Here is a 72,089-nt window from a genome sequence, read left to right on the forward strand (position 1 = left end):
ATGGGGTGGGGATGATACCCACAAGCTTTAGTATTATAGTCTAAAGTTGGTGTGTTAAGGCTTACAATGATCACTTTTGATGATCTACCCTATTAGGAGATATAAAGATTGCTAGGTCCACCTTGCCAAAGGATTTACAAACATACAATAAAGTATGCACTCGGTAAAGAGATTTACAACAAACTATTAAGTCTACCTTGTGAAAGGATTTAACTAATCCAGCTGTTAGGATGAAACAATGGTTGATCTATGACCTAAAACTTGGTTTGCTAAATGAGATTCCTTTGAGTGTAATGATCACCTTTGTTATTTTGTGGTGACCGATCAGGAAAGTACTATACATACTTCATAAATTCTTTGAGACTCGGAGGATCGCCCTGAAAAAAAAAATTTTGGGTCCTATTTTATCAAGATTTTGGGCCGACATGCAATTATTAATTATAACCCTAAAATGGTAAAAATACTTGTATAAAAGGCTTAGGGTTAGGGATTGTTTCACAATTGTGATGCAAAAATTGGTTCTTGTGGTGGTATTGAGATATAAGGGATTATAGATTGTAATCAGGTTGTAATTACTGGATCATAATAATATCAGACTTGTTGCTTGTGGACATAGCCTAATGGATTGGGTGAACCATGTTAAATCTTGGTGTCTTATGTTCTTTTCTATGTGATCTATTATTTTTCTTATATTGGCTATATTTGCATGTAATTTTTATTTTTGTCTGTGGTTTGATCCTAACAAGTGGTATTAGAGTGAGTTTGTTTTTTTAGTTATCCTTTGTAAGAAAATCTCATGGTTGACTGGGAGCAATGGAAAATGAGGGTAAGCTGAGGGTTGACATGTTTAATGGGAAAAATATCCAGTTATGGAAGATGCAAATGGAACACTATCTTTATCATAAGGATTTATGGAAGCTATTAAAAGGCAAAGCCAAGAATCAAGGATCTATGTCAAATGATGAATGGAATCTTTTGGACAAAAAGTCACTTGGAAGCATTTGATTATGCTTGGCACTATCGGTGGCATTTAATATTACAAAAGCAAAGATGACAGAATGATTGATGCAAACCCTAGCAAAACTATATGAAAAGCCCTCTGCTCCAAACAAGGTATTTCTCATGAAGCATTTATTTAATATGAAAATGGTAGAAGGTGGATCTATTGCAGATCATTTTAATGAGTTTAATCCTATTACTAATCAGTTATCTTCTGTGGGTATCAATTTTGATGAAGAAATTAGGGCTCTCTTGATTTTGTGTTCTTTGCCTGAATGCTGGAATGGTTTGGTAATGGTTGTGAGTAATTATGTTCCTATATCTAGTACCCTAAAATATGATGATGTGATTGGTGTTGTTTTGAGTGAGAAAACTCATAGGAAAACCTTAGGTGGATCTACATCAAGAAGTGCTCTGAATGCACAAAGCAAGGGCAGAATGACTAAGAGAGGCAATAATTCTAGAAATCATGGGAAATCAAGAGGAAAGTCAAAGGGGAGGTAGTCTCAATCGAGAGGACCGAATGACTGTTGGTACTATGGGAAACCAGGACACAAAAAGAAAGATTGTTGGAATCGAAAGAAAAATGAAGGAAATAAACCAAATGGAGAGGAGGCAAATGTGGTAAGCCACAAATTTTTAGAGGATGCTTTGCTTCTGTCTTGAGAAAGTGTTGATGATTCATGGGTTTTACATTCTAGGGCTTAATTTCATGCTAAACCTCATAGAGGTTATTTCATTGATTATATCCAAGCAGATTTTGGACTTTTTTATTTGGGGGATAATGAACCTTGTTAGATTGTTGGAAAGGGAAAAGTTAAGATTAAGTTGCAGAATAGGAATCATTGGCTACTACATGAGGTAAGACATGTTCCAAGAGTGAGTAGGAATTTAATTTTAGTAGAGCAACTCTGTGATGAGGGCTGCATAATTACTTTTAATGATAAAAATTGAAAGGTTTCAAAAGGTTCCCTTATAGTACCAAAAAGTGTGAAGGTAGGCATCTTATATCTTTGTATAGGTCACATTGTTCCTTCTACTTTAATTGTTTTAGAGAAAAATGAATGTTCATGAATAGTTGTTGTAGTTGAGTAGGGAGAACAAATAGCTACTATAAATTTTGATACAGCATTGTGGCACAAAAAACTTGGGCAAATGAGTGACAAAGGTATGAAAGTACTTCATTCAAAAAAACTTTTACCAAGTCTGAAATGTGTTAATATGGATTTTTGTAAAAGTTTTGTGTATGGAAAACAAAAGAGAGTGAGTTTTGTGAAGACTAGGAAGGAAAACAAAAAGGAGAAATTAGAGCTTGTGCATACAAATGTATGGGGACTAGCTCAGGTATCTTCCCATGGTGGCTCTCATTATTATGTTACACTTATTGATGATGCAACTAGAAAAGTATGGGTTTATTTCTTTAGACAAAAATTTGATGTATTTCAAACTTTTAAGAAATGAAAATGCTTGGTTGAAAATGAGACTGGTAAGAGATTAAAATGTCTCAAATCTGAAAATGGTGGTGAGTATTGTAGTCATGAATTGGAAGATTATTGTAGGACTATAATGGAGTGTGCAAGGAGCATGAGGTTACATTCTGGGTTGCCCTTACACATGTGGGTGGAGGCTTTCAATAATACTATATATTTGATTAATAGAGGTCCCTCTACTCCTTTGGGTTGTGGTATTCTAGAGGAAGCATGGATTGGTAAGAAGATGAGTTATTCTTTTCTCAAAACCTTTGGTTGTGAAGCATTTGCTCACATAAATTTTGAAAGCAGAACCAAGCTAGAAGCTAAGTCAAAGAAATGTGTATTTTTTGGATATGGTATTAATGAATTTGGTTATAGGCTTTTGGATTTTGAAAATCATAAAATTTTAAGAATCAGGGATGTCATATTCAATGAAAAAGTGTTGTACAAAGATCTATTGTAGCAACATGAGAAGAAAGAAGATGATTATGTAGTGCTAGATGATACCCCAAAAGTTGATGTTTCAGCCATTCCTCATGATGTGCAACAACTACAACAACAAATACCACACACACCAGTGAATGTTAGATGATCAACAAGGAAAATTAGACCTCCAGAAGGATTTTCTCCCTCTTTGTGTTCTATTTTACTTACTGATGTGAGTGAACCTAAATGTTATGATGAAGTTGTGCAGGTGGATACTAAGATTCAATGGGAGTTTGCAATGAAAGATGAAAAGGATTCTTTGCTGAAGAATAAGACATGGGATTTATGCAAGTAAAAGGGCTTTATAGAATAAGTGGGTTTACAGGTTAAAAGAAGAGGATGGAGGTAAGAAAAGATTTAAAGCTAGGTTAGTTGTAAAAGGATTTGCATAGAAAAAGGGCATTAATTTTGATGAGATATTTTCTTCTATTGTTAAGATGACTTCTATTCATACTGTTTAAATTATTGTGCCTACTGAAGATTTGCATTTAGAGTAGCTTAATGTTAAAATAGCCTTCCTTCATGGTGATTTGGATGAAGAGATATATATGGCTTAGTCATGAGGATTTGAGGTCAAAGGTAAGTAGAACTTAGTGTGCAAATTGAAGAAAAGTTTGCATGGCTTGAAACAAGCACCTCGGTAATGGTATCTAAAATTTGACAGTTTTATGCATGAGCATGGTTACAGTAGGTGTCATTCAAATCATTGTGTCTACTTTAATAGGTTGGATGATGATAGCTACATTATTTTATGTTTATATGCTGATGATATGCTTGTAGCTAGGTCTAACATGGATCATATTAAGGGGCTAAAATGCCAGTTAGCACATGCATTTGCTATAAAGGATTTGGAGGCAGCAAAACAAATCCTTAGTATGAATATTTGTAGAGATAGGAAGAATAGAATATTGATGCTATCTCAAGTCAATTATGTGGAGAAGTTGTTGCAACATTTTTCTATGGAGAATGCTAAAGCTATCAGCACACCTTTACCTAGTCATTTGAAGTTGACTAAGGAGATGTGTCCCAAGACACAAGAAGAGGACAATAAGATGTCCAAGGTACCCTATGTTTTAGCTATAGGAAGGTTGATGTATGCTATGGTATTTACCAGGCCAAATATTTCACATGTAGTGGGAGTTGTTAGCAGGTATATGAGTCATCCAGGAATTGAGCATTGGAATGTAGTCAAATGGATTCTTAGATTTTTGAGAGGAACATCCAATAAGTGTTTACACTTTGGGGGCTCTACTACTAATTTATAGGGCTATGTTGACTCATATTTGGTAGGGGATATTGATACCAGGTGGAGTACTACAAGTTATGTCTTTACTAATGGTAGGGCAGTTGTGAGCTGGGTTTCCAGGTTACAAGAAAATTAATGATCTATCCACTACAGAGGCAGAGTATGTTGCTACTACAAAGGTAGCCAAGGAGATGATATGGCTTTAGTTCTTCTTAGAAGAATTGGTACATCCTCAGAAGGATAATTATTTGTTTATAGATAGTCAGAGTGTCATTCATCTTGCAAATAATTTAGCTCTACATTCAAAGGCCAAACACATACAGTTGTGGTACCATTTCATTTGATTAGTTTTGGAGGATGGATAGTTAAAGTTGGATAAGATACATATAGTTGACAATCCAATAGATATGTTGACAAAGGTAGTAACAAGGGAGAATCTGAACTCCTCTTTAGCTTTGATTAGTCTTCTAGAATAAACATGATTACAAGAATAGCAGAGTCTAGGGTGGTTTAATCCAATGGGAGCCTCATGGAGTCTGTCCATGGTTTAATCCTAACAACCTTGTTGTGATAGATAAATCTTTTTTGCTCCTTATATTGTTGTAGCCTTGTATTTCATACTTTTTCTCTTCTCTACTTGTTATCTTACTTTATTTCTATATGTATTTTGGATGTGATACAATACATTACATATATACCAATCCAATTTACAAATCAACAAAGTCAGGTACAATACAAGTTTACACAAAATACATGAAGTCAACCAAACTATTGAAACTTGGGTTCTAAAGACTAGCTCAATGAGCTTTTTATACTTGGCATCCACAATCAATGCTCGACATCATCATGCATTCGATAGATGTAGAAGCTTGGTCAATATTGATCACTTCCAAGTAGTCTAAACTTAGTCTGCACTGGTGACTCAGTGAACACTATGAAACTTGACTATAAACTAAATCATTTCATTCATACTACATAGCTTGGTAAATACTATCACTACGAGCTCGATATAAACTAAATCACTTGGTTAACACTGAGTGACTCAGTCAACACTGGATTCAAATCATTATAACTACAAACTCAATAAGTACTGCACAAATCAGTTTCCACCGAGCTCAATAAACCTTATGAAGCTCGATTTGCACTGCTGATCACCATCATGGTAGAAACTACTCAATGTAAATTGAATATTATCCCTTGAATTTGGTAGCAATTGTAGAACTTGGTAGAATCTGAAATGCTTGGTTAACTCTATTAACTATACAATATGCTTGATAGATACTTATAATCTAAATAAGTGTGTCACTAATAACAAAAATGATTGTAGTGTCAATACATATGTCATATATTTTTGGGTAGGCTATGGCAATTTGACAAGCATGTTGTACATGATGGGTGAGAAAATACCTACACTCTGAAAAAAGGATTGAGTGAAACATAAGTTAAATCCATTGAAGGAGAAACAAGAGAAGGTATGTAGTGTCGCTAGAATATGTTTTGTTGATGGATTAGGGTTTCTCCAAGGTATGAAGCATTATCATATATGGTTTTCTATAATTCCAAAAGATGGTAAAGAAGAAGTAGAGGAGGTACCAATAGAATTTGTAGATATGTCAGGAGAGTTTTCTAATATTCTGTCAGATAATGTATCTGATGGATTACCCCCAGTGAATAAGATATTAGATGGATTTGATTCCAGGGGCTATTTTTCCAAACAAGGCAGCACACAAAATGATACGAATAGAAAGTGAAGAGTGTTGATCAAATAAGTAAGATTGACAAATGAGTGTCAACACACTTAACCATCTTCATTATACATGCTGAGTAACAGGTAGTGTCAAGAAAACTATAGTTGCTACCGAGAAAAACACATTACAGTATATGCCAAGCTATATAGAATTCAACATGTGTTGAGTGACTCAGGATCCAATAGGAGCCAAGCATTGTGAAGCTAATATGTGTCAAGTAACACAGGAAGTTAATATGTGCCAAGAAATGCAGAAGTTAATAGGTGCCAAGAAAAGAAGAAGTTAATAGGTTCCAAGTAGAATAGGAATTTCATAGGAGCCAAGTAATCAGGAAACACAGTGGATGTCAAGCAATCCAGAATAGATGGTGTTGAGCATTAGTACTACTTCATGTGCCGAGCAATGCAGGATCAACATGAAAGTTTGTGCAATTACAAACCATGATGTGAAATGGTTATGCATGACTCATTACAGGATAAAAGGATAAGATCAAATCCTCACAACCACCTATGCAATCCTCATGCAGCCAATGGGTGAATTTCAAGGGTTTGAGTGAGAACATTTGAATCAAAGATGCATAACGAACCACTAATCTTTATAAGGGAGTCTTGATGCCATTGAAAAATAGACAAGAGAGAGGAATCATGAGAAGAAGGAAAAGTAGAACCTATTATTAAGGTCATTGCAGAACATTGGTGTCAAAGATTTAGTGGAAAGGACAACATTTACACATCTAGTTGAATAGAACAAGGAACACAATCAGCAGCTCAGATCTAGCAGAGATCAGTGATGGAAGAGTAGATCAAGTACCTAAGATTAGCATCAGAGATTGCACTAGATCAGGTGTATTATTCTAATACTCTCTCACAATTGTATTAGGAATTTGGAAATCCTATTGAGTTAGGTGGGTTTAACAGCCTTATGTAAATCCTTTAACAAGACGGCATTCTAAGTTGAATGTTCTTAATTCCTCCAACAAGGCACACTCCTAACAAGGTGTAAAAATATTTTAAAAGGGTCACATTTAACAGTGTGTTGTAGCCTTTAATAGGGCAGGCCTTTAACAGGGCAAACCATCAGAAGTGGTTGAAATTAATTGCTGCAGTAATTTTGTGGGTATCATCCCCACTCCAGTTTTACCTTCTTATTCCTGGAGGGTTTCTAGGTCACCAAAATCTCAAGTGTTATGTGGTGATGCATGGTTGTTTCTCATGATTGTTTAATGTTTATATGCATGCTTGTTAATTTCAATTATATGTTTAAGGATTTAAAATATGAAAAAAGGCCAGTACTTCTGATTCACCCCCCCTCTTAGAAGCACTCTTCCCATTAAGACATTCCAAAAATTGGTATCAGAGCTAAGTTCTCTCAAGAAGAAGCCTAAAAACTTGGAGGAAAAGATCTGAAGATGGAAGTTTTCAAACTTGGGAAGATCATTGAGAACCAAGTGATTGATGTGCATCTCGCTCTACACAAGGTAGAGGAAGCTAGAGAGGAATTAAGGAAATCCTTAAGAAGAAGGAAGTAAATAGCTATAGCTAAAAATGATATTCACTACAAGGAGAATGACACCACACAAGTATTTTCCAAAGGAGATTCCAAGGAATTTGATGCAGCAATAGCAGAACTAATGGAGAAAAATAGAGTACAAATAGAAGAGATAAGAACTCTCAAGATGGAACATGAATCACATGCCATAATGTTATGTGAAATCACTTAACAAAAGAAAAGAGTAGTTGAGGATAGAGTCATGCTTGAAGATGACCAAAGAAATATTGTAAACAAACTTGAAGAAAAGACTACTAAACTAACAAGAATCTCAAACATGCAGATGGATACACTTGCCCAATTGATGAACCTTCAACATGAACTCAATATGAAAGATATTGAGATCTCTACTTTGAGGATGCAGAATGAACAATTGTGAAATGAATTGAAGAGACAAAAAGAAACAACAGATAATCTAAATAAGTCAAGTGAAGCTATCAAGTACTTTGTACAGTTGCTAAAATCCCCAAGATCAGCCCATGATACATCGGGACTTGGATACATCAGCACTAAAGTTGGTGAATCATCAAAGAATGCTAAGCAAAGAAGTGACAAAGGTAAGGATTCTAAACCTACTTGTCATTACTATGATAAAAAGGGGCATATTGCTAATGTTTGCAGGAGTAGAAGGATCAATCAGCTAAACATACCCAAAAGCAAGGGTTACTATCACAAGTGCAACATGCAAGGTCACATGACACAGGACTGCAAATCTAAACTCACAAGGACACAAAGATTTGACGGACACTACCACAATTTTAAGAAGTATGGACATAGAGCCTTTGAATGTAGATCAAAGCCTATGTGGACACCAAATCAGCATGTAAGGAGGGACAACTATGTACACCATTACAATTGGGACTACAATACAAGGCAAAGTTGTCACTATTGTCAAGAGTATAGACATATACCCCAAAACTACATAAGAACCCACTTCAAGGGGAACTATAAAAGATGGTTGAACCAAACTACTTGCTTCAGTTGCTTAAAAATTGGACATGTCAACAAGAATTGTCTAACAAAGGCCAAGGCACCCAAGACTAAAGTAAATAAGGGCAAAGAAAAGGTTGATGAGGCACACATCAAAATAGATGTAAAGAAGACATGGTAGAAAAAGGATGGACCAAGTACATCCAATGGAAGGGTCACTTCACCCAAGAGGTCAAGTGATCATATCTCATCCAACTAATCACAAGATGAGCCTATGGGGATGATACATATAAGGAAGTATCATACATCATCCCTAAACCATGATGAAGTACTGCAAAGTATAAATTTTCATGAGATAAGATGCTAAGACAAAACTTGAATGATGATGCCAAGCTGTCTTTGGTTTCCAAGTAAAATTGCTTTGGAAGCTGAGTTAAGAAGTCAAGTGGAAGCTAGAGTAAAAATTGCAATGGTTGTCAAGCTATTAACAAAGTTAGTAGATGCCAAGTGGATGCCAGGTTGAAAACCTTTGGAAGCCAAGTGATAGGTGAAAGTAAAAAAGTGCATTAAATGCAAGGTTTTTGAGCTGCTTAAAAGTGAAAATCAATTCATTTTGAGCCATTCAAATGAAGAGAGATTACCAGGAGTGCGATTGAGCAATTTTCAAGCATTCAACCAAGAAATTTGCAGCGATTCAGCGTCTACCCAAGCGATTTAAGCATTTAACTAGGTATTTCCTTTAGGTGTCGAGTTGTATAGTTTGAGAAATCTATTTTATGCATCAAACCCTAGTTCAATTTAAAATGGCATCTAGTTCAAAGACCACCAAAGGGAAGGAAAGTCATGAGATTCAACTTGTTAGTAACGAGGTTAAGCAACCTGAATTTAGGCCAATCCCTGAAGTTGCATATAAAAATGATCCCATTGGTGCCCTATCCACCATCCCTAAAAAAAATTTTATGGTTTAGGATGTGCAAAAGTGTTATAACTACAAAATACAAGCCATAGGAGACTTGGAAATCTTTAATGCCTTTGACAAACTCTGTGATAACGATATATTGAAGGATGAATTTTCAATCATAGGCAAGAAGGGTTTAACCAAAGCACTAGTTTTTCCAATCATATTCAAAACTGAGTGGATATGCATAATACTTAGCAGAATCCATGATGGATCATTTTGGTTAGAGCAAGGACCAGTTAAAATTACTAAGAAAATGGTTCATAGGGTCATAGGTTTTCCAACCCTAGATCGGCCCAAGACACTCAGAAGTGACAAGAGGGAAAACATTGAGAAAAACATAGGTGAATAATGGAATAACAGAGGCTTGACCATAGACACCATTACTAAACCCCTTCTAGATTTTTCTATGAGGATCATATCACACAAATTTTATTAGTCCAGTAGGTTGAATAGTGTACCCTACATAGTAGTGGATGTGGCATATAAGCTTGTAAAGAAAGACCACACCTATGACCTGACAGAATTCATATTGCAGCAAATTAATGAAAATCTTGGAGCTATTAGAAAGTTCAAGGGAGCACAATACAAATTTGGGTCAGTGTTATTTTGTATGTTCTTTTATGTGATGAAGGAATTCCCTTCATTTAGCAAAGTCAACTAGAGTCAGAAAAAAATAATTGTTGATCAAATAAATGATTTCATTACACAAATGGGAGACAGTTTTGATGATCAAATGACTGTATATTTTGATGATTTCAAGAATGCAATGAAGAAAAGAATGAAGATACCAGTTTCACTAGTAGAAAAGCATGTAAATGACATATGCTTTCTTTTTGATATTGATTATACTTACATCCAAGCAGTCCTTCCAAGAGTAAGATAGCTTACACCATTGGGATATGAGCTTGATGTTGACCAAGCTTCAGCAGCCATCATAGTACTACTTGCAAATGAAATAGATAAAACTACAAAGGCATTTGGAACATATGACATTTTCAAATCAAGAGTTGTTACAAAACTCAAAATAGCCATAGTAGTCAAGTAGAAGGACAAGCTAGTGAAGAAAATAAAGAAGAGATTTGGTGTTGAAGCAACAAGTGTAGTAGGAAAAGTAGAGGAGATTAGTGAAGGAGAAGAAGAAGGTGATGATGAGAAAGAAGAAGATGAGCCAAAACAAGGGCCACATAAATCATAACAAGGCCAAGGTGAAGACAAAGATGAGAGTGCCAAGGAAGAAGAAGCCAAGGAAGCACCCATCAAAGTCAAAGTCATCAAAAGAAAGTCAAAGATGCCTCCTACTCCTCAGCCTAAACCAAAGAAAGCTTCCATGCCAACACCCAAGAAGCCAACAACTAGAGCTACAACAAGGGCCTCCACACAAAAAGCCAAAGAGGAAGCCACAAAGAAGAAAGCAACCAAGAAGGTACAAGAAGAGCCAAGGAAAAGAAGAAGATATATGGTTCAACCTGATACTAATGAAGAAGATCAATCTAAAAAGGTAAGTCATCCTCTTAAGTCTTCAGTTGATATATTATGTGAAAAGATTAGGAATGGAGACTTAAGTGAAATGAAATAGATTGATTTCAATAAGTTCACCAAAGAGGAACAAAACAAAATAGAAGAATTAGTCTATACATTAATGGCATAGTTAAAGTATACACCTGTTGAACTAGATGGACAATTGTAAAAGGAATTGTCTAAAATTGTAGAAGACAGATGGCATTTTTGTCCAAAAATGGAGAAACAAATGAGGGAATCAACCCTAGCAAGTATGCTGTTTGATTTGATAAAGGAACAAATAATCAAAGTAGTCAAAAGGCATAATAAAAGGTTCACACCAAAGTATAGGGAATTCTCCATTTGGCAAAATAAAATTGAAGAAGTTGTACAAAGGACAACAAGATCAGGGAAGAATTTGTATAAGAAAATTCAAGATGTCCTTGAAGAGGAATACAAAGAAGAAGCCACAGCTAAGCCAAAAGAGAGAAGAAAGAGGAGAGAAGAGAAGACAAAAGTAGAGAAAAAGGTTGAAGAGGAGGAAAGAAAAGGTATTGATGAGCAACAAAGTGTGCAAGACACACAACTTTCACCTCCTAGCCCTCCTCACTCTACTATCACACCTACAGAAATCATAAAGATTAAGGATGTTGTTGACACCTCAAGTCAAAACATAAATCCACTAACTGCAGAGGATCTCACTAAGATCCTTGACCAAACAACTCTTCAAGCACAATTGTGTACAAGTCCCATAATGGTTAGTGTTGATGAGCTCCAAAAGTTAGTAGATAAAATCAAGAAAGGTGATGTATCCCACAAGAACCACCTCAAATCACTCAAACTACTAGACTTCCATTTCTACCACCTCCATCACCACCAAGAATAGCCATGCAAGCTCATCAAGAGTTGAGTGCAATAGTAGGGGAAGTCAAATGTACACCAGTACAGATAACTAGTACACCCTCAGTAGCAATGGTACAAGAAGAGGATAAGAAAGAAACATAGGATAAGGAGGAGTTTGCAATACAATTTTTTGTTGAATTGCCAAAAATAGGTACTCCTACCAAATATGTTTAGTAACCAAGTACTGACATGTTGATTGTATAAGTTAGTACACCAAGCTCAAGTTCTACTAGGGTAGCTAGGACCATTCATTATGGTATTCCTGAGCTTGATGAAGAAATTCAAATACCCTATTATGATTCAAGCACTTTAACTGAGGAAAATATGAATGAAATACAAAGTGCATTGGAAAAGAGAAGGAGGCAAGAGGCATTGAGGAAAGACTTCAAATATAAGTAGGAAATGAATGAGATCAAAGATATATTCATGGATGCCTTCAGCCTACAACCTCCAGATTCAAGCAGGCCAATCCTTGAGCAACTATCTGATATAGTTGACCAGGTGAATAATGAAGACCACGATACAAATGTAAAACTCATGGAATGGTTAGAGAAGAGTTTTCTAGGACAGTTCAACCAAAAGATAGCTAATAACATTATTTTGGGATAGGTTGACCTAGCCAAGAAATGGGATGAGGTAAAGACTATATTAGGGAACATGTTTTCCCTTTACAGCAAACTGTGTGATTTTTCTAGGTTCACACAAGAAATAAATTAGAAAATTTTGAACCTTGAGAGCAAACTTAAGCTCTCTAGTATGCAACTACCCTCAAATCCTACACAAAGTGAAAAGCATTTTACTCAAATGCTTCACACTCAGAGGGAATTAGCTACATTATTAGCAAAAGAGGCCACTATTAAAGACAAACTAATGCAAATATAAGCCTCTATCACTCCCCATTTGGAAGTATTACACAAGGAGAAAATGTATGTAGAAATAGTCTTGAAGAAGGATCCAAACATTTCTATACATGAAGGACTTGTTGATCTAGCAGCAGAGCTTTCAATCCAACACAAGTCATTGGATATTGCATTAAATAACTAGGATGCAGCTCTCAAAATTCTCCTTGAGGTAAATAAAACATTTTTGGCCAAGCATGGCATTACCATTTAGAACCCTTTGACATAAGTGTCAAAAAGGGGGAGATAATATTCTAAGGGGGCGATATATTAAAGGAGAATAAATTAAGGGGGAGCACAATTCAATTGTCAAATTTTGAAATTTTATTTAGCTTGAAGTTGATTGACTATAAATAGCAATAAAGGAGTCAAGGGACATGCAAATTTTGGTAATCACATGGAGACAGGGTCATGAAACAATTTTGATAAAACAAACATGATCAAAAGGAAAGAACAGGACACAAACATAGAACAAATAGGATCAGAAGGCAAAAATAAGTCAACAAATAGAGGACATCAGGCACAATGGCACAAGACATTAGAATTCATGACATGATCAACTCAAGGGGAGTCATAAGGTATATTTTTGTACACAATATCTTTTTGAAATTTTGTAAGTGAAGAATGGACACACAAAGACTGGATCATGAATGATCAGTAAGTGTTTTTGACACTCATGCCAAAGGGAGAGATTGTTGATCAAATAAGTAAGATTGAAAAATGAGTGTCAACACACTTAACCATCTTCACTATACATATCGAGTCATAGATAGTGCCAAGCAAACTATAGTTGCTGCCGAGCAAAACACATTACAGTATATATCAAGCTATATAGAATTTAAAATGTGTGGAGTGACTCAGGATCCAACAAGAGCCAAGCATTGCAAAGTTAATATGTGCCGAGTAAAACAAGAAGTTAATAGGTGCTGAGCAATGTAGAAGTTAATAGGTGCCAAGAAAAGTAGAAGTTAATAGGTGCCAAGTAGAATAGGAATTCCATAGGAGCCGAGTAATTAGGAAACACGGTGGATGTCGAGCAATCCAAAATAGATGGTGTTGAGCATCAATATTACTTCATGTGCCAAGCAATGCAGGATTGGCATGAAAGTTTTTACAATCACAAGCTAAGATGTAAAATGGTTATGCATGACTCATGATAGGATAAAAGGATAAGATCAAATCCTCACAACCACCTATGCAATCCTCATGCAGCCAATCGAAAAATTGGAGACTGCATGCAACCAATGGGTGAATTTCAAGGGTTTGAGTGGGAACATTTGAATCAAGGATGCATAATGAACCACTAATATTTATAAGAGAGTCTTGATGCCATTGAAAAATAGACAAGAGAGAGGAATCATGAGAAGAAGGAAAAGCAGTGCCTATTATTAAGGTCATCATAGAACATTGGTGTCAAAGATTTAGTGGAAAGGACAGAATTTACATGTCTAGTTGATCAGAATAGAACAAGGAACACAATCAGTAGATCAGATCTAGTAGAGATTAGTGATAGAAGAGCAGATCAAGTACCTAAGATCAGAATTAGAGATTACATTAGATCGGGTGTATTATTCTGATACTCTCTCACAATTGTATTAGGAATTTGGAAATCCTGTTGAGTTAGGTGGGTTTAATAGCCTTATGTAAATCCTTTAACAGGGTGACATTCTAAGTTGAATATTCTTAAGTCCTCTAATAAGGCACACTCCTAACAGGGTGTAGAAATCCTTTAACAGGGTCACATTTAACAGTGTGTTGTAGCCTTTAACAGGGCAAACCATCAGAAGTGGTTGAAATCACTTGCTGCATTAATTTTGTGGGTATCATCCCCACCCCAGTTTTACCTTCTTATTCCTAAAGGGTTTCTAGGTCGCCAAAATCTCAAGTGTTATGTGGTGATGCATGTTTGTTTCTCATGATTTTTTAATGTTTATATGCATGCATGTTAATTTCAGTTATATGTTATTAAGGATTTAAAATATGAAAAAAGGCCAATACTTTTGATTCACCCCCTCTTAGAAGCACTCTTCCCATTAAGACATTCCAAAAAAGAGTTGAACAGACAAGTGCATGAATTGTTGCAAAACGGGTTGATTCAAGAGAGTCTGAGTCCTTGTGTTGTACTAGTAGCATTAGCACCAAAGAAGAATGGAGAATGGAGGATGTGCATAGATTTAGATTTCCATTGCCAAGTATGGATGATATTATGGATTGTTTGAGTGGAGCTATGTATTTCACAAAGATAGATCTGAAGAGTGGATACCATCATATTCACATTAGAGAAGGAGATGAATGGAAGACTTCTTTCAATAAAAGGGAAGGATTGTACGAGTAGTTTGTCATTCCTTTTGGGCTAACTAATGCACCAAGAACTTTCATGAGGCTTATGAATGAGGTACTGAAGGAGATTCTAGGTAATTTTTTCATTGTTTACCTAGATGATAAATTGATCTTTAATAAGACATTGGAGGAGAATTTGATGTATATTCAAAAGGTGTTTGATAGGTTGAGGGAAGAAAAGTTGTTGATAAAATTGAAGAAGTGTAGTTTTGTTTAGAAAGAGTTGGTGTACATGGGATTTATAGTCTCAGTAGAGGTCTAAAAAAGGACTTAGAGAAAGTGAAGGCTATCCTTGAATGGTGTACTCCAAAGAGTACTACAGAGGTAAGATCTTTTCATGAATTGGCTAGATTTAATAGAAAGTTCATAAGAATTTTTAGCAATATTTATGGACCCTTAACTGAAAAAATGAGAGGGGGTAGGAAAGAATTTAAGTGGACCGTAGGAGTAGATAAGAGTTTTAATCTATTGAAACATAAAGTTGCATGGCAACCTATTTTAGCACTTCCATATTTTAACAAGGTGTTTCAAGTAGACTATGATGCTAGTGGTACTACAATAGGAGTTTTTTTGAGCCAAGAAGGTAGACCTATTGTTTATTTTAGTGAGAAGTTGAATGATGCCAAAAGAAAATATTTTGTTTATGATCAAGAATTTTTTGCTATAGTTCATACATTGAAGAAGTGGAGACACTATCTTCTTCCTAAGGAGTTTGTTTTGTACATTGATCATCAAGCTTTGAAATATTTAAACAATCAAGGAAATTAAACCAAAGGCATTTGAAGTGGGTTGAGTTTTTGTAAAGCTATACATTTTTTTTGAAACATGGGACTGGGAAGTCTAATGGAGATGTGAATGCTCTTAGTAGAAGACAACTTTTGTTGACACAAATATAGATTGAGGTGGTAGGGCTCAAGGAACTCAGTAATTTGTATCCAAAGCATCCTAATTTTTGTGAAGCTTGGAAGGTTTGTATAGAACTTTTTACTCTTAATAGGATGAAATGGTTGGATTTCATAAACCAAGATAGTATGTTGCTCAAAGAAAGCTAGGTTCATTCCCATAAGTTCAATGAGAGAGCATCTCATCAAGGGGAAGCATAGTAGAGGATTGGTTGGGAACTTTGGTAGAGATAAAATCATTACTTTGGTTGTTGAGAACTATTATTGGCCATAGTTGCAGCAAGATGTGAAGAAGTTTGTATAGAGTTGCAAAGTATGTCAGATGGAAAAATGAGTAAAGTAGAATACAAGGTTATATCAACCATTACCTATACCAGAGAAGTTGTGGGAGGATGTTAGCATGGATTTTGTTCTTGGGTTACTGAGGACTTAGCAAGGGCATGATTCTATTTTTTTTGTGGTTGATAGGTTTTCAAAGATGGTACATTTCATTCCTTGCAAAAAGACTAGCGATGTTGTTTATGTGGCAACATTATTTTTTAGAGAAGTGGTGAGACTACATCGTTTGCCAAAGAGCATAGTTTCAGATTTAAATACCAAGTTGTTTGAGTATTTTTGGCATACATTATTGAAGAAATTAAAGACAAGTTTGAAGTTTAGTTCACTACATCATCCATAGAGTAATGGGCAGACAGAAGTTGTGAATCAAAGTTTGGAAAATTTTCTGAGATGTTTGGTTGGAGAAAAGACAAAAGGTTGGGATCTAAATTTACCACAAGCAAAATTTGCATAAAAGATTTCTTTCAATAGGAGTACTAGTAAATCACCATTCTAGATTGACTATGGGAGTAGTCCTAGAAATGCTTCTAAATTGAGGAAATTAGATAAAGGAGAAATAAGTAGTATTGAAGTAGAAGACTTTGCTGAACATTTGAAGAGCATCCATCAGGAAGTGAGGAAGCATATTATAAATACAAATACACAGTACAAGGCTAAGGTAGATGTGAAAAGGAGGTATAAGGAATTTTATATTGGAGATGAATTCATTGTTCATTTGAGAAAGGAGCATTTTCTAGTAGGTACATATAATAAGCTTAAAATGAAGAAGTTTGGCCTATGCAAGATGGTGAAAAGGCATGATTTTCAAAATGCCTATGAAGTAGAGTTGCTTGTTGAATTAAATATTTCACTAGTGTTTAATATTTCATATTAAACAAAGTATTATGAAGGAGGTGATGGAGATGATGTTACAGAAGTGCAGTGGAGTATTCCAGCATCTAGTTTGGCTATAAATGAGAGTAAGGAGATACTAGATACTCATGTTGGAAAAAGTACAAGGAATAGAACTTATGAAGAATACTTAGTCAAGTGGAAAGGGATGCTAATAGAATATTTATCATGGCTAGCAAGGGAGGAGGTTAATTGTCTTAATTTTTCTCTAAATACTTGAGATGTGATGAAGTCACTTCTCAAATTATCCTAGGTGTTTGATGTAGGATCATCCTGGGTGTAAGAGCAATGTTGCATTAACCAAAAATATTTCATTTTAGTTGTTTGAATAAGGGTTGTCTTAATGCAAAGTTGTTTTCTATGGAGGCTTGCTACTTAGTAAGTTAGTCATATGAGCTCAAGATGTCCTAATTTTAGAGGTGGATATTCATCTTGGATATATCAGCCTACTAGTTGAGGCTCAATGCCATATCATGTGTATTTATGGATTTATTGCAGATTTTTTATTTGTAATTATGGTATATAAAATTTAGGCTCACTATTGGAGGCCTAAATGTTCCTGGATGAGGTGTGAAAACTCGGCAGCTGGGGTGCTTGCACAAATCCAAGCATGTAGATTAGGAGCTAAGGTTTCCAAAAAGTGGTTATAATAGCCAATCAGAGAAACAATTTGAGAGTTATGATATTTTGAATTTGGGCCAACCAAAACTTCCAAAATAAATGCCAAAAGTGTATTTGGCCAACTCTATATGTAGTTTTAGGGTCTCTCAGCCCTAGGTATTAAGTTTGAATATCTAGAACATTCTCGAGCAGTATAAAAATGCCTATTTAAGAAATGATAAAACATTGTCTAGGACAACTCTGGGTGATAGTTCACAACTTTTCCTTGCAAATTACTATAATGAAGGTGCCCATGTGGGTTAACATATTGTAATTCTAAATTTTGTAATTTCACATTTGCAGTGATAATAAAAAGCCCATATTTTGTTCTCACAAATTATTCATTTTCCTTTGTTTCTATTATGTGTTTATGGTATTAAGGGGAGCACCCCTTCATCACATGAGATATGAAGGGGTGACATATTGTGTTGGAATTCTTTTAGAATAACTGAGGGGGGGTGAATCAATTATTCAAGGTCTAGATGTACAAATAAAACTTTTCACAATTTAGTGAACCCATAAAACATTCTTAACCATGCATCCATTCATTGTGTGTTAACCAAAAATTAAATGTCACTATTAAATCAATATGAAGAAATGTAAAGCATAAAACACAACATATCCATCAGCACATTTGACACAATGATTTAGCATGGAAACCCAATTTGGGAAAAATCACTAGTAGCATGCTACTCCTTTTTTACTCTTCTGAAGTGATGCCCTGTTAAAGGCCAACCTTGTTAAAGGTTACAACACACACTGTTAAATGTGACCTGGTTAAGGGATTTCAATCACTCTATTAAAAGAAAACCTTGTTAGAGGACTTTAGGCCATTCACTTAGAATGCAACCCTATTAAAGGATTTTCCAATGACTATCAAGTCAACCTTTCTCCAAAGGATTTACCCTATGTTGATACAATTTTTACAAAGTAATAGTATAGCTTTGATCTGATACAACTTACAACCTTACCTGTAGATTATAGATCTCTATTCAGTCCTTAACCCTACTTGGCTTCCAATATTTGCAACTCTGGCAGCTTTTTCACCCTTCAAGCATTCATCCTCTTTAAGCCTTCTTGCTTAGTTTTCCATTGCAAACTTCTTCTCTTGGGTCACTTCAAAAAGAAAACCCTCTTCCTTCTCCTTGTCAAATTTTCACATCCAAAACTCTCTAACCTCTTTGCTTCTTGACCATACAACCCTACATATAAGAAATTAGAAATCTTTTCCCACTCATTATCCATCACAAAAATTAGGGTTTTCGATGGATTAGGTAGGATACAATGTATCTACCCCATATCTTGTCTTCTCTGGAAACTTCTCCTAGAATCCATTTGAATTCACCTCCAAAATGGTTTACATAAAATTATGTGCCTCCATCTCATTAGTCTTATCTTCCTCCTAATTCACAAGTTCCAAGAAAACAAACTTGTCAACTTTTGATTGGAAAATCTTCGATCTTTTTCACAATGCAGTAGCTCGACATTATCAATTTACTGATGCTTGACACATATTGTGTTACTCACCATCTAATGTAAAATCACTCAACATCAACTAGATTTTAGTAGTGCTTGGCATTAACTAAAAATCCCTTGGCATCCACTAGAAATTGCTTTCACACAGCTCCAATTGACTTTTTGCTCAGCTTGCACTAACTTTTCTCAGCATCTTCTATCAACTTGGTCAAGCTTAGCATATGAACTTTGTTCAACCTTATTCTTCTAAACTTTCTAAGTGTGGCCAATCATTTTGTAACCTCAAGTGGATCATCAATACATTATGTTATCACTATCTTAACTGATTCTTGCACTTCAATACATTATCATCTTAACCTTTCCTCTAGGTACTTTTGTTACATCTTGTTGATCAAATCCTCCTCATCAATCAACTAAGTGATAGTACTTAAAACATATGAGCAATTGTCTTACCAACATGTAGCAGGTTTTCCATTAGTGACAAAACAATGATTGAAATACTTCTTCAACAATTTTTCTACTCAAATGATCTTTTCAATTATATATCAACAATCTCCCTCTTTGGCAGTGATGGCAAACCAAACTGATCAACTAGAAAGACAAATGATAAACTAGCTAGGTTAAAATAGGAAGGCAATACCAAAAAGAAACTTTGTGAATAAAACTTCTCTCTCTATCAGCAACTCCCTCTTCTGATTAGATTACAAAATAAAACTCCCTCTTTTTGTTTTGATCCCTTCTCTGAGTGCTTTCTACTTTCTCCCTTTTTCTTTCTTACCAAACTAAATTTTTGATGTACCTTCTCCATTGATCATCTCCCTTTATCAGTATAAACTTGATCAATTTATTGTACTTTCTCCCTCTTTAACAATAATGCAAAGATATATACTCAATACTTGGCATCTTGATATATGCAGACATAGGTTTTTGTAGGCTCTTCAATTTTCTCCCTCTGTCACCTTGCTTGTGACTAATTTTAAATTCTAGCTCTATGATTACTTTAGGCAGTTCATAAAGTAAGATCTACTACATCAATTTGTATAAAATGAATGTCATCTTGTTTGATGCAAGGAACTCCCTCTATCTTTTACATAGCCTTTGATAGGGGTATCACCCCCAGTTTACCTCTCAGATACTCATAAGCATCCTGAGGTAATGCTTTGGTGAAGATATTAGCAATTTTCTCCTTTATGTTGATATATTCCATCTTTACCTCTTTCTCTTGAACCAACTCCCTTACATAATGACACTTTATTGCAATGTTCTTTTTCTTTGTATGCATTACAAGATTCTTTGATATATTTATAGCACTTGTATTATCACAATAAAGTGTCACTAGTTCTATGATTTATTCCTTCATTCCTTTAAGTAACTGTTTGATCCATACAATATTTGTGCAATTAATAGTAGCAATAACATACTCTGCTTCAGTAGTATATTGGGAAGTACAACTCTACTTCTTGCTTGTCCATGTAACAAGTCTTCTACCTAAGAAGAATGCTCCTCCACTGCTACTCTTTTTGTCATCAATATTTTAGCCCAATCAGCATCAGTGTAGGCTTTAAGTTCAAACTTTTCATTTTTCTTATAGTATAAACCATACTCTTTTGTTCTTTTCAAGTATCTCATATATATTTTCGTGACCATCAAGTGATTCTCTCTAGGGTTAGCTAAAAATTTAGCAACTATCCCCATAGATAATGCAATATTAGGTTTTCTATGTACTACATATTGCAATTTGCCAATCATGGATCTGTATAATGTTTGATTGACTTCAGTTGAATCATCATTCTTTGATAGCTTGAGTGTTGTTACCATAGGTGTACTTACTAGTTTTGAATCCTCAAGTCCAAATGTCTTCAATATCTCCTTGACATATTTTTACTAAGTGATATATACACCATATTTCATTTGATAGATGTGTAATCCCACAAAAAAATTTATCTCACCAAACATTGACATTTCAAACTTTTTCTTCATCTGATTTGCAAAATCTTTACACAAAACATCTTGTCCTCCAAATATTATGTCATCAGCAAATATTTTAGATAACAGTATATCTATTTTCATGTAAAAATTGATGTTATCATCTATCCTTTCAAATCCAATCTTAACAAGATAAGTATGAAGTCTTTCATATCATGCTCTTGGTGCTTGTTTAAATTCATATAGGGCTTTATGCAGTCCACATACCATGTTCTTGTTATTTTTATCAAAAAAACCTTCTGGCTATTCTATGTAGACCTCTTCTTCTAATATGCCATTCAGAAATGCAAACTTAACATCCATCTAATAAACTTTGAAACCTTTATATGCGGCATAAGCAATCAAAATTCTTAATCCTTCCATTCTTACAACAAGGCAAATGTTTCACCATAGTCAATTCCTTCTTCTTGTGCATACCCTTTGCAGACTAGTCTTTCTTTATTTTTTATCACTTCACCATTCTCATCTAGCTTATTTATGAATACCCATTTTGTGTTAATCACATTCTTGTCTTCTGGTTTAGGAACTAGACTCCAGGTCTTGTTCTTTTCTATCTATTGAATTTCTTCTTACATAGCCTTGTACCAGTCATCATCTTTCAATGCATCTCTCACTATCTTATGTTCCTTCATGCTTAACAAATATGATTCACTTCTCAACCTATTTCTTGTCATTGGCCTTGTATCTTTATCTCCAATGATTTGATCTACAAGATGGTGTCTTTTGACATATTTGGACAGTTTAGCCTAAGTTCTTGTGGTTGCATTTTATCTCTCAGCTTCAGTATTAATATGTGCATCTATGTCAGGTGTTTCAACATCTCTTTCATGTGTTCTAATCTTATTGTCAAATTTTGCATTCTCCTCATTCTACAACTTGGCATCTAAATGTAACTCAGCATTCATAGGATGTGACTCAGCAGTTGTTGAGACTTGCTGTTGATTTGCTGCATGATTTATAGCATCTTCTTCAATAGGCATTCCTTCATAGTAGTATACAAATGACTTGTAATCTTCTAGTTTTTTTGTAAGTTTAGCTTCATGTGCTTCTATAAACTCATCAAAATTCACATTTGCACTTTCCACAATTTTTTTAGTGTTAGTATTTAAACACTTGTAAGCTTTACTTCTTGTGGAGTAAGCAAGGAATATACCTTCTTTGCTCTTTCCATCAAACTTTCCATTTCTAACATCCTTAAGAATATAGCATTTTCTTCCAAATACCTTAAAATATTTCACATTAGGTGGATGACCATACCATAGTTCAAAAGGTGTTAAGTGAGTACCTTTCTTTAGTTGTACATAGTTCAAGGTTTATACAATAGTACTTATAGCTTCTCTCCAGCACTTTAGAGAAACACTTTTCTCCATCATGAGTGTTTTGGCACAATCCATTATAGATCTGTTTCTTCTTTCAGAAATTCCATTTTGTGGAGGGGTCCTAGGTGCAGATGTTTGTCTCTTGATTCCTCCATCATTGTAGAACATCTCAAACTCATGTGAAGTGAATTCACCTCCTCTATCTGATCTCAAGCATTTCAAACTCTTACCTATTTCTTTTTCCACTCTTGCTAAGTACCATTTAAAAATTTGAAAAGCATCTAATTTTTTTTTTAGAAACATGACTATCATCATTCTAGAGTAATCATCAAAAAACAAAATTACATACCTATCTCCTTTGTAGCTTTGCACTTCAATAGGTCCACACAAGTTAGTATGAACAATTTCAAGTATTTCCTTAGAGGTATAAGCTTTACTTTTGAAGCTTGACTTTGTAATCTTACCTAGTTGACATTGTTTGCATATTATATTTTCTGGTTTCTTCAACTTAGGCAAACCTCTAACTCTTTTCATGTTGCTAATACTAATCAGATTATTAAGGTTAACATGACATAATCTCTTCTTCCAAAGCCATACATCATCAAATTTTGCAATAAAACAAGTAGCATCTTCTATATCCAAATAAAATAGAATACTCCTAGTTTGATCATCTTTTCCAATCAAATTTTCATTTATATCATATATCTCTGCTGATTTGTTTTCAAACTCAACTTTGCACCCCAAATTATTTAATTGTGACACACTTAACAAGTTATAATTCAATCCTTCAACATAATAAGCATTGTCACATGAAATATTTTCTATGAGCTAGATAGACCCTTTTCCTTTTATCAAACATGGTGCATCATTACCAAATCTTACACTATTTTCATCATAATAAGTTAAGGTAATGCACTTACTTTTGTCTCCAGCCATGTGATGTGAGCATCCACTGTCAATGATCCATTTGTCATTCTTATTCACACAAGTCATATGTGCAGTTGCCTCATCTTCATCTGATTCATCCTTCATTGCAACATATACCACTTCATCATCATTTTCATTAGAGTCATGTTCATCAACAATGTAGCATGAATTCTTGCCTTTATCTCTATAGTCTCTTCCATCATCTTCTCTTCTATTTTTGTGCTTGTTCCCTTCTCTGAAGTTCCTCTTCTATGTGCATCTTGCTACAATATGATGAACTTCATTGCAATTAAAATAAATGATAGGAAGCTTACCTTTGAATTTACCTTTTCCTCCATGAAATCTTCTTGCCAGCAATGCTTCCAATTGTTCAATTTCTTCTTCATCTGTACTACTATCGCTAGATGCATACTTTATCTTTCTTTTCCTCTTCTTTGGCTTTACCTCCTCAAAATCCTTCAACAACAATTTTTCTTTGAAATCTAATTCAATACTCTCTAGTCTATAGTTGTCAAAATTAGATAACTCAAAAGTAGTGAGTCTATCCACCAAACTTTCAAGGGTTAGATCATTTCATGGTATACATCTTAACTCTTAGACTGTAGACACTCTAATGGCATATACAAGAAACAATGTTCTCAAGACTTTACTTAGCACAATATATTCATCTATTTTACAAATAGTACCTTTTATTGCACTAACAACTTCTTTTATTCTAGAAACATATTGAGCAATGTTTTCACCTTCTTCCATTCTCATGTCATCAAACTTACCTCTGAGGCTCTCTAACCTAGTTCTTTGAACATTGTTGTCTCCTCCATAGATGGTGTCTAGGGCATCCCACATCTGCTTTGCATTCTTAAGGCCTTTTATATCATCAAATTCAACATAGCTTAGGGTAGAGGCAATCTCCAACATTTCTTGATTGTGTTCTTTCTTTTTCTTCAAATCTTCAATAGTTAGGACTCATGTTGGATCAACATGTTCTACTAAAATGAAAGATTGTGCATAGTCTCCAAGTCCTCTAAGGTGTAGCTTCATCAAACTTTTCCATGCAAGAAAGTTATCTCTGTTTAGCTTGGGTACCTCTCTTTTTGACATCTTGATCTTTATGCTTTTAGTACCTTAAAACTAATCCTCTTAAGCAACTACGTTCTAATACCAATTGTTGGAATTCTTTTAGAATAACTGGGGGGGTGAATCAGTTATTCAAGGTCTAGATGTACAAATAAAACTTTTCACAATTTAGTGAACCCATAAAACATTCTTAACCATGCATCCATTCATTGTGTGTTAACCAAAACTAAAATGTCACTATTAAATCAACATGCAGAAATATAAAGCATAAAACACAACATATCCATCAGCACATTTGACACAATGATTTAATATGGAAACCTAATTTAGAAAAACCACCAGTAACATGCTACTCCTTTTTCACTCTTCTAAAGTGATGCCCTGTTAAAGGTTACAACATACACTGTTAAATGTGACCTAGTTAAGGGATTTCAATCACCCTACTAAAAGTGAGCCTTGTTAGAGGACCTTAGGCCATTCACTTGGAATGCCACCCTGTTAAAGTATTTTCCAATGATTGTTAAGTCAACCTTTCTCCAAAGGATTTACCCTATGATGATATAATTGTTAGAAAGTAATAGTAGAGCTTTGATCTAATACAACTTACAACCTTACTTGTAGATTATAGATCTCTATTCAGTCCTCAACTCTTCTTGGCTTTCAATCTTTGTAGCTCTAATAGCTTGTTCACCCTTCAAGCATTCGTCCTCTTTAAGCCATCTTGCTTAGTTCACCATTGCAGACTTCTTCTCTTGGGTCACTTGATGAAGCAAACCCTCTTCCTTCTCCTTGTCAAATTTTTGCATCCAAAACTATATAACCTCTTTCCTTCATGACCATACAACCCTATATATAGTAAATTAGAACTCTTTTCTTGCTCATTATCCATCACAAAAATTAGGGTTTTTGATGGATTAGGTATGATACAATGTATCTACCCCATATCTTGTTCTTTTCTAGAAACTTCTCCTAGAATCCATTTGAATTCACCTTCAAAATGGTTTACATAACATTTTTTGCCTCTAGCTCATCAGTCTTATCTTTTTCTTAGTTCATAAGTTCCAAGAAAACAAACTTGTTGGCTTTTAATTAGTAAATCTACGATCTTTTTCATAATGTAGCAGCTCGACATTATCAAATTTTTGATGCTCGACACATACTGTGTTACTCGGCATCTACTATAAAATCACTTGGCATCAACTAGATTTTACTAGTGCTCGACATCAAATAAAAATCACTTGGCATCTACTAACTTGCATGGAATCCACTAGAAATTGCTTTCAATCAACTCCATCTGATTTTTTGCTCGGCTTGCACTAACTTTGCTCGGCACTTTCTATCAACTTGGTCAAGCTTAGCAAATGAACTTTGTTCAACCCTATTGTTCTAAACTTTCTAAGTGTAGCCAATAATTTTTTAACCTCAAGTAGATCATCAATACATTATGTTATCATCGTCTTAACTGATTCTTGCACTTCAACACATAATCATAACTCAACTTTTCCTCTAGCTACTTTTGTTACATCTTGTTGATCAAATCCTCCTCATCAATCAACTAAGTGATAGTGCTTGAAACATATAAGCAATTGTCTTACCAGCATGTAGCAAGTTTGACATCAATAAAAAAACAATGATTGAAATACTTCTTCAACAATTTTTCTACTCAAATGATCTTTTCAATCATATATCAACATATTGAAGGAGATGAAAGGGTGCTTTCTTTTGATCTTTCTTGACATTTGTAGTGTTAGCTCTTTGAGAGTCATCTTGAGATGGAACCACTTCTAGGCGTAAGGGAGAATGTTGGAGTTTGTATGATAGGGTCTTCAAAAGGGATTGAAGGATTTCTTGGAATAAACATAGTAGTCCACGAAGGTTGAGGATCTTCAGTATTATTAGTATGGAAAAGGTTTGGAGCCAAGTGTAGATTAGTTTGAGTTTCTTTTATAGGTAGCCCTTGAGGTTACACATAGTCAATACAAAAAGCATTAAGTTTTTTTTTTAAGTGGAGGCATCTTCGAAAGCTTTAAGGTTTTAGGAAGTTCATGAATGTTGGAAGAACTCGAGGTGTCAAGAAGACTATCACTAGACATAGGTTCAACAATATCATCTTGCTCAAGAGATACATTTTTTTCACATGAGTCATTAGGAGTTCCAATATAAATAATCCTAGCATTAATAAGATCTTAGAATTTATGTTTTAACTCTATGAAATTTGAATTAGTATGATCATTATATCTATGATAAGCATAATAGATATCCTATTAGGATAAACTATAGATAGAATCAACAATTACATGCAAATATAACCAATATCAAAAAAAAAAAAAAAAAAAAAATTGCACAAAAGAGAATAGAAAAATACCAAGATTTAATGTGGTTCACCCAATCTTGGGCTATATCCATCAATAGTGAGTCCAATATTATTACTATCTAGTGACTACAACCTGATTACAATTTGTAATCCCTTATAGCTCAATACCACTGCAAGAAGAAATTATCGCATCACACCTTATGAAATCCCTAACCCTAAGCCCTTTTTATACTAGATTTTTTTACTTTAAGGTTATAATTAATTACAACATGTCAGCCCCAAATAATTATGAAAATTGTACAGTACATTTATGATCAGTCACTACATATCAACAAACTCCCACTTGGGGACTAATCAAGCTCCACACTAGACAACAATCTTCCACTTAGAGACTGATCTTGTAGTAATACTACTACTACATGGTGCTCTCACTAGATCGAACCACTCTGGACTATGTTGTTCTTTTATTATGTTTGGTCTAGAAGACCAACTAAAAGTGAAGAAGATTTTAGCTTCTCCCTTGTCACAACCTTTGTAAACATATATGTTGGATTTTCATCTGTATGTATCTTGTCCAACTTTAACTGTCCATCATCCAAAACTAACTAAATTAAATGGTATTACAATTGAATGTGTTTGGTCTTCAAATGCAAAGCAGAATATTTTGCAAGATGAATGGCACTCTGACTATTTGTAAATAATTATCCGTCTAAGGGTTCCCAATTCTTTCAAGAAGAACTAAATCCATATCATCTCCTAGGCTACCCTTGTAGTAGCAACATACTCTACTTTTGTATTGGATAAAGCATTCACCTTCTGTAACCTAGAAACCCAATTCACTACGGCCTCACCAATAGTAAATACATAACCTATAGTACTCCACCTGGTATTAATATCCCCTGCCAAATCTAAGTCAAGATAGCCCTTTAAATTAGTAATAGAGCTCCCAAAGTGTAAATAGTTACTAGATGTTCCTCTCAAATATCTGAGAATCCATATTACCACATTCCAATGCTCAATTCCTAGATGACTCATATACCTGCTAATGACTCACACTACATGTGCAATATCTGGCCTTGTACATACCATAACATACATCAAGCTTCCTATAGCTGAAGCATAAGGTACCTTGGAAATCTTATCCTCCTCTTCTTGTGTCCATGGACACATTTCCTTAGTCAACTTCAAATGACTAGGTAAAATTTTGTTGATAGCTTTAACATTCTCCATACAGAAATATTGCAACACCTTCTCAATGTAATCAGCCTGAGATAATGTCAATTGTCTATTCTTCCTATCTCTACAAATTTTCATACCAAGGATTTTTTTTTTTGCCCCCAAATCCTTCATAGAAAATGAATGTACTAACTATTCTTTTAACCCCTTAATGTGATCCATGTTAGACCCAGCTACAAGCATATCATCAACATATAAACATAAAATAACATAGTTGTCATCATCCAACCTTTTAAAATAAACACAATGATCTGAATCACACCTACTATATCCATGCTCATGCATAAAACTATGAAATTCCATATACCATGGTCGAGATGCTTGCTTTAAGCCATATAAACTTTTCTTCAATTTGCACACTAAGTTCTCCTTACCTTTGACTTCAAATCCCTATGGTTGTTCCATATATATCTCTTCATCCAAATCACCATGAAGAAAGGTTGTCTTAACATCAAGCTTCTCCAAATTCAAATCTTTAGGAGCTACAATATCTAAAACAATATGAATAGAAGTCATTTTAACAATAGGAGAAAATATCTCATCAAACTCAATGCTCTTTTTCTATGCAAATCCTTTTACAACTAACCTAGCTTTAAATTTTTTTACTTCCATCCTCTTCTTTCAACCTATAAACCCATTTATCATATAAAGCTCTTTTACCTATAGTCAACTTACATAAATCTCATGTCTTATTTTTTTAGCAAAGAGTCTATTTTGTCTTTCATTGTAGACTCCCACTAAATCTTAGTATCCACCTGCACAACTTCATCATTACATTCAGGTTCACCAACATCAATTAGTAAAATAGAGTACAAAGAGGGAGAAAATCTTTCTAGAGGTCTACTTAGCCTTTTTGTTCATCTAACATTCACTAGGGTGTGTGGTATTTTTTGTTTTGGTTATTGTAGATCATAAGGAACTATAGGAACATCATCTTTATGTCATCTAGCAATACATAATTATTTTCTTTCTTGTCATACTACTACAATAGATATTTGTACAACACGTTCTCATTGAATATGACATCCCTACTTCTTATAATTTTATGTTTTTCAAAATCCCAAATCCTATAACCAAATTCATCAATGTCATATCCAACAAATATACATTTCTTTAATTTAACATCTAGCTTGGTTCTATTTTCAGAATCTATATGTGCAAATGCTTCACAATTGAAGGTTTTGAGAAAAGAATAAGTCACTTCTTACCAGTCCATGCTTCCTTTGGAATATCACATCCCAAAGGAGTAGAGGGACCTCTATTAATCAAATATACAATAGTATTGATAACCTCTTCCCACATGTTTAAGGGCAACCCAGCATGTAACCTCATGTTCCTTGCACATCACTCTATTATTGTCATGTTCATGCATTCAGCCACTCCATTTTCCTATGGATTTCTTGGAACACTTTTCTATCAAAAAATACCATTAGCAGAGAAATAATCTTCAAAATCATGACTAAAATATTCACCACCATTATTAGATCTAAGACATTTTAATTTCTTACCAGTCTTATTTTCAACCAAGCATTTTCATTTCTTAAAAGTTTGAAATACATCAGATTTTTATTTAAGGAAATAAACCCATACTTTTCTAGTTACACCATCAATAAATGTAACATAATAATGAGATCCACCAAGAGAAGATACTTGAGTTGGTCCACATACATCTGTATGCACAAACTCTAATTTCTCATTTTTCTTTTCCTTCTCACTCTTCAACTCACGCTCTTTTATTTTCCATACACACAACTTTCACAAAAATCTATATTGATACAATTTAGACATGGGAAAAATTTATTTGAATGGATTAATTCCATACCTTTCTCACTCATGTGCCCAAGTCTATGGTGCCATAGTGTTGTATCATAATCTAAACAATTGTTTGTTCTCTCTACTCAAGTACAACAACTGAAACCTAAATATTCATTTTTCTCTAAAACAATCAAAGTAGGAGGAATAGTATGACATGTACAAAGATATAAGGTTCCTACTTTCACACCTTTTGCTACTACAAGGGAATTTTTTGAAACCTTCCTATTTTTATCATTAAAAGTAACTACACAACCCTCATCACCAAGTTTCCCTGCTGAAATTAAATTACTACTCAGCCTGGAAACATTTCTTACCTCATGTAGTAGCCAATGATTTCCATTCTATAACTTAATCTTAACTGTTCCCTTTCCAAAAAATATGATAGGGTTCATTATCCCCCAAATAAAGAAGCCCAAAATTCCCTTAGACATAATAAAATAACCTCTATGGGGTGTAGCATGAAATGAAGCCCCAGAATCTAAAACCCAAGATTCATCAACACTTTCTAAAGAAAGAAGCAAAACATCCTCTTCAGATTTGTTACTTACCATATTTTCCTCCTTACTATCTTGTTTTTCTCCTTCATTATTCTTTCAAGTCCAACAATATTTCTTCTTATGCCCTAGTTTACCATAGTACCAACAATCTTTTGGTCCTCTGCATTAAGACCTCTTTCCCTTTGACTTTCCTCTTGATTTCACACAGTTTTTAGAATTATTTTCTCTCTTAGTCATTTTGCCTTTACTTTGTGCGTTCAAAACAATTCCTAATGTAGATCCACTTGAGTTTTTCCTACAATTTTCTTCACTCAAAATAACACCAATCACATCATCATATTTTAGGGTATTATATCTAGAAATATAATTACTCACAGCCATTCCAACTTTCAGAAAAAGAACACAAAATCAAGAGAGCCCTAATTTCTTCATCAAAATTATTATTCACATAAGATAACTAACTAGTAATAGTATTAAACTCATTTAAATTATATGCAATAGATCCACCTTCTTCCATCTTTGTGTTAAAATAATGCTTCATCAAAAATACTATATTTAAAGTAAAGGGCTTTTTATATAGCATTTTTAGGGTTTGCATCAACTCTTCTATCATCTTTGCTTTTGTAATGAAGCGAAGGGCTTTTTATATAGTGCTTCTTGGTTTTTCCTTCAAAAGGCTTCCATAAATCCTTCTGATAAAGATAGTCCTCCATTTACATTTTCCATAACTAAAAGTTTTGCCCATTAAACTTGCCAACCTTTAGCTTACCCTCGTCTGCCATCACTCCCACTCAACCATGAGACTTTCCTACAAAGGATAATTGAAAAAAAACCTTGCTCCAATACCACTTGTTAGGATTAACCACAAACAGAATTAATAATTACATACAAATGTAAACAATATCAAAATATAATAAATCACATAGAAGAGAATAGAAAAATACCAAGATTTAGCGTGGTTCACCAAATCCTAAGCTATATCCACCAATAACGAGTCCAATATTATTACTATCTAGTGATTACAACTTGATTACAATCTATAATCCCTTACAACTCAATACCACTGCAAGAAGCAATTATTGCATCACACCTTATGAAATCCCTAACCCTAAGCCCTTTTATACTATATTGTTGCCACTTTAGGGTTAGGATTAATTACAACATGTTGGCCCCAAAGAATTAGAAAAAGTGTACTATACATTCCTAATCAGTCACCACATATCAACATATCTAAGAATGGGTTTTTGTATGACCTAGACTTAGGCAATCTGATGAGCTTAGAACCTATTGGAAACTACAATTAGAAAAATGGTTATGTTTTCATTAATGGCAAAGCTTATTATTGAGATAGTTGCTACCTGAGTAAAATGTCATATCAATATGATTGATGAAGAGGATTTGAAAAGAAGAGATAACAAGAGGACCTAGTGGAAAGGTTGTGTTATGAGGAATTATAATGGGCACTTGATCAGGTGGAATTTGACAACATAGTTTGTTTTGTATTCATAATACAAATTTGAGAAGATATTTGTGTTAAAGAATAGAAGAGATTATAAATGAAGAAAAAATACATGGGCTTAATTGAGCTTCAAATTAAAATATTAAGGAACTTATAGTTGAAGCCAAGCTATGCTAGTGATGACCAAGCGCCAATGAAGATAGAGTATAAGAAGAGTTGGACTGGGTGCCAGTAAATAGACCAAGCAAAGATAATGCAACATGAGCAAGGCAAGGTAGTGATGAATAAGGTTGAGGAATACAATTTTAGCCGAGTGTTAGCATTTGTTATTTTGTGAAGGAATTGAGATTCCTGGTTGACATAATTAAATTCTTGGAATATGTAAAGCATGTTGATGATAAGGATTGATGATCTGGAACATTTAATGTAAGATAATTTGTGTTTGAGAGTTTCTAGGAATAGATTCAAAGATAAGTTTTGAGAATTTTCTAGAAAGAAAAGGAGGAAACGAAATGATGGGAGGATTCAATGAATCTGACCTAAACCTAAGATCAACAATGGTGTTTAAGAGCAAAAAGATTAGGATACCTATTTAAGGAGGCATAAGGGCTAACCTAATGGGGGTTGAAGCAGTTGTTAATTATTTTGATTGGTGAACATGAGCAGAAGGCTAAATAGTGAAGAGTGATTGCTTGAAGGCTTGCCAAGAGAATCAATGAAGGAGATGATAAAGGAGGCTAGTCAATGAAACATTTTTTGAATCAAATTGTGATCTATATTTGCAAAGTAAGTTGTATTTATCATATCAGCCTATTATTACTTTCTAACCATTGTATCAGTTGAAATCTTTTAATCAAGGTTGACCTAACAGTCATTTGTAAATCCTTTAGTGACATTCTAATGGAATGTTCTTAAGTCCTCTAACAAGGCCACTCCTAATAGAGTTATTATGTCCTTTAACATGGTCACACTTAAGAGTGTGTATTGTAACCTTTAACGGGGTTGGATCCTAACAGAGCTAACTTCAGAAGAGTGAAAAATTGGTGACATGTTACAGGTGCTTTTTCCAAAAATAAGTTTCCACTTTAAAACTTGGTGTCTTACTTGTGTGGATTTTATTTGAGATTTTTACTTTTTAAAGTTTTACATTCTACAAATTGGTTATTATTGGAATAGTGGATTGCAAGTTTATGTTACTGATGAGTTTCTATAGATACCAAGCTACTTAATGTTTAGGTCTAAGTTGATTGAAGAGTTCAAAACTTTAATTGGTAGATCTAGACCTAAGGATAATTGATTCACCCCCTCTCCCCCAAACCTTCTCAGTTATTCTAAATCATTCTAACAAGATCCAAGGAGTGCTTGTAAAATTATGTCATAAGAATCTTCCAATAGAGTAAAATTTCTCTCAAAAGTATGTTTAGGGTCTTCAAGTGCATAACATGCATCCATGTCTTCATCATAGCAGTCAAAGATAGGTTTATCATGAAATATTTTCATAGGTTGCATGGCTCAAAGGAGGTATCACTTTATTTTTCTCAAAAGAGGTCTTTGGATCTAGAAGATGAAGACAATTGATCTCTTGGAGTAGAATATGTAGGCCTAGAAGAAGAGGATGACCTTAAAGAAGATGAGTCATGTGCATATAGAGGACTTGAGGATAACTCATGTGATGATGTCATTCTTTCTCTCATCCATTTTACAAGTTTATACTACATGCTCACGATGTTCTTTGTGAAACTAAGGTAAGTAGGATCATCTATCTCTTATAGTTTGTTGTATTGAGTGTATAGGTATTGCAACTTTCTAGGGAGATCAAGCAACTTAAGATCATAAAGAGGTGATTGAGGTTTGGTAGAACAAGATTTGGACCCCATAATTAGAGATGGAAATTCAAGCATGAAGGAGACTATAAGAAGCTAATAAGGTGACACCAGATAACTTGATGTCCAAATTAGAGAGGTAGATTGTTCACTTTCCAAAGAGAGGTAGAAATAAAAGAGTGACTTGTCAAGAAAAATATCCAAGAAATTTATGATACCAATGACTCGATTCAAGAGTTGGGAAAGAAGCCAAATAGCCAAGTAGATAGAGTAAGTGAGATGACAAGTGAACAAATTTTCCAATCAAAGAGTGTAGTCAAGAGATCATGGAAATGTTTCAAAAAAAAGGTCCTAGTATGCTGATATAGACCATGAAGATAGAAAAGACCAAGAGTGCTAAAACCAAAGAGACATTTCAAGAAATTTCAAGCACTAGAGACATCAATAAAATTTAAATGATGAAACCCCAATAGAAATAAACACAAGAAATTTGTTTTGACTTGATGTGTTTACTTGGTTGACAAAATTTGACAATAGTCGATATCATAGCAACTTTTGATGTTCAAAAGAAAGTTTTGACACATGGAGTAGTCTTCAAGAAATCAAGCAGGGGACAAAGAAACCTTACATGATACAATCGCATGTGAGGTCTCAAAATAAATCTCTAGAACTACCATCATGTGTATGTTCAAATTATTTCCACAAGTCTAGGACAAATGAAGACACATCAACAAAAATCTACCTAAGGTGATGGCTCAATACTCAATACATTGGACCGCAACTTGATTCTCCCTTTCCTTACACAAAGTGGTTTCCCACAATAGATATTGGATTTTTCATAAATGGGTTACCCACATCTAAAGGAAACATATTTTGTGTCAAATCTTGGGGTGATCTAGGTAGTCCACTAGGATCGATCCTTGCACCTGAATATTGAGCATCTAAAAAGCGTGGCCTCTAAATCCTAAGATGTCTAGTAAGGGTTTCATTCATAACACCTTTCTTGCACTCAATACAAGACAAAAATGGGCCTCACAACCACAATAGCACCTTTAGAATACCCACCTCATGATTTCCTCATGGTCACAACCCTACAAGTAATCTCACTAAGTGAAGTCAAGCTTTATGCCCCCCAAGGCTTTCGCCTTTGTCAAGAGGTTTTTTTTTATAGTGGGTCAGGTTAGCTCATTTTTTCTTGTTCCCACTTTGGGTCATTTCTATTGGTATCTTTCCACCTATAGAAGGCCCTCTAAAGGTGAAATCTCACTAGGAGATTGAACGAAATGGATCCACATTAAGGGGGTTAAGTTTTCTCATTCACCAAGAAGGTGAAGAGCATATTTTCCTATTCCCCAATGCTTCCCCCAAACATGCCAAGTGAGATTAATTAAGACCACTAAAGAGTGGAATATGCCACCCACTTTCTTGACTCAGTGAAGGGTCAAGATTTATGATTCACTAAGAAGCTGAAGAGCATACTTTCCTACCAACAAAGAAACCTTACTTGTGAGTTTTATGTGCCTAAGAAAATTAACAACTAGTATATGATGCACTTGAAATGAAATGAAGACACAAAAAAATATTCTATTTTTTTGCTTTTGCTTTTTCTTGGGCAGCACTGTAACAATGTTACTAGCCCTATTTGTAGTTTTTCGTTTAGCAAAGAAATCAATTTCTACAAAACTACAAGGTTAGGGCATCAAATAGATAATGAAAATTGAAATTAAACCTTGCAAAACCAATGTTAGGACCCATTAGAAAATTAGATAATTGAAATTAAATAAAATGGAAGCAATCTGATCTCTAAGAATGCACAGTAGGTTAAAAGTGCTACAAAAACCATCAAAAGTGCTACAAAAAGTAGTATAAATACAAGAGGAAGAAGTAAATGTGTTAAAATAAAGTGTAGATTCATTGGAACAGAGTGCAAAAGTGCTACAAAATGAATAGAAAGATTCCAAAATACGTATGTGAAAATATGCTACAAAAATAAGTAAAAGTGCTACAAGAAGCCTTAAAAACACTACAAAAAGTAGCAAAAGTGTTGAAATAGAGTGAAAATATGCTAAAATAGAGAGAAAAAGTGACACAAAATATGCAGAATGATCAAAAGTTGCTTTAAAACACTTCTATGAATGGGTGTTACAAAATTATTCAAATGTGCTACAAAATTATACAAATGCACTACTTCAAATGTGCTATAGAAAAATTCAAATGCACTACAAAAATTTACAAATGCGCTATATAAATATTTAAATGTGCTACAAGAATATTCAAACGCTAAAAAAAATGCAAGTGTGCTAAAACACATGTGAACACACCAAAACACCTTGCAAAAGGGAGAGGGCAATAAGTAAAGTAAATGCACTATAAAAATAATCAAATGCACTACAAAAATGTTCAAATGCACTATAGGAAAGCTCAAATATACTATAGGATAACTCAAATGGACTGTTAAAATGAACAAATGTGATGCGGGTATTTAGTGGTAAAATGGAAGCACTTAAATAAAATGTAGACTTCCACTTTATAGGATCACTAAGTCATTCAAATATTTTTGTAATAGAAAGAGGGGAATTTCCAAATATTATTCCACTTATGATCCAAATTAGATTAGCTAGGACCCAAAGGAATAAGGGAGCTAATACTAAATTCAAACTATAAAGAGGAATGCAATACAAGGAAATATATTCTCTTAGGCCCTTAATAGGAATGAAAGAAGATTTGAACTAATTGCTTAAATAATGTAAATAAGATGCAAATCTACAGTAAAGATATGAAAGGAGATTAAATATGAAAGACTCACCTTGAAATGTGTAGAGGGAGATGTATTTTTTTTCCAAAACTCAAAAATTTGAACTATAGTTAAATATTCATTTGCAGATCTCAAAATGAAATGACAAAAGGAAAAAAACCTAGAAATCTCCCCAAAATATGAGATTAAAGGACTAGGTCAACTTGGGAAGATGTCCTACAACAAGGTTGATATAGTTCAATGATCTACAATTGATGACTCCATAAAGCTTGTGAACTCTAGGTTCCAGATTTGTAATCATTTTCATTCTCAACTTGCAAATTGGCATAGAAAAAAAGGTTTGGGGCTTAGGATTTGATGATGGTTTGCCTTGGTGAAGCCCTAGGTTAAGGAATTAACCCTAATTAAGAAATGTAAATATAAATGACTGAAAGAAAAGATAAATATTAGGATTCCCCATATTTATATGTATGTAAATGTAGATCTTGAATTAGGAATGTAGGTTATCTCCACTCTTTGTGATGGATCTACCATAATCCCATCATGGTGACATGGATATAAAAGTGCATAAATGAAGAAGATGATGAATTCTTCAATGTATATCTCCTCCCTTTATAGTCAATAATAAGTTAGATCTTGAAGAGGAAATGTTCACAAAGGAATCTTCAATGCTAGGTAGATATCTTCTTGCTTGAATGCATAAAAACTTGAATACTTGAACTTCCTTAAATGCAAAAGGTGGAAATTTTCACTTGAGAGAAAGAGCTTGAGTGCATGAACAATGATTGAGGTGAGATCTATGAAAATAAAGCCTCCAAGTCTCCTTATTTATGAGCTTTTGGGTGGGAAAACAATAAAGGTTGATTGAATAATGGTCAAAAACTAATTAAACCCCTAAGGCCTTTCGGGTCTAAGCTCTGGAACTATTAGGGGCAAAGTTGACCTGGGTCAACCTAGGAGGACTAGGTTGACCTAGTCTAGACTAGATCAACATAAGTCAACCTAGTCCTGGAGGTCCAATCCCGAGTGTCACAAAAAGGAGAGGTAGGTGTTAAAAAGATAGGGTGAAAAGAGAAGAAGATAGGAGAAAAAGGACATCAAGCACAAGCATATCCATGGTTTGAAGAGGGAATTATGAAGAGGAACGTCTTAAAAGGAAAGTGCATCCATTTTAAGATGATACAATAGGAATGGTTAAATGTGCTACAAAACTAATCAAATGTGTTACAAGAATAATTAAATTCATTTCAAAAATGCACAAATGCATTGTAGAAATCTATAATTGTGCTAAAATCCCACAAATAAAAATTATCATAGTAATAGAACTAGAAAATTGGAAACTATGCAAAAACACTAAAAAAATAATTAAATGCACTAAAAGACTAAGAAAAAATGTTGTTTTGGTATTCAAATGCACTATAGAAACTTGTAAGAGCACTGAAACAAAGTGCAAAAGTGTTTTTTTGTCTATAAATGAACAAAAAAGGAAAAAATGTTAAATCCAAAAGTGTAGGGCTAGAAACCAGCTTTATCCCCATGGTGGGCACCAAAAATGTATATCAAAAAGAGGGTACACTTCTTTCAGACATTCTATCCAAGGGATCCACTAGATTAGAAACCTTGAATGGTGACTTAGAGCTCCCTATATATGACATGCAAGGGGTATGAGATGGTGACTCTCAAATGAACCTAGCTATGAAACCCTTGCAAGGTGCACCATAGAATGGAAGATTCAAAAGAGTAGAGGCGAGCATGCCAATATCCAAGAATCCAAGAAGTATAATGCAAATGCAAGCTAAATGCAAGATGCAAGAGTTGAGCTAAAAGATGCAAATGTATGCTAAGCTAACAAGATTGAAAGTATTAAAAAGCCTCCTAGTTAAGCCATGTGGTCTAATTATGCAATTAAAGGAAACTAAGCTAATAGTGCCATGAATCTACAATGAAATTAAACCAAATGAATGCAAAGTGGATGAAAAGTATATGCAATATAAATGCTCCAAAATCACTAAGAAAATATCCATCATAATATTAGCATAAGTGAACAAGAGATGAGAGAGTAGAGAGAGAGAGAGCCTCCTTTTAAAAAGAAATGGATGGTAGAGAATAAGAGGAAAACCCAAGGGTGGAGAATGAGCCTTTAGTGATCCATGTGCACAAGAATCTCACCTAAGAAAGATCAGCGATTGACCTTAAGAGGAAAAAGATGTGTGGAGGAGAATTAAAATTATTTTAGATTCCTCTTACATAGAAAAGTATGTCTCTTAAGTGAGAAAAAATATCTTTTTGTTTTATTTTTGAAAATAGGAACAATATTTTTTTGTCCACACTTAGGACAAGTGGGATTTGGGGATTTTTATTTAATTAAAAGGGAGCATTTCTTTCAATTAAATAAAAGACTTAGGATAAAGTGGTCAAAACATAGGTTATAATCAAATAAATAGAAAAGTGATGATTTGATCAAGAATAAGAAATGGATGAATTAAGAAAAAATGCTAGAAAGGGAGCTCATAGTCTAGATGGACATTTTAGGTGATTACATTACCCAGATCTTGATCTCTAGCTTGATCACATTACACTACACATTACACACATAATAGGTGTTAGCTTGATCTCTATCTTAGCTTAAGTGATTATATTACACATGAAAAATTAGTGTGCACACATGATTATGATCTTTAGATCTCCCAACTAAGTTCCATTACCCAAATACATCAAGGATATTAAATATTTATTTACTTTGACACACGGGTCAGTCTAGAGGATTCACACAATTTCCTAATAATTACAAAACGTATTATGGCTCATAGGGGAAAACCCCAAAGAGAAGATCAATAGTCAGGACCATGAAAAAATAATAGGTTGTATCATAGCTATAGGTCCACTCATATTCTAAGAATCATTTTGAAGAATCTTTAATGACCACAAGCAAGAATCACACATCACTTCGTGGAAAAGTAATGATTGGTCAAGAATGGTGAAACCTAATGATCAGTTAGAGTGTTGAAACTAATTATCAATAAACACACCATCTGAGATCAAAATAGTGAATGATTCTTGATATTGTATCTGAATGACATGTGATCATTGGAGAATAATCCTATATAGGTCTTCATGAATTTAGAAGGATTATATAAGATAGAACATATGATCAAATGACCATAGACACGATCATCGAGATAGGTAGATATGAATAAAGAACAAATGATGCAAGATTGCCAAGAACCTCATATCCTACTACATTAGACACATGGGGTTATTTAAAATTGATGTCCAGATTAGGGTCCATATCCAACCTAAGTGAAACCAAAATGATCCAACTCAGACTGAGAAATCTAAGAGCTATCTTCAATCAATCTATTATGTGTACCAAAAATGTAGACACTTCTATATGTGGACACCCTAAAATTGGCATTAAAATAAATTCAAAAATTAATTGCTAAATCTAATCAAAAATCAAATAAAATTTGAAAAATTAATAAAAAGTAAATCAAAAGCAAATCAAAAATCAAATAAATCATCAAAAAATCAAAAATCAAAAATCAAATGAAAAAGAAAAATTGAAAAATTAAAAATAAATGCAATTTTAAATAAATCAAATAAATCCATTATCCTCTTGAAAATGAAAATCCATATTTTTTGGATTTAAAAGGAAATGAAAAAGTCTATTTATCCTCACAATTCAAGTCTGTTGGACTTTTCCTCTTGGAGTTTAATGAGATATTTTTAATTTCACCATTACCCTTAGTAAAAAAGTAAATCCCAAATATTTATCCCAACCCCTTCCAAAATCCAATAAATAGGAGGCAATATTTATAGCAAAGGGACCCGAATTCTCAAAGTATAGACATTATAGTTGTTTTCACATTAAGCTAGAGCATTTATCATAGCAGTTGATTAAGATATCATAGCATTTATCTAGCATTATCATAGTTCATTATCATGTTTAGAATCATATTTTTTTAGTTTCTTCATCTCACCTATAGCTAATTAATCCATCTTGCATCTAGATTCACATAGGTATTGATAGATCTACATCCATTTAGCATTATGATGTCATTTCTTGATTAGAATTGTCACTAAGATGCTTCTCTAAGGAAATTTTAGTAGTTTTTGTTAGGGAGACAAGGGGCGGTCTTTGAACACTGTTATTTGTTTGATCTTAGTGTTTAGACATTTAGACCTATATATTTTGTGCACCTTCAAGACTAATGTTCCTTGAATATGTGAACTATCATGTACAAAATGACACCCACCATGGCGCAAGTTTAAATGCCTCATTTTTACTTGATTTTTCGTGCCAAGCTTTAACTTCTCTTGAAAATCTATATTTTTCTCACTTTTTCTTATGCAGAGCTGATTTTTTGCAGGTCTTAAGGCATTTTGGGGAGGCCTTTCAAGTGTCACAAGCTTGCTAAGGAACTCCCTAGTTTTTACTCATGTCTTTAGTTCTATTTTAGTCATTCTAACACATTCACATTCTGTTTTAATGCCTATATCCATTTTTATAATGCCTCTGATATTTTGTACATGATTATGGATTTTTCTAACAATTAATAGAAATTGCTTGTGTTTGTGTGTTTTTGGGATCTAAGATACTGAAAGGAAGAAATCCAATGGCTTGAATCATCTGTGGAGCACAAGAAGAACCTCAAAAATGTGCCTAGACTTTGTTACCATCAGGAAAGGTAGGCCTAAAGCTTATTTGATTTCTTTTTCTTAGATTGCAACATTTCACTTTGAGAACCTAGCTTTAATTAGTGTTAGTCTATTGGAGCACCATATATGAGCACTAGGCCTATGATCTCCCCTTTTTTAAGTGAATCAAAATGCTAGAAATGCTAATATTATTGTAAAGATAGACTAGGGAATCAACCCACAGGTAGATCTAACTAGGATCCTTCTATCTTTAATAGTTAGAAAAAGTTCATAACTGAACCCAACATGCTTGATGTGTGTGTTTCACACCTTCACTAGGTAGATTAGCAAGAAGCTCAGAAGAGTTATTCCTCCTAAGAATTGCCTTAGTAGTACCAATGAGAGGAAGATTCTCTAAATGAGATAGATGATTGTGAATTAGTTGGGTCTAACTCACTCTAAAATAAAACACCTGTGTCCTTGATAGGGTGCAAGACATGTCCTCCAGACATATAGCCTTCCTCTAGTAATCCTAAAAAGGATTGTGCAAAATCTCCTTAGCACTAGTGGGAATCTCTCTTTTGAAAGAGGTAAAATTTGGAGGGCTATAAAGGATATTTGATTAGAACCCTATAGTCACCAACTTGATAGAGCCATTTTCTAGAAAGCCCTTTTCATTTTCTAGGATTATGATGGAAAGTGTTTGTTGTTCCTTCTACTTCTGAATGTGAAACTCTCTATTTTAGTTATATAATGAAGACATATCTCACATTCTAGGATCTTAAATCTATCTAATTGAACACTAATCAAAATTTTGAAATGGGTTGAAACAACAATATTAATCTAAAAACTATTTAAAACTAGGTGTTTATTACCCTAACTTGCCAAGGTCATTATTTGTGACCTTACTCAAAATTCAGAACCGTCTGCACCATTGGAAAAGTAAACTTAAAATCTAGTTTTTGTCCCAAAAATAGAGAGCCTTCAACTACCTAGTTTTAGGGACTAATCCAAGTCTCAACTTCAAAATTTTAGCAAAAGACCTCTCAAAATGCAATTTACTAGGACCTAGAAAAATAAAATAAAATAAATAAAAGTATATATGGAAATTTTTAAAATTTTGAATTTTTCAATTTGATGTCCTATTGTGGTTGCACAATGCATGCTCCATTTTTTACTTCACAAAATGGGAACTGATCTGATTAGGATCTAGGACTATTACAGAGGAATGCTTAACATTATTTCATAAAGTAAAATTTCAAAGCGTTAATTAGCAAATTAACACAACTTAAATGCTGAAATGAACAAAGCATAAAAAGGTAATGACTGAAAGAAAGAGAGTAGAGAGACATAAGGCAAAACACGATTGATAACGGAGTTCATCCGCGGGTCAGACTACATCTCCGGGTCCTGCTCCAATAGAGGGACCAATCCGATTTGCTCCAAAATCAATTACAAGTGTTCAAGATCTTCCCTTCAAGCACAATTACAGCATTACTCTCCAATGTGCAGGAATAATCATCAAGTCTCCAAAATCATAATCTCCTTCTCATCACCTGGATGCCTTTCCAAAGCCTACTACCCCCATTTTATACATCAAATTTAGCCAAAAATGGGCTAAAACAATTAAGTAACAAAATCCCCCATTTTGGTTACATATTTCGAATTTACCCCTTTTACCATTATTTGGATATGATTTGACACCAAAATTAAGGGTTTGTTTTCAACAAATACCCCTAATTAAATAAGCTTGGGCAGATTTGTTATGAATAGATAACAACTCTTCCCTTAATATTACATATGCCATAAATAGCCCATTGGTTGGCCTTAATTTTTGGAGGCCAATGGTTAGGAGTTCAACTCCCATTATCTCATTCCTTTAATTCGAATTAAATAGCTATTTTAATTCAAATTTGAATGTTTTCCCTCTCTTTATGATTTCGTGATGTCATGCTGATGTCATCAAAATCCATACTTTTATTGGAATTTGAAACCATCATAACTTTTATATCCGATCTCCGTTCTTGATGAAACGAACGCCATTGGAAAGCTTTTGATGAGCTCTTTCATTTGGAATCCATTGTCAAATACTTTTGAGATGATTATTTTTTCACCCTTTTATGACCTTTGGTCCCAGTTTGACCAAATTTTGACCAGTCATAATTTTTGCACTTGAACTCCAATTTTGATCGTTCAAGTTATGTTGGAGTCAAAATTGTGAACACTTGTAATGATGTTGATTCTTGGAGCATTGGGGACATTTTACTTTTCAGTAATTTTCATCCCCTGGATCAGGAACCCCCTTTTTTCTCATAGAAGCTCATTCCTTGGAATAGTGTATCTTCCAAGGCACCTTAGGGAGTAAAAATTTTGTAGTTCGAGTTTAGGAGTCTGGTCAGTCAGTGTCATTTTTAATGCCTAGTACTAATATACTAATGTTTATCTTTTTTGAAGATCATCATGGTATCCTCATCATCCATATCACAAAAAAATTCAATGGTGTTGTATGTGCATTTTCAAAATAGGCACCTTGGGATTTTAGATAGAAGAACTAGAAGGAGTTCAAGTCTATGATAATGTTGGACTATAAAGAGGTCATAAATTATCAAAAAGATCAAGAATAAGTAATTTAGAGTGCTCCCAGAGCCCGTCTAAGAAAAACGTAGAAACTATTTTCAAAATAGGGAACTTTGATTTTTGGGTGAATTGAACACCTTGAACATTTCCATGAAGGTGTGCAGGTGTGCTTTTTACAAGGTGTGCTTTTGAGAAGGTGGGCTTTCACAAGGTGCACTTTTTAAAATGTGCATTTTTCACAAGGTGCACATGTGTGCATTAAAATTTTGAATATGCATAAGTTGAAGGACTTCAAAAGCTGTGCATGTGTGAAGATGTGCAAGTGCACAATTCTAAAGTCTTGAAGATTCCAAGGATCTCAAAGATGTTAAGGTGCACAGATGCATAATTTTACAAGTTTTGAAGATGCATAAGTGCATAGGTGCGCAAATAGGCCTAAATCATCATAAATATTAGAAATGAGTACACAAGAGTGGTCTAAAAATTCATTTGAGAAAAACTCAAAAATTATTTTCAAAACTAAGAAAATTGATTTTTGGGTGAATTGAGTACCTTGTGCACTTCCCTGAAGGTGTGCAAGTGCATAGGTGATTAGGTGCGCAATTCGAAGATTTGTAAAGGAAATATCTCCAAAGGTGCACAAGTGCACATATTTAAAACATCTAGAGGCCCCTGAGGTCCCCCAACATTACCATTGATTCCTTGTCTTCTATAGTAGCTAATATCATACTCAAACCCATGACTTTCAAGTTCCAAGGAATTCCCAAGAAGTCTCACTTCATGATTTCCAAAGGGAAGTGAGGGAAAGGTACAAAGGTTTAGACTTTTTATCCCCTCAAGAAATCACCTCTACCATCCAACCATTCAAATGGGAACATCCACACATCATTTTAGTTGAAGGTCAACAAGACCCAGATGATGGAAACTAAAAATTGTGGAGTTATAAAAGATTCTCACTTGGAAAATTATGGAGTTAGAAAAAATTGTCACTTGCAAAATTGTGGAGTTAGAAAAAAATCTCACTTGGAAAATAATGGAGTTAGAAAAAATTCTCACTTTGGAAAATTGTAGAGTTAGAAAAAATTCTCACTTTCGAAAATTGTGGAGTTAGAAAAATTCTCACTTTGGAAAATTGTGGAGTTAGAAAAATTCTGTCAATTTTGAAAAATTATGGACTTAGAAAAAATTCTTCAATTTTGGTCCTATCACCCAAAGGTACACTTTTTACAAGGTGCACTTTTTAGAAGGTGTCCTTTTCTAAAGGTGCATAAAATCAAGAGGTGTGTCAACAATCTTGAAGATGAAGTAGTGCATTGACAGTTAACTGCTAGTTGCTATTTTTTAGCATTCCATGCACCAGAAATGCATTTTGACGATAGCTCAACTCCTAGAAACACCTAGAGAAGGCCAAGCTTGCAATTTTAGAAGTCCCAGTGACTCCCAGATCATCTCATGGTTTCTTTCTGCTTATCTTCTTCTTCTATTATTGTTTTAAGTCATGTAAAGGCTCATACACCCATTAATTGATATAAACAAGAGTGGAGACCTACTTAGTACCATTTAGAGAGTTAGTTTGTATGTAATTAGCTTTATTTTATTATTTTTTAACATAATTTTTGCATTAGAAGAGCTCTGACTCCTAACACAAAAGGAGAAGAGGATTTCTTTTAAATACATGGATGTAAAATGTACTCTAGGCCAATATTTTGATGCAATAATAAATTCTATTGGTGCTCTCATTTTGAGTGTAGTAAATCTTGTCAGAGTGTGTTATTTTTTGTGAATTAATGTTCATGAATGATAATGGATCTAATGGTTTTTTTTTTTTTTGTTGTAATTGTGTGATCTTTTAATTCTAGTGTTTTCCTTATGTTAACAAATTCTTTTGTTGTGACAAATTGGAGAAAGGGTCACTATTGTTCTTACATAGTGTTTTATCTTGTGTGAGCTCACTTTTTTTGGTTGCATGATTTGATGAATTGTGAAACATCTTTCTATTTTTATTGAAGTTCCCATCAAATATTTCATTAGTGGAGTTGAGGAAGCACTACTCCTAATTTCATTGGTTTCCTACGAAATCCTTTTGATAATTTAATTCGTAAATGTGTTGTTACTATGGCTTATGTCCATTAGGAATTTTCCTTTCTGTAATTTGCTTTAATTTCTTTTTATTCTATCTTTGTGATTTTATTTTCAAACATTTGGTTAAAATAGGAATTCATATAGTTACATTGATTAGAAATTGTATGCATCATAAAACAAAAAATACAAATGTCTATTGGTTTTGTGGTTGTGTTTCAATAAAGTTGTGTAGAATTGGTAGGTACCAAGAAGTCCTCCTTGTAAACATTTACATTTATCTTCAATTGAGTTACCCAATAGGTTAAAAAATAGCCATGTGGAACCTTGGAGTTAGTCATTGATCGACTTTTAAAGAGAGAGATTTGAGAGAAATAATGTTGTTACCATCTTACAAAATGACCACTCAACACATCCTTGGATACTCTAGATAAAACACAAACTAAAACTGGTGAAACAATGCATCCATGCTCTATAACAACACCTTTATACCTTAAACAATGAATTTTTTCTTTAAAAAAATGCTCCTATTGCCTTAAATAACACCTTTGAATCTAAAACAATGATTTTATCCTATCAGAATAGTGCCTAGTGAACATCAAAACAATGCTTCTATCAGTTTCTATAACCCTTTTAAAGCATAAAATAGTGCATCTATTCTAAAACTTGCAAAAAAATGGCACTTGCACTAAAAAATTTTAGAATCTAAAGATAGTTCCAGACACCCTTTTCTAGGTTAATATACTGTCAATTGAGAAATTCTTGTAGACCATTTTTTGCACATCAGATTAGGATCAATCTGCATTTGTTTCAAGAGAAATTAGTCCTAGTCAACTCAATCAACCCACTATCAACCTTCTTTTTCTTGGTGAAGCAAAATCTAAGTGTTTAATAAAATTGTAATCTAAACATCTAAGGCTATCAACCTATTTTTATCTAGCTTGAGTAGATAACAGTTTCACTATTTTAGAACACTACAATAAATGTCCCATTTTGATACTCTCATTCAATCAGTCTAAAGAACCCTATCAATTGATATTATGGAAAAATATTAAAGGATTCTAATCCTTTCTTCATGCCACCAAAGAGAAGTTTTGCTAAGAAATACATCACATAGAAAGGAGTCACACGTGCCAATGCAAGAGAACCTATCTATGCCATTGGTTTTGAGTCACCTAAGATTGATTGTCCATCAAATTCATCAAACCATTCTAGGAATACTTCAGAATAAGAAAAAAAGAAAACTCAAGAAGTAAAAAAACAAGAGCAACAATCCCACCAACAACCAGAGGCACTACGAGACTAGGAAGTACATCAAGAAGGAGTCACCTTTACAATGGGTTCCTTAGCTACTCCTTTGAATAAAGAAGACATTGAAACTAGGCCATAAATTATCTCACAAGACCCTCAAATACTTTCCATTATGGAGAGAGTTCTCAAGAAAATTTTTAAAAAAACAATACCTTATGACTCTATCATGAGAGGGGGCCAATTTCCCACATAGTTTTGATATGACCAACCTTCAAAAGGAAGAAACATAAAAACCCTTAGACAAACTCACTTAGAAATTCCAATATATGCAAGTTGATATTGAGAGGCTAAAGAAAGACAAAGCACCAAAAGTCAAGTTTAGTTTAGAGAAAGTATGTCCAATTCCTTTTGATAAGAACATCATGTTCGCGTTATTTCGACAAAATGTACAAATTCTGAAGTATAAAAAATATTATGGCATGTTAGATCCCCAAGACCATCTTAGACAATTTTACACATTGAGTATGAAGCTTGACCAATCTCATGCAACTATTTCCTACTGCATAGGAAGACAAGCTATGGAGTGTTTCTCTAAAATCCCCTCCAACATTTGATCATTTGACCAAGTGGCCTCTTTATTCATAACACAATACTCCTACAACATAGAAAATGAGATTATAATTATTTCTTGTGCAAAGTCATTCAAACATTTTTTGCAAAGGTGGCGACACACTTTTGTGAAGTATCATCGAGAGATCCTCGAGAAAGAAAAGACGGACATTTTCATTAATAGTCTATCCAAGCTGATGAACTACCAATTGCAACTCCAGTGCCCTCTAGACTTTAAGATCATATTAGAAAAATTTTTGAAAATGGAGAGAGTCCTAATAGCCAATGAGGGGCTAAAGATTTCAAAAGATGGGAAAGTTTTACCAATAACTCCCCACAACCTAGTGATTCCACCAATCACTCTAATTAAAAACCTAGAAGTTGATGGACAAACAATAATGGCACATGGAAAATGTTGGTGTTCTAGAGACACACCATGTCAATGAGAAACCTTCAAACTTTACACATTGATCATGCCCAAATCCGCACAACCAACCAAACCCTGGTGCATCTTATTTCTATAGCAAGCTAGTGAAAAACATATTCAATCAAAAACCTCTTATAACTAGATTCCACCACTAAAGCAATATTGGATAGCCAACTAGCCAAAGGTAGTTACTCCTATCAAATAATCTTATGAGAGTACTTTGAAAACTCTCCTTGTAGATAAACTTATCATATTACCTAAATCTAGGCCACACGAACCAATGGTCAAACCACCCTGGTGGAATGAAAACCATGTTCGTGCTTACCATAGGAATAGAGGGCCCTTTACCAACAATTGTAATACCTTGAAAGGGATAATTCAGAGGCTCATTTATGATAAGGTCATCTTGGACAATAGCATTAACTAAAATGAAGATCATACTACTTTCAAGACTTTCTTCATCATTCATGAGAAGGGAGAGTCTTCGTAGACAAACCAAAATCAGAACTTTAATGATAGGATTAATCACACCTAAAATTATGACAATACCATCAGAATATTGTCAAGGTATGATGACATGGTTAATGTCATAATAGTCAATAAAATAGCCCAAGATAATTTTGACAACATCATTACTAGAGGGTAGGCCTCCAAGGTAATCTTACCAAGCACAACGAGTGGCTCAAATCTAGTGACCATAGGTCTAATCCCAAATAAGTATAGTTTGGTAAATCAGTTACTTAAAACTCCTGAACATATATCTATTTTTATGATACTACATATTTCTCCCTCTCATAAGGAAATATTGACTAAATCCTTAATGTTGAATGATCTAGATGTTAATGGGTTCCAAAACATGGTCTGCAACCTTGTCACTCCCCACTATGTATCATGTTCAACATAAGATAACATGTCACCATCTTATCCCTAGAACTTCCCCTTACACATCAAAGTGTTTATCAATATAATTTAGGTAAAAAGAGCCCTAGTAAATGGGGGAGCAAGTTTGAATATCTACACATTAGATCTAGTGAGAACATTGGGTTATTCTAAGGATGTCATTGATCCAACAAAGAAGATGACCATAAAAACCCATGATGATCTACATTGATCTTCCAAAGGAATGGTCACTTTACCTATCTAAGTTGATCTTGTAATTAAAGAAATTATTTATCAAGTCCTAGCACTCAACTTAACCTACAATGTCAATTTGGGAAGGCCATGGATCCACGATATGCAAGTTATCCCTTTCAAATTTCATCTATGCCTCAAGTTTCCATACATGAGAGAAGAAATCACTATCACTGGGGACTTGGATAATGTTCAATACTGTAATGCACTCATTCCCCATAACCGAGAAGAAATTCCATCAAACAATAATAAGCTTTCCAAGTTTTTTCTAAAGGAATTTTCAAGATCAAACCATTAGACTTCACCAAAGGACAGTCAAGCCAGACCCAATAATATGAACAACCACTTGAATACAATGACTAATGGAAAGGAGAAAGTATGTTGTTTTGATTCTTCAAATCAAATGGCCTTTCTGAAATAAGAGTGCAAATGGTTGCATTATAGATACCTGGATGGGCTAATGAAAGAGTTTGAAAGGAAATGTGAGATTGGATGTAAAAGTGAAGGTGACTACTTTGTATCCCTATTTGATCTACCAATATCCCCTAAGTCACATGGTAGGCCAAACAAATCTCTCACGGCATACAATGAACACTTTGTAAGGGAGAACTCATCCCGAAATGATACTCCAAAAGATGATGAAAACAAACAAGTTCCAAATGTTTCCATTTCTCCTCACCTCCATAGTAAAGGCTATGAACTAATTAAAAAAATGGGATATAGTGGGATAAGACCCCTGGTCAAGGAAAGGGAATAATAGAACCTTTAGTGGCTAGTCTAAGACCCTATAGACTCAAGACTAGTTTGGACTATTTTGAGAAATAGTTCAAGGGTTTGCCTCAACATCTTGACAACACATCCACCAAAAAATAAGTACAACACCTACTAAGTCAATTTGGGTACCCAAGACCCAAGTAAATTGTAACGCTCTGCCAAGGGATCAAATAGAATTAACCTAAAGTTTTACTAAGTTTTCCAAACAATTTTTTTTTTTTTGAAAACATGAAAGATAAACTATTCACATCAAACACATAATAGTGGAAGCAATAACATACATTCGACTGAAAGCATATATAACAGGCTACATTCTTTAAGGATCCCATGACATTGAATCACATTTAATCTAATTAATAGTAATTTTAACAACTACCACATCTACATGAAAGAATAAATAGGAAGCCCAAAGTCCATAACATACATTTGTTCTAAATGCCTCTTGGCAAATGAAATTTGGATGCTCAATCATCCATTGTACATGTCCCAGGGTATGAAAGGCTTAAAAGAATATAAATATGTAAAGATAAAGATACATCATCCTCATTGAATCCATGATACAAGTGTAATAAAGTAAATGAAACCAATAACATACATGATACATCCATCCATCAATAAAGATATAACAACCATCGTAAAAGATATCCATCCATCGTAAAAGATATCCATCCATTGTAAAACACAACTAACTAAGTGCAGGGTTCCTCCCAACCATCAATAGCATCATTAGACCATCATGGGCCCTAGCCATCCCCCGCATGTAACATCCCAAGCCATCGAAGAGATCATCGGTACTATCATAATAGGGATGTCATTCCTAAAACATGTTACATATAAGCATAAAGAGATCTAACATTCTACAATAAACACATAAAGAAATATAACATGCAAGAATAAAGCATAAGATGATCCTACAAAGTAGATAACATCATCTATCACAAGCTAATCATCAATATAAAGAAATGTGTTAGTAAATAACATCCATCATAATGATCCAGGAACAGAATGAAGGTAAATGCTGACAAAGAATGCTCCAGCCAGAGTGTCTATGGATGAATCTCAAAGGTATGAGTGAAAAAGCACTACCACCTAACTATGTGGGACCTAAATGGCCCACTCCCACCATGCTAAGGAGATAGTCTCAAGTCCCAAATAGGATAAAAAATCACATAACACAAATACTCTCTAAGTCCAAGAATCCTAAAAGTATACTAACTCAAAGGTTCCAATACACAGATCGACATCTAGACCTGAAGGCACACAAAGACATAAAGGAATCTACTATGTAAGGAGGCAAGTGTCATCGTACAAGTCACGTTAGGAGTTACCCAAGCAATCCCTTAGGAATCTCAAGTCCTTAGTGATCCCTACGGCCACTAGTATCCTCTCGTACTGACAAGGCATACTATGGAATGCAAGGTCTTAACCAAGTAGTCTCTCTACTCCCATCCTAGTCTATATTAGCACTCTAGGAATGGGCAAGAACATACAATTATCTTATTAGGTTCATTTTAATCCCCATTTAGTGTAATATTTTCACTTATTAATACAACCTAAAATGAGTTACCCTAGCAAACTCTTAGGGCCATGGCCCCCACTACAAGCCACTTCCCAACACTACATATAGATAACCTACCCTAAGCTCATGAAATCACAAATCACATGATCACCTCAGCCCTATACAAGTTATTGGAAAGCATCATAAAGATAATCAAAATAATCACATCAGTTCTCTATGAGCAATTGAAAAGCATCAAATGGGAATTTTCTAATCATAGGAAGCGAGAGCGGTGGGAACGGAGGGAGAGAGAGCTTTCAAATTTTGAATTCCTACAAGGGCAGGATCTCCTTGGATGGCCAATTTTGAGTCCCTGGTCTAGAACACAGACAGCAAGATGGAGGTAGTCTAGCAGATCTTGGCACAGGGGATCAGTCGAAAAGCGTGGAGGGGGGCCCAGCTGTCCATCCCAAGGAAGTGGCTAATATTCCTTTGGTTTCCAATGCAAACAAGCTAGGAACTACAAAATGATCTTCATTATTCAAGGTAAAACCTTCAGGTAAGTCCTCTTTCCTGCTTGTTAAAACTATCCAAGATTCTGAGAAAGGTTCTTACGCGATTGCCATTCCGGATGAGATAGTGGATCACAACATACGAGCCATGGCTTCTACTTTGATTGGGAGATTTTTGGGACCTAGATCAAACATTGATGATGTTAGGTTGTTCATCAAATAAAAATGGGATCTCAAAGGTTAGGTCTTAGTCACAAAAATGGCAAAAGGTTTCATGTCTTTCGACTTTACATGCTTGGAAGACCTTACCAGTATTCTGTGTGAAGGGCAATGGGCCATTGGCCACTCTACCCTTGTGCTTCAGAAGTGGTCATCCAGAATGAGCTTGAATTATTCTTTCTTTGTTCAAACTCATGTGTGGTTCAGACTACCAAAATTTTTGTTAGAATAATGGAATGAGGACATCTTTGTGGGGATTGTGAGGACCTTCAAGGAACTCCTCTCAACAGATTTGATCTCTGCCTCTAAACGTCATCTCAATTACGCTTGCATATGCATTGGGGTGAGTGAAGGAATAGACATGCCTGAGTTCATTTCTCTTCACTCTAAACTAGGGGTGCACAACCAAAAATTCATTTATGAAACTATCCCCTTTGCATGCTTCCTTTGCCTGAAGGCTGGTCATAAGGCCTACTAGTGCCCCAGTGCGGCAAAGAAGTTGTGCACAAAACCAGTCATCTCTGACCAAGCCAAGAAGCAATCATCTCACCCTTCTGATAAGGGTAAGATGAAGTTTCTCTGGAGGTGCAAACTTTCTATGGTGCAGGGGAGCAAGGCCATCAACTAGAAGGATAAAGCCTTGAAGGATATTCCTAAGAAGGACATTCCCAAGGAGCAGGCAAGTGCTACCCCCCTCATGAAGGGTCCTACCTTGGAGATGATAGTCTCAGCCTCAATGGAGGCTCCAAATATGTAGGCAAGTCCCCACTCCCAAGCCATGGGACCTGCAGAGGAGCAAGCTCCACCTTTGGATGCAACAGAGTAGCTTAGTTTTGCAGAGGAGCAAGCTCCACTTTTGGAAGCAACAGAGTAGCTTAGTTTAGGGAAGGAAGCCCCAACCTAGATTATTCTAGAAGAAAAGGAGAGCCAGGATAAGATTCTTTCCCATAAGCTCATTGATTCCCATACCCCTTTAGGTTCAAAGGGGGGAGAACCTTTTTCTCCCAAAGGGCTGGAGGCCAAGCTCCATCTTCTCATTAAAAATACTAATCCAGACCAGATCGCCCAGTGGGAAGGTCAGTTAGAAAGCAGTGCAACAGTAAGCCTAGATGACTGGTGCATGGTAAAGAAGAAAAAGAAGAACCAGAACAATGTCCTCCCTCCTTTATCTCCAGCATCTACTAGAAGTAGGGTCAAAGCTGACATTGGGATAACCCCCAAGGGAGCAGGAAGAAAGAACTCAAATTAGCTTCTATAAGAAGAAACAAAAAGGAACCTGGCAGATGGGAGCTAGAGAACCATCAAGGATTTCTCAAGAAGTAAGAAATGAAAGTCATTTCATGGAATATAAGGGACCTAAATGGGGCTCATAAACAAGATCTAGTCAGAAATATGATTACAGACCATAGACCCAATTTTTTGATGATACAGGAGACTAAGATGAAAAGGGACCTGGTTAAGAGGATATCCTTCAATAAAGCTTTTAGCTACGAAGCCTCAGATTCGAAAGGTGCTTTTGGAGGAGTACTAATCTTGTATAACTCCAGGGCCTTCAAGTTATCTACTCTTTTTAGCACTTACAATGCTCTTCTGTGTGAGGTCTCTCACATCCATAGAAATGATTCCTAGCTAATCCTAACCCTATACGCCCCCAACACCAAGAAGGAAAGGAATTTTTTTTGGGTCAAGCTCCTCAACATCCTCTCCAATTGCAATGTTAACAAAGGGATTATCGTGGGAGACTTCAACTCACCTCTCTCTGATGCTGAAAAATGGGGGGGGTCTTGCCCTAGATCAGGATAGTAAGCGTGACCTTGCATTGTTCATTCAGAATCTCGCCTTCTTAGATATGGACCTTCAAGGAGGAAGTTTCACTTGGTCTAACAAGATATTTGGGGGAGATAGCATTCAGGTTTGCCTCAACAAAGCCCTCATATCTCCTGAATGGTTTCTTTCCCATTCTTGCAGATTATCCCTCCTCCCTAGGGTGGGTTCGGATCACTCCCTAATTTCTCTCTCTGTCTCCCCCCTGTCTAACAAAAAGGCCTTCCCTTTTTGCATTGAGAAAATGTGGCTTTCCCATCCAACGCTGGAAGGAAAAATCTCTTCTTGGTGGAACTTTGAGATAGATGGTACTGCTATGTACAGAGTTTCCCAGAAGCTAAAAAATGTGGAAAGGAACATTAAATCTTGGAACAGAATAGACTTTGGCCACATTTTCTAGGAGAAAGATGAGAAAACTAATTAGCTCAATTCTATCCAAGAAGACATCTAGCTTTCTAGATATAATTCTCACAATAGGCAAGAGGAAAAGGCTATCCTCTCAGATTTGGATAGCTAAGGAAGAGCTTTATTGGAAACAAAGATCTAGAGTCAGCTGGTTGAAAGAAGGAGATCATAACACTAGATTTTTTCACTTGACCACCTTTAAGCATTAGGCTAACAATAGGATATCTAATATCAAAAAGGGCCAGGTTCTGGTTTCTAAGGAAGAAGAGATAGTGAAGGAAGTTGTTTGCTACTTCTCGTCTCTCCTCATAGCTCATCCCTCCCTCTCTGCATCTGGTCAAGAGGATATCTTGGTAGCCATCCTGCCCCTACTACAAGATCATCATAATTCCTTGCTGAAAGCTATCCCCACCTTGGAAGAAATTCACCAGGCCCTCTTTTCCCTCCCAAGGGATAAAGCTTTGGGCTCGGATGGCTTCCCTACCTTCTCCTTTTAGACTTATTGGAATGTGGTTAAGAAGGATATGGTTAAGGAGGTTCAAGAATTCTTTGGGGCTAGGAATCTGCTCAAAGAACTTAATGCAACTTTTCTAGTCCTCATCCCCAAGATTCTAGGAGCTGACTCTTTGGACAAATTTAGGCCCATCAACCTCTGCAATTCCTTCTACAAGATTAATTCCAAGGTTCTCACTTCCAAACTCCTCAGCATTCTTCCCCTGATCATCTCACCCCAATAAATTGGCTTTTTCCCTAGTAGGTAGATCCTTGATTCCATCATCTCAGTTCACGAGGTCATCCACTCTCTTGAGGTGGGCAAAAAGGAAGGTTTCCTTCTCAAACTAGACTTGTCTAAAGCTTATGACAGGGTCGACTGGAATTTCCTCTTTGTTGTCTTATGGGCCTTTGGTCTTGATGCTCAGGTGTGCAAGCTCATCTCTCAGCTTGTGTCTTCTCCCTCTTTGTCTATTTTGGTTAATGGTCTCCCCTCTCCTATCTTCTCCCCCTCAAGGGGTTTAAGGCAGGTTGACCCCATTTCTCCTGTCCTTTTTGTTATCTTGGCAGAATGCCTGGGCAGACTCATCCAGAAGAAGATCCAAGATAGGAGTTTGAAAGGTCTAAGGCCTTCTTTGGGACCCTCTACTTTCACCCATCAGTAATTTGTGGATGACACTATCTTGGGGGGTAAATCCTCTATCTAGGAGGCCAGGACTTTCAAAAGCATTCTGAACTCCTACACCAGGGGCTTAGGACAAGCAATCAATTTGGATAAGAGTTCAATTTTCTTCCTTAATACCCCTTTGGAGAGGTAGAGGAAAATTTCTCGCATCCTAGGATGTGGCATCGGGTCCCTGCCAATGACTTATCTTGGGCTACCTCTTAGAACTAAACCTCCAGATTCCTTTTGGATCAGCATTATAGACAATTTCAACAGGAAACTTGCAGGTTGGAAAGGGGCCACCCTCAGTCAAGATGGAAAATGCTCTCTAGTTAACTCTATTCTCCAAAACCTCCCTACTTATGCCCTCAGTCTTTTTGGGATTCTAGTTAAGTTTGCAAAAAGAATGGAGAGGATTTAGAGGGATTTTCTCTGGACAAGGACTAATGACCACAAGAGATACCACTTGGTTGCCTGGGACCTAGTCTGCCAGCCCAAAAGCCAAGGAGGTCTTGGTATTAGGAAAATTTCTCACCTCAATCAATCCCTTTTAGCTAAACATCCTTGGCACATCTTCCAAAGCACAGGTGTTTGGAGGGATATTCTAGCTCAGAACTACCTAGGTAGACTATCTCTTAACTCTATATTTCAAGGGGCTAAGCTGCTGACGGGATCCTACATTTGGAATGGGATCTTGAAGGCCCTCTCCCTTGCTAAATCCAAGGCTAAATGAAAAGTTGGAATGGGAGACAAAATCCTTTTTTGACAAGATAGCTGGCTATGTCAGGAACTCCTCATTAATCACCTGATATTTGGTAGGTGGGCTGATCAGTGTATTGGCAGATACAGTTTGATGGTAAGGAACTATAGAAATGGTAATGAATGGTACAATCTAGCTAAACTTTCATAGTACCTCAAGCCTTTAATGTCCTCTCTAAATGCCATCTTCATAAACCAGAATGGTGAATCTTTAGTTTGGGGAGATTCTTCAAGGGGCCTTTACTCTGTGGCCTCTAGCTATCTATCCCTTGTGAGTAAAGAGGAGAAACCTATCTGGGCCAAAGCCTAGATCCCTAGGCTCACGCCTAAGATAAACATTTTCTTCTAGCTCCTCTTACAAGATAAAATCCTCACCCAAGATAATTTAGCCAAGAGAGGCCAAATCTTACCTAATAGATGTTGCCTCTGTAATCAAGATCTGGAAATGGTTAATCATATGTTCATCCACTACCCCTTCTCCTCTAGGGTGTGGAGCCATCTGACCACTAACCTGGACTTCAATTGGTGCCCTCTAGCTTGCATCTAGGATTTCTTTAGTCAGTGGAGAAGCCACCACCAAGGATTGAAATCTTAGTTATTGAGCTCCTGGATCCTCCCACACTTTTGTTGGGGAATTTGGAAGGAGTGCAACAACAGGATATTCAAAGGCAAAGAAACTCTTGAGGTTATAATAGCTAAGAAAATTGAAAGCCTTATGATAGAGAACTATGTCATAACCAAAGAAGGAGACATAAAGGTTGGAGGAAATAGTAAAGCCAGGAAAGAAGACAGGATAAAAAGAAGATAGGAGGCTATTTGGTCTTTTCCCCCTAAGAACTAGCATAAAGCCAATTTTGATGGGGCGACCAAGGGGAATCCTGGTCCAGTTGGATGCGGAGGTATCATAAGAAATAGTTCAGGAGGTGGCATTGCTACTATCTCTTCCCCTATTGGCCACCAAACCAATCATATAGCTAAAGCCAGTGTTGCTAGGTTCACTGTTAAGTTGGCCCTGGCCTCAGGGATTGAGCAGCTGTGGCTTGAAGGTGACTCCTAAAATATAATAAATTTTATTTTAGGAGTCACTAAACCCTCCTAGACCATCGAAAGCATTATTGAGGACCTAAAATTGAACTTAAGGAAATTTAAAAACTACCACATCAACCATGTTTATCGTGAAGCAAAAACGATCGCTAACTAGTTCGCCAACGAAGCGTTTGCTAGCAACTCGGTGATGATGTGGGGAAGCAACAATGATTTTTTAGTGGCAGTGACTGAGCTAATCTGAAAGGAGCAAATCCATGGCACCAACATAACGTCTTTTTAATGATGATAGGATCTGCAAAATCATACTTCAAAAAGGGAATTATTTGGAGTTATGTGAAACCCCCTCTGCTCCATAATCACGTGTACAGAAGACACAAGTTGAAGGAAGCCAGAAATAAAACCATAAACATGCGCAATATTATTTTCACTCTCAGTGCCTTTTGCTACTCTGAACTCAACAATATTGCTAGTGGTTTAGGGTTAGTTGAGCTGAAAACTACAATGGTGGGAGAAAGGATCAGAAGAGAGCCATGGGGCAAAGCGGAGAGATGGAAAGAGAAGAGGAAGGTCTGGAGAAAGCTCCAGAAGGGAAGTATAACTAGATTCATGGATAAGCTTCATGGATTTGATGCGGGGGTTACTAAAGCTATGGTTGATTCCTGGCAAAATGGCAGGGTCAAAATTGATGGTGTTTCCCACCAAATCACTTAGGGTCTTATTGCAGAGGTGATTGGCTTTTCTTTGGATGCCTTAAACTTCTACAGGGACAAGAAGATGTTTGCTAACACTGTCAATGACTTTGTCAAGGATGATAAGGAGAAAAGAAAATTGGTCAAGATTGACACCTACTATGACATTGATTCCATCAAAAAGTTCTGGAGGGATGCAGAGCAGAACATAGAGAAAGGATTCAACTAGGATGAATTTTAAAAAGAGGCCAGTGACCAGGTGATTCAGAGGAACCAGATGAACACTCCTACCAAGATTCAGGAGGGTGTGGCCAGTCAAAAGGACAATGATGCTACAAAAACCTTGCAGGCCATGGACACAGACAGCCACTAGCCTGTTCGCCTGGCTTTTCTTTTCTGTCTCTGGCCTTTGTTCTTTGGCTTTAGGCCTTCTTTTGTCTCTAGCCTTTTATGGAAATTTTTTGTTTGTTTAGTCTATTTCATCTCGCTCTTTTTGCCATTAAACTTTGGGTTTTAGGATCCCTGTAAAACCTATTTTACCTAATCAAAAATTGAAAAGCATCAAATGATAGATCACAATATCCATCAGTTCTTAATGAGCAATCAAAATAAATCACAATACCCATTGGTTCTCAACAAGCAACTGAAAAGTATCCCACAATAAATCACAATACCCTTCGGTTCTCAATGAGCAACCGAAAAGTATCTCAAAGTAATACTGATCAAAGACCCCAAAATGGTCAAGTCAAACATGTCATAACATGATATCATCAAGATCAAAACAAACACTTCAGTCCCATCAAGGTGATTCGAAAGTAATCCAAGTATAACTGATCGATGACTCAAAAATGGTTAAGTCAAGTGTCTCATATGCATACACCTCAGCTTCACACAAGAAGACTAGAAAGCAATAATAATCAATAATTCACACACATCATAGAGCATGCCATCACATTACTATGGTTGGGTTTTAAAAGATCAAGATCAAATAACATCAGCATGACATCACATCTCATAACCCCTAAGCCTTTGGTAGACATACTATAACTGGTCAACAATATAGTCAACCCCAAAACCCAAAAAAACACAAACAATATACATACAACAATGTAAGTTTCAGGTTTGGGTTTAGCCTTGAATACACAATATTAATTTACAGTGAAGTTCCAATTTTCATTTCAGTGTGAGTTTTCAAATTTAAAGAGGTAAATCTTACTCGATATAGTTTAACCCATTTGTTTCCTCAAATAGAATACAAAATTACCCCATTCAATTTCCCAAGATAATCAAGATGCAGATACATGGTTATGCCAAGTAAGATGTTTCAGTTTTTGTTCTAAAGTATATTCTAGGTAAAAGTATTCCTCATTCACCCCAATAATTAAACCCGTCTGGATATTAAAATAACAAGCACCACTACTCCTATAAAACTTTTAGTAAATTTTCTCAAAAATAACCTAAAGGTGGGTGATCATTCATTAAATCATTGATGTTTCAATAATACTACTTTAATAAGATAACACTATATCTTCTTTAAGCAATGTTAATCATTAATAAAATTCAATTAAACTAGTTAAATTAATTAATGATTATACAAGACTAGTATATTACCATTCATTAATAACCTACATTTTTTATTAGAACAGAATTATAATAACTTGACAAGCTTAAAAACTTAATGCGTCTTCCATTATTAATCAATCTTAATTAAATCGCATTTAATTTAATTAATTAATAATTGTATGAAGTATTCATATTAATCTACAATTTCATGGCTCTGAATTACTTTAATAATAAATTAATTCTTTTCCTTTGTTGTCTTGGGATAATTTAACTTTTCAACTTTCTGTTAGCTAGGTAGAACTTGTGAGGTTCTATATCTTCTTTCATGATTATATATAACATATACAATAATAATTGTTAAACAATTATTAAATAGATCTTATTACGAAAATTACTAATAAATAATATTAAAACAAAACCTTATAACCTTGAGTTTTAAAACAAGATCAAAGTGATTATAAATTGCTAAAGCCCATATGGCTGCTACATACCTGCAACCATCGACTTTTCATAGCTACTAAGTATAAAGTGAGGGGAATTAAATTATCAAAGGCATAAACTATCAAATGTTTTGCCACTAATATTTGTTGTGTTTGGGACAAAAACATTAATAGAGGAAGAAAATAATATCATGGCTGCTCTACGATGTTGTAAGGTATTTGTTTGAGACTTTTCCAAGACTCGAACATATTCTCTAACTATCCAAACAGTAGTATATGAACAAGTGATGATAAACCAAGTGGAAGATATTAAATATATAACATATATTAATACTTAATAATTAATAAATAAAAAACCATTATAATATTAAAACTTATTAATACTAAAAGAAATCAGAATTTTAAAAGTGATTTTAATATCGCTGCCTACAGGCTTAATTTAAAGAGCCATGTGGTTGTTCAAGCAAGTTGTGCAGCCTCCTACTATTGTAGGGTGGAAGGATATTCAACCACGATTGGAAAGATCCTCATCCCAATTGATGGATTTGGAAGCTCATTAGAAAGAGCTTGGTTTCAAAAATTAGATAAATATTTTTCATTGAACTAAATGCTTCAAGAAGGAGTCATTAAATTCACTTCATAGAGGTAGTTTCTGATGAGGCACCAGGGAAACATGTGAATTTGAATCTGTTGTGCTGGCGGCAACCAAAATCCATGATGGGAAAGCTATAATCCTAGTAATGAAATTAATGATCGATATAATGAATAGTCAACAATCATGAATATAAAAGATCAAACACCATAATATTATCGATGGGTATAAAGAATCTATGGAAACAGAAAACCAATCAGCAATAACTTGAAAGACTAAAATTTCCCTTCATCAGTGATTAAAGAATTTAGTTCTCAAACAGTGACAATCGTAATCTATTGCATCATTAATGGATGCATTACCACAATGGAAAACAAAGATTATAGATTAGTATTTGAATGCAATAATAACCGGCCATCTAAGTCATAAAGCTTAGTGGTAATTCATAAAAAGGATATTGAAATCTTAAGTTGATTAACTTCACTAATATTATTGGTATATTGTAAATGGAGAGTCAACATCTAAACAAGGTAAGGTACCATCTTTATAAAAAAAAAGATGTGATTAACAAAGAGATGTGAAGAGACAAGACACATCTCATGTATCACATATTTGCAATAGACCATATAACACTGCATTCTCATTAGTTCTTCAAATCATCATTGAATACATTATCTTTATTTGTTTATCCTCATCAAATATACTCTATTTAGAGCAACCGGCCATCAGGCATACTTGGTGCACACATATCAGGGATGGCATCCATAAATATTGTATGAATCAATTAATAGATCTAACAAAGTATTATTATTGTCACAAGAGCATATTTACAGGTCAAAGATAGCAATTAATTGTTGTAAGTGATAGTACTCTTGAGTCTCAACCAATGCATGAATTAAGTGATCATAATGGAAATAGAGAACCATATTGATATAAGCACTATCGACTTACATATCTTAGAAGATATTTAAGGAATTGCATCAAAAATAGAAATATGACAAGACCATCCTATAAATCTATTATAACAGAAGTTCTATTCAACAAATTCTATTAGTTCACTTGCACATATCTTTAATTGTATGAATGTAAAATAGAAAGAGGCATTGATAATTGTTGTTTATACATATTTGTTCTTATATGGTCAATCACACGAGTTCATAGCTAAATCAAAAACTGAAGTTCTAAAGAATTCAATTAACTATTTTGTAATTTCCAGTTTCATGGTATGAAGGGGAGACCCTTCAAATTTACTATCAAACCCTTCCCATACAATTTCTCAATTCTAAGTACTTCCTCCCAAAACTCGATTTAATTTCCAAATTGTGATTCTACTAAGGGAAGGTTGCAATGATAATTTTGATTTCCCCATAACCAGAAGATTAAATATTCATAACAGGAATGCATATAACTGAAAACATTTGTCACAAGATTTCTTCAAGAAGCATTTAGTAGACACAAAGAAGACAAGAAGAGAAAAGGAGAAAAATAATATATGCAAAAATCACGAGTGTCTACCTAGACACTGATGCTAGTACGCTACTCCTCAAAATCTCTAGAGAAAAGTTCCTTCCTTCTCCAACATTCGTAGTCCCTCCAAAACTGAAACCCCCAAAGTGACTAGGAGTACCTAAAGATAAAGGCCTCTCAGGAAGCACCTAGAATGTTTCTAGAAACAACCAAGGGATAAGATAAGCATTGACAACTAAGCACAATCCTTATCCAACCTTCTTGATGAATGGATAAGAATGAGAAGGTTGTAGACACCATGTGCTTAATTAGTATGCTAACTCCTAAGTGTAGACAACATGTGCATAATTAGAGTGCAAACTCTTGTATTATCAACATGACAACTCACAAGAGTTTTCATACTCCTAGGTGAATAAGTATTAAAATAATGCACATTACTTTATTAAATATTCACTTGGCTCTTTTTAAATTAATTTATTAATTTTAAATCTCATGCACTTATCATGCAATCATGAAATTTTTAATAAATTAATTTCTTTTCCACTTTTAAATTTATTTTTGAAACTTAATTGATAAAATATTTATTAACTTAAATAATATTATTATTTAGCATTTATTTAAAAATGAACTCTAAATATATTATTATTAAATTAAATAAATATTAGCACGTTCCAAATTTAAACTTGTAACTTTATCTTCAAATTTAATTCTTTTTATTTAATTAATTTTTTAATTAATTAAATTAAATTAAATATTAAGATATCATATTAATTTTCTATTAAATTAACTCATTAATTAAATCTTTTAATTAGACTTAATTAACAAAAAATTTACCAAAGACTTATAAAATAAAATATGAAAACCCATCGTAGAAGAATTCATACAAAATCAAACTAAAGGGGTTATAATCACGAATTAACGTCATTCGAGGCATTCGTAGGATACTCGACTCAAATACTTGTCCTAATTTTCAATCAACACAAATGGCTTAAAGGGTTTAGGATTTGGACTTGAGAATTTATCTCCCCCCTCTTACCATTGCGATAATGCGATAGGGTATGCTCATCGTGGCAATTTAGGGAAATCGATACCCAATAACTACAACCTGCATAAAATCCACACTCGTACATACACAATATATATACTAAGCTAAATAGGCAATGGCAAGAAGTGGTGCATCGTGTAGATCCCGACTAGCAGGTGACTACGGCTCCCTTCCTTAACCACATCAAAAATGTCATACATAAAGAAAACAAGCACGCACACCATACACATGCAGTATGGGGTAAGTAACCATACGAAAACACATATGATAATAAACCATCTAACTAATCATCATCAATATCTGAAAACATCGAATGCATACATGAAATATAGAGTACCAAATTATCTCATCATATAAGAAACTGAATCTAAAACAATAATGTCACTAATCATCAAACATAAAACTGACCTAAAGTATTCATCAATGATAACAAAAATGCAAACTAGAGGCAAGCACTACATAAACATAGATCCCATCACAAAATAGATAGAGGTAAGGTAGTCAACACATCTCTCTCAAACCTTCAAATCACAACTAAGCCTTTATCAAATGATGATAGTAATTTTCCATCACTAAGTAGTTATAATGATGATTTGGCCAAATAGAAATGGGATTTCTTGTTAGAAGGTTCATCTATCTAGGATAAAGAATGTGACTTTGTACATGTCACATCTTTAGAGAATATAAGAGAACACAAGCTTAACTTTGGTATAGACTTCAGAGGTATTGTGATCCCATCTTCAAATCAAGGATACAAACCTATTTCCTCCACACAAGACAATAATACAGAAGAATCACACAATAGTTTCATCTTCCAAGAGCTATTCCTAGACTTCTTCCCACAAGAAGTAGAAGAGGAAGAAGAAAAGATAATAGATTAGTTCTATATTCTTCCTAGTGATTTAGACCACTTAGAACAAGAATATGTTATTTTTAATGCCCCACCAGGGAACCCAAAATAAATTAACCTAAAGTTTCACTAAGTTTGCCAAACATTTTTTTTAAAGATTAAACAACAAGACATAAAATAACAGAAGCAATAACTCACATAGATATAGCCATCATAAAAAAATTACATCTCTTATAGGTCCCAAGACATTGAATCACATATACATTTCATTAATATTAAATCAGATATATAACATATCCACAACATAGATAAACCACAAGTATGAATTCAATAATATATTATTACATAAGATGCCACTTGGCATAACTAGAATGCATAATAATCCATTGTACAAGTCATAGGGTATGAAGAGCTCAAAGAATATACATCATAAATAAATTACATAATCTCATAAGATCTCTGATAATCAAGCACAGTATAAAAGAATATAACTATCCCACAGTAACATATAAGATTAGGAAGAAGGGAATAGCTGCACAGGTACATTCAGCTGTCGAATCTCAATGGTATAAGTAAAAATCACTACCACCCAACCTCATGGAACCTAAATGGCCCACTCCCACAATGCTAAGGAGATAGTCTCAAGTCCGATATAGGTATCAATCTCAAAATTCAAACCAACATCTAGGTCATAGAAAACCTAAAAGAAATCTATCTCAAATGTACCATGACACAAGTATCTTCTAATCCTAGAGGCAACAAAGACACATAGAAAATCTACTGTGTAAGTGGGAAAAGTGTCATCGCATGAGCCAACTCTAAGGTTACCCTGGTAGCCTATCTAGACTCTACCCCCCTAGTGTCTCTATGTGGCATCAGTATCCTTTCATATAGACAAGGCATACTAATGAGGAAATTTCACAACTAAGCATCCTCTCTACCCCATCCTAGCCTATACTAGCACTCAAGGCATGGGTGAGGAAAAGCACTGACTCTTATTAATTCATTTTACTCTCATTTAATGAAATGTTATCACTTATTAAAATAACTTACAATGGATTACCTAGGTAGCCTCTTTAGGGCTCCAGCCTCCATTGCAAGCCACTTCCCAACATACATACAGATTGCCTACCCTGGGTTCATAAAAAGTACAACTCATAAAATCACATTTTTCGCCCCAATCCTTTACAAGCAACTGGAAAGAACCTATAGATAAAACATAGTATTCACCTCAGTCCTATACAAGTAACTGGAAAGCATCACAAGATAATTGATTGAAAACTCAAAGGTTACGCCATAAAAGTCACACCATTCACCTCAATTCTATACAAGCAACTAGAAGCCATAAACGAATAACTGATCAAACTCATCATGGGAAATATGTGACTACATCACAATGGTCGGGTAGAAAAGATCATATACATAATATCATCATAGAATAAAACACCCAAGCCTCTAGTAAACATCCTAATTGATCAACGTACTAAGGCAAACCCAAACACCAACATGAAAAACAACATACATCTCATCAGAGTATTGGGATAGAGGAAGAACCAAAAGTTATTCACCTAGCAGTATCACACAACACCCAATGAAAGAGTAGAGTTTATAAAGTTTTTCAAAGATAGAAAAGTAAATTTTGCATGCTCATACACAGACATGTTGGGTCTTGAGCCAAAGATCATCCTACATCACTTGAATATTCTACCAAGGGCTAAGCCCATTAAGCAGAAACTCAGAAAGATGCATCCCCACATAGCACTTTTGGTCAAAGTAGAACTAGAAAAATTGTTCAAGACTGGTTTCATCAGGCCTTAGCATATGCCTCCTAGATATCCAACATAGTACATATCTTGAAGAAAGGCAACACCATTAGAATCTACATTGGTTTTCGAGATGTGAACAAAGCATGCCTGAAAGATGACTTCCCTCTCCCAAGCATCGATATCATTGTCAATCTCATAGCAAGATATTCCATGTACTCATTGATGGATAGATTTTCAAGGTACCAAATCCAAAGATCACCACAAGATCAAGAGTATTTACTTGTGCTTGGAGAATATTCTTCATGAATTTTATTCCCTTTAGCTTGAAAAATGTGAGAGCCACTTATCAAAGAGTCATAGTGATTATCTTCCACGAGATGCTCCACACCTTCATGGAAGACTATGGCAATGATATCTTAGCTAAGTCTCATACACAAAAAGAATATCTTCCTATCCTAGACAAGATTTTCCTTCGAATTAAAGCTTTTAAAGTTCAATTTAATGTAAATAAGTGTGTCTTTGGGGTCTAATCAAGAAAACTACTAGGCTATATTATTTTTTGCAAAAGGGATAGAGGTAGATCCTAAAAAGGTGAAAACCATTTTAGATATGAAAGCACCTAGAAATCTAGATCAGCTATGGTCATTACAAGGCAGATTGCAGTCGATGAGACATTTTATCTCCCAGCTAGCTAAAAAGTGTAGTCCCTTCATCCACCTCTTACACAAAGATGTTGTTTTAAAATAGGATAATGAGTGTGAAGACACCTTTAACTTGCTTAAAATGTATTTGATGAATCCTCCCATTCTAATGTCACCTGTACTAAACAAGCCACTCCTATTGTATGTTTCCATAACTAAGAGATCACTAGGGGCACTATTAGCCTAGGAATATGATAGGGGAAAAGAAAAGGTCATTTACTACATTAGTAAGACTCTAGTGAGTTATGAACTCAACTACACATTCATAGAGAAAGATTTCCTAATAATAATTTTTACTTCTCAAATACTACATCATTGTCTTCTTGCCCAAAAAGTAAAACTTGTGAAAAAAATGGACCCTTTGAAGTATCTCCTCAACAAAATACCTTTAAATGGAAGACTTTCCTAGCGGGTCATGATATTGAGCAACTTTGACTTTTGACATAGAGATTGTTGATTGTAAAGTCATTAAAGGATAAGCCATAACAAACAATTTGGAAGATTAATCACTAGAGGATTCCAATCCTATTGTTGCTAATTTCCCAGATGTGCACATGCTCCATATTGAGCTTGTTACATGGAAGCTTTATTTTGACATCTCTTACACTTGCCATGGATCGAGGTCAGGCATTATGTTTATCACTCCATAGGAAATTACCATTCCCAATTCATACAATCTTTTATTCACATGTACAAACAACATTGTAGAATATGAGTCATTAGTTATTGGCATCAAGCTAGCTTTGGAATGGACGTTGACTACATTGGATATCTATGGAGATTCCCAATCAATCATCAATTAGGTCACCAATGCATATCAAACCAAGGATGAAAAGGTGCTTCCCTACAAATATATGGTTGATGCCCTTAAAGAATACTTTGAATGAATCAATTTTGAGCACATCCCCAAAGATAAGAACAAGGTCATTGATACCATAGCTACTTTGGCATCTCTTCTTCAACAACTTGATCAAAACAAACACTATGAGTTTTTAGTTGAAGAGATGGTTCAACCCGCATTTTCCCAACCCAAATCTGACATTGTTTTTTTACTTCTTGACCAGGTTTCCCCTTGGTATTGTCTCATATACACCTACCTTAAAGACCACCAACTACCCACTAACCAAACATGTAACCAAAAAACATCCTTTATCTGCCAAGCCTCGTGTTATACTTTGATGTCTAAAATATTGTATTAGAAAGGTCTTGACTACACTTTGTTTAGGTGTCTAGATATCTAGGATGTTAATATGGCTATGCATGAAGTCCACAAAGGTATCTATGGATCTCATCCAAGTGGTTTTGTCCTTTCCAAGAAGATTTTAAGGATTGGTTATTTTTGGCCCACGATGGAGCAAGACTCCATTGAATTTGTTATGACTTGCAAGAAATATCAATTTCAGAGGAACCTAATTGATGCACCAACTCATGAGCTCCACTTGTTAACCACACCTTGGCCCTTTTATCAATGGGTTTTTGACTTAGTTGGTATGATTTACCCTCATTCTTCCAATGGACATAAATAAATTATCACATCAATGAAATATTTTATGAAATAGGTAAAATTCATACTATTAACCAAAGATACAAGCAAATATATCTCCTCATTCATCCTCAACCATATTTTATGTAGATTCGGTATACCTCATGCCATATTAACGAATAATGCTCTGTACTTCAAGAACAAGATCATTGATGAAGTGTGTGGAAAGTTTTATATCATACATCACTCATTGTCTATTTATTCTCCTTAATGGAATGGGTAAGAAGAGGCAACCAAAAAGAACAATATCAATATCCTTAAAAGAATTGCAGACAACTCAGGTAGAAATTGGCTTGTATAATTAAACCCAACACTTTCGGCCTATAGAACTAGTATTTGAACACCTATAGGGGAAACCCCATTCTCTTTTGTCTATGACACTGGAGCAGTGTTATCATTTGAGATCAAAATCCCATCCTTAAGAGTTACTCTACATGATGTCATGATAGATCTAAACTATAGGGTAGTCTACCTTGAACAACTAGAGCTTATGGAGGAACACTAGAAAAGGGTATACGAAAATCTTAAAGTGTATCCAAATTGACTCTCTAGACACTACAAAAAAAAGGTTAAGCCATGTACTTTTCAAATAGGAGATCTAGTCCTTCATGAAAACCCCAAGAATCAGTCTGATAGGAAAAAGAAGGGAAAGTGGGAAGCTAACTGGATATGTCCCTATATCATCATAGAACCTTTCATGATTGGAACCTATAAGCTTACCAATTGTGATAGGGATGAACTAGCAAAGCCCCTTAATAACATCCACCTTAAAATATTTTATGTCTAGAGTCTTGAACAATAGCCACATATCTCAAAAAATACCAAAAAAAAAAAGTCCAAAAACCTCATAAAAAATTTATAAATATCAGTTATATCTTTTCAAAAACTCCTTTATGACATTTATCTTTCCACGGATTCTTTTAACTTTGTGCACCTAAAAAGGATGATATTCTAGTAGAAAATGAATCATAAATAGTGTAAGACCCCAAAATTGGCTCATTGCCATGATCACTAATTCTGGTCTATTTCTGATCAATCTTAAGACCTATCCTAATAGGCAATTTTTTATTCTGCTACTCGCTATTTGACTTAATTGTCAGATGTAGAAAACCCTAATCTGCATTAATCAAGCTCTTTATTTAATTCCTATAGTATTAACTAATATTAGCCACATTAAACCTATTTGATTTCAATTTAATTTAATCTAAAGTATCCATACTTTATTAAATTAAATTATCTCTTAAGGAAAATGTACTATGGAATTAAATTGATTTAATTTAATAAATGTGCCTATTTTAATTAATTAAACAAAATTATTTAATTAAATGGAGAAACTTACTTCTAATTAATTAAACAAATTTATTTAATTAAATGGGAAGTTATTCCTAATTAATTAAATGAAGTTATTTAATTAAATAAGAAAAGTGTCTCTAATTAATTAAATAGAATTATTTAATTAAATGAAAAATGTAATTATGAGAGCATATCTCATTTTATTAAATTAAATATCTCACCAAAATCTCTCTTTAGTTCAAAAAAGGAAATTCTTAGTTCACTGCTGATCAAATTAGAAGTGACCCAGATTACTTGCTCTGACACTGAAGTCTATCTGAGTTGACTGACTCTTACACTCATATCTGAGCTAGTTAACTCCCTTTAATTTGGGAATCTTCCTTTATGACTAAAATTCATCTTCAATCTTGACCGTTGATTGAAATTAATCTCAACCGTCGATGGTTTCTAGGAAAATCTATTTAAGAGACCCTCATCTCTTCATTTTTAGAGGTTGAATGAGAATTTGCATCGAATTGTTGCTAGATTGTGCATTCATTTGAGCTCATTATTTTCATAAGATATTCATTTTCTAGTTTAATCTCATTTAGCATAATATGCATACATCTTAGCACAGTTTTCTTTTACATGTTCTTAGATTAAAACTGCATACTCCATTATAGATTAATCTGCATTCTCATATAGATTAGTTGCGTTTTCTTTTAAATCCTTCATTTGTAGAGGGTCTATTTTCTTAACACCTCAAATCTAAGGATATCTAACAAGAAAAATCCCTTTAGATAGAAGGCAAAGGTCGGCTTGCCGACTAATTTTTGGATGAACAATCCAATGTTCATTTCGGGATGAATCTGCAAATAAGGACCATGTTGAAGTGTGTGTGTTAGCATAGGCCATATTTTCAGATATACATTTCTGGCACCCACTGTGGGGCCAAAAAAATTAATTTTTCTAGCCTCTTTCTGCATTTTTTTAATCATTTTCGTGTTCTCTTTCTGTATTGTTCCATACAGATTCGGGAATCTTCGCGCGAGATTGTTTATTTTCGCACGAAGATTCTCTACATGTCACGCAAGAAAGTGCCTAAGCGCATGAAACTTCACACAGCACCTATTTTTTCATGCAAGCCGTAAAGAAATTCCACGCGAGCCTGAAACAATTTTGCACGGCCATGACAGAGATTTCACGCAAAATCTTGTGACAGTAGTTTCAATTTTAAGTGTTATTTTTTGATTTGTAGATTGTTTGATTTCACTAACGTGCTTGTCTTGATCTATTTCTCTGGATTTCTTGTAGCTTTACCGTTGTTTGCAGGACATTAGTCAAAGACTCCTTTTAAAACTCACTCAAAAATGAACTAATTGTTTGTTTGCAGGACGCTTGTCGCAGATATGCCTGTTAAAGACCATATTTCAAACCCACAAAATAATGTGTGTCTTCTTTTCCTGCTTTCAAAACTAGTCTAATTAGGGGCTTGTGAACTTCCTAGGGTGCAAGACAGAAGAATAGGGGAATATGCTCTTCACTTCTTAGAGGTCATGACCAAGAGTGAATCAGGAACCTAGACACTTCCGAAAGACAAAATTCTAAAGAAGGCAAGCAGCTTGGTGGTTCTCCAAAGCTTGTTCTCTTTTATGATAAGACAATGATTTCCTTTAAGGGAATCAAAATCTTTAAGGAATAATGAGTTTGGATTGATTAAGCCAAGTCCATAATTAATTTGTCTTGCATGTTTGGGTGAGGAAATAAGGTAGAGGATTATGCTCTTTCCCCTTGAGGAAAATTAGAAACTCGGACCCTTAGATATAAACCACCAGTCCATGTCAATCCTTTAGAGGGCCTGCCAGAGTGATCCAACCTCTGGGAATGACCCAAGTGAGCACACTCCTTTCGCCAAATATTCCAACTCACTATAATCAAGATACTTTGTAGAGTGAAAGACTCCAAAGCTAGATTAATTTCTTCCCCTTAATTCTTGATATCGCATATCAAGGGGAAGCTCTATCTGTGCACTGGTGGGCATCGGCCCCTAGCTTGTTAAGCAAGTAGTGTGCACTTTCAGATGTTGGTGTGGGTTGTTGGCCTCAACTCCACTTGTAGAGCCACTGGGGATTAATTTGAATGGAAGCCAAGTAAAAACCTCTTAGTTAAAAGCCACCCAGTTCACCTTTGAAAGGAGGCATAATCTTTGTGCAAGGAGGGGGAAGGATCTCTCCTATAGAACTCACCATAGGCATGCTACTGGACGTTTGAAGGTGGTATACGCACTCGTCCCCTGCCACAAGGGCACTTGTTCAGCATATACTATTGAGTCCTTTGAATATACCAAAAACACAGGCGCCCTCTAGGGGGTGACATGGTTGTGTGAGGTACACGCATGCGCATAAGATGTGGGAAAAAGGTTTTGCCTTCTCTACCAATTTTTCTTTCTAAGGATAATGTGTGTTTGTTATCAAGTCATCAACAAAAGTCCAAACCAGTTACAACAAACAAGGTCAAGACTCCCCTATCCTATCGAGTTGCTTTGTCCTCGGTAGGACTATTTTCAACTACTACTTGCTTCCCACCATCTTGTTAAACACTTTGTCTGGACTCAAAACTTGAAAAATTTGTCCAGATGTCTTACTTGGTCAACCTTGCTACCTGTCCAATCAGATTTGCCTGATAAATCTGTCTACTCTGTTCGAAAAGTCTAGAAATCTTGTAAGATTAAGTCACTGTTCTAAAACTGG

The sequence above is a fragment of the Cupressus sempervirens genome, chromosome 8, assembly GCF_028749045.1.
Source record: "Cupressus sempervirens isolate cs-2001-9-10 chromosome 8, ASM2874904v1, whole genome shotgun sequence".
NCBI lineage: Eukaryota > Viridiplantae > Streptophyta > Pinopsida > Cupressales > Cupressaceae > Cupressus > Cupressus sempervirens.